The 72089-nt window shown below is 36.1% G+C and overlaps 1 protein-coding gene across 2 annotated transcripts; it reads right to left on the bottom strand.

The window, feature by feature from the left end:
- Positions 1-18978: 18978 nt before the first annotated feature.
- Positions 18979-58482, bottom strand: LOC131665294 (locomotion-related protein Hikaru genki). Of its 2 annotated transcripts, none has more exons than XM_058937110.1 (9): positions 58376-58482; positions 47615-47712; positions 41650-41812; positions 36527-36700; positions 30673-30807; positions 27828-27971; positions 25944-26153; positions 22375-22581; positions 18979-21185 (listed from the first exon to the last, which is right to left on the bottom strand). In XM_058937110.1, the coding sequence occupies exons 3-9, from the start codon at positions 41723-41725 to the stop codon at positions 20980-20982; spliced, it is 1152 nt and encodes a 383-aa protein (XP_058793093.1). In that variant the 5' UTR covers positions 41726-41812; positions 47615-47712; positions 58376-58482; the 3' UTR covers positions 18979-20979. The 2 variants fall into 2 exon arrangements, with proteins under 2 accessions (XP_058793093.1, XP_058793092.1); XM_058937109.1 differs by lacking the exon at positions 58376-58482 and adding an exon at positions 55743-55971.
- Between the last annotated feature and the right edge of the window lie 13607 nt (positions 58483-72089).

The raw sequence follows: 72089 nt of genomic DNA, 5'->3' as shown, positions 1-72089 counted from the left end.
AACAAAAAAAAAACTTTTTTTCCAAAATTTTTCGTCGAAGCCTAAAAGTCGGTCAAAAACCGAGCTTCAATGATGCGGAAATAAGCCCGTGTCAGCATTACAAGCTCGAGATGGTAAAACCTCAAGACTAAAGTTTTATTTGAGTTGAGCATCTGCGGAAAACAAGCCACACGAGCACGGTATCGAAAAGTTAAGAGTGAAAAAGCCCGAGCGAGCGCAGCTGTATACTTCCCTGGACATGTTAATTCTGGGATTGCCACATGCATATATGCAGAGCCGTGCAACACGTGCTGAATGAGAGAGAGAGAGAGAAAGAGAGAGAGAGGGAGAGAGAGAGAGAGAATACATTTTCACCGGAACGTAAGGAGACTTTTTTCCTGTGCGCCAGACGCCCGAAGTCTGAAATGTATATTAGCCGAAGGAAGGAAACTGGAAATACGCCGAGAATTCAGGACAATCGATAACTTAGGCAATGTGGCGAGAAAAATTACTTTGGCAAAGTTTATCTTTGCCAAAAGGATAAACGAACTCAGTTACACAAGATATTGATAGTAGATAATTGACGCGTTAATAATACTAGAAATAAATTTGAGTGTTCAATTATATTAGTAATTTTACTAATTTCGAATGTAGTTGTATTTCGTAGTATTGGATACGTTTAAATAAAAATCTAAAATATTAAATTAAGGAAAACAATGCACACTTTTTTGCATTAGGCAAAAGAGTAAAACGGATAAAATATATGTCTTGTTTATAAATTTTGATATTTATTGCTATATATAGGTAACTGATTTCTTTGTCACTTTTCTTATTTGCCTATTGTTCATTGGTGGATGCAAAATATAGATGCAAGCAGAAATTTGAATTTGAAAGAAAAGAAAAATAAAAGAGAAATTTGAAGCCTTAATTGGCTCTACCATGCCCTACCATTTTGTTTTAATTCTTTTCCTTCGCGAGGCTTTTTTTGCATAGTAGCTTCTTCTATTAATTATATGGCACAGCTGCTTGTGACTGTAAATTGTCCGACTATTGTAGGTTCGTACTACATTTAAGATACAAAAAATTACTGTTCATAAAGTTACATTAATGTTATGAGAAATTACTTTTTTTGTAAGCTTGTTAAATGTCTCACCTACATGCTTTTCAAGAACATGATGTATCACTTAACGCAGCGACAATAAACACAAGTCCATAAACGCTGGTACTCTCCGTAAAATGCCCTCACTTTCTCCTTTCCTACGACGAAAAAAAGAAACAAAAATAAAACGAAGCGAATATTCTGGACCGTAGCGCGGAAAGGTTCGTCGTGCATTCTTAATAAGAAAGTACAGGGCAAAAGAAAAACGAAATATAACAAAACTCGCTCTCGCGGCATTTTGCCTCTCCCTTGTTTTCTTTACGCGCATAATAAAAGTTGGGCCAAGAATAACGATCTCAAAGCTACTCGTTGTCTTGCCGTCGAGATTCGCACGACAAAACGAGGTAATTTACGACGCGCGTCTCCCTCGTTTCGGGCTGTAAAAAAATAATACCAAGGAAGTAATAAGAAGTAGCTAGGCGCACTTAACTAAATGGGTATGGACTTTTTTTATCGGTAGAATAAGGAACGCGAGTTATGATTTTTTTCTCGGGCGAGAGAGTCCGAGCTTGTAAATCACTGGCAAAGCTTGGAGAAGGGGCTGAAAGTTCATTGGTTCTTTTTTTCTGCTGAACGGGAACGGAGGGCATGAATGTTAATGACTTCGTTTCTATTATTTAGTATTCGTAGCGAGTGATGCCCGAGCTCTTAATGGTCTTTTATTATTCAATTGACATCTACAATTAAACTCGAAGAAACAGAGTATTCTTATGATAAATATTTTTGATATTTCATAGTAACTTGGAAGAACACGTAGTGAATTATTTCTACAACATTTCGCACTGTCAAATCGCGTACGACGTTTTATCTATCTGGACATGCTTCATTTAATATGGTTTGGAATGAAATTGTCATCGCAAGTGTAATTGCATTATCTTCGTCTACTGCTTAAAAAAAACAGAATCATATTTTGATTAACTCTAACATATATTTGAGAAACTTTGCTTCAAGTCAATTCGAAAGATTCAATTTTGCGCCACGTTAAATATTATTGTTGTGATACTAAAATATATAGGCCACGTTAAATTTTGTTGTTGTGATACTAAAATAAATTGGATTTTCGTTGATAATTTATCGAGCAAGTTTTCGAGATGATTCGACTGGCAATCCTAACTCTGTGCCGCGTCGCAAGTGATAAGCTTTAAAAAACATTATTCATATTCACATCTTTATAATTTTCATTGATGATTGGATTATATTTAATCGCACTTTTTTATCGATACCTTCAATTTCGAAATACCTAATTGTTAACTTGAAATATAGCCCCCAAGGAAGATTACCATAAATAAAATAAGTAAAGCCATACAAGTTTAAAAGATTTATCAATTATTTCTACGCCGTAATTACTAAATCGAATTGACGAATAAAGAGCGGCGAAAGAGCTAGGCCTAGGGGAGCTTCGTACCAAGTATTCTTATTATGTGTACGGTTAGCATTTATGTGGTGGTAGTTTGATTTATCCAAGGTACGTGTTTACAGCCCCACTTTTGTACTTACTATTACATCCAAAAAAAGTACACAAATCTGTTTTAAAAGCAGCTGTAGGCAAAACGACTATTTCTTGTGGTTAAATTTACAACGTTGAGAGAAATTGCTCATCCAAAAATTTACATTCCACAAACTATTATTGCTGATATCGGTATCGTTTGGCTGAGTATATAATTTAAAAATAGTGAATAATTGTAAAATATCAATCATTTGCTTAAAACGTGAAGAATATTTTCCAGCTTTCGAAGCCAGTTACAAAATTTACCAACGTGAAGATTATCGAATTGCCGAATTCGAATCTACGATTGACCTAGGCACAGAATCTTTTAGCTAACTACATTCGGCATTAGTTATTTGGGCGGGGCTATATCGTCAGAAAAACCGGAAATGAACGATGTAAGCCAAAGTATATGTCAACACGAATGGGGTGTAAGCGCCTTACTTCTTAATTCCGATGTTCTTTGCGTGTCCACGCCAAGTAGATACGACATTCGTTTAATAAGTTAACGCGGACATGAAAAAATATGTGATCTAAAATAAACTCATAAATATTATTGATTTGACATGTATTTTGTAGGGTGACAGTAAAGAATTTGAAGAAGATTGAGATGAATGTTGTTAATCGAGTTAGTTGCCAACGGAGATTGGCAGTGTCACTCAATTCTAGATTATTCTGCGCAACTACTACTAGCGGAGATGGAATTGGCCAAATAGTTTAAGATGTCCTTTTTATCAAATTCAGTTTTTCATTTTAATAAATTGAAAATATAATTCCAATACATTTTGCTTATAGGATGATAGTAGGGTCTAGTGATTCTCAACCAACAGATGGTTGTTAGTGTAGTTTCAGCTAATGTGAACAATGTGTGTTCTGACACTAGTATTCCTAATTTATTCTCCGAGTGTCGATGTATATTAAGAAGAAAACGAGGATTACTTATTAAGAATGTGATGAAATAGGCAACATTTTTTTCAATCTGAACATATAGTTTTTGGTACTGGATACTTTAAATAGACTTGAATACTTATACCCGCAAACCAGAAATATATATAAAATGCATTTTGTAAAGGTATCGATAAATGAAATTTGATGATTCGAACTTTCTATATGGCCCTTTATTGTTTGGATTATTGAGTTTCCTTTTTAATTATAAGCTTATTCAATTGATTCAAGTTTCTGTTATAAAATGATTTTTGATTGTTTAGAGGGTGAAAAAGCTTACTATTTTATGATTTGTAATAAATTTAATATGGAAAAATAAAATAATACACAAATTTAATAATCAATTTCAAAATATTCGAGTTAGATGTCATCCGCTATACATTATATATAACAGACGATGTCTAATAATATACGGAGTTATCTGATAAGCCGTACATCAACATTAAGTTTACACGTTACAATTTCAAGACTATTAACAATGCCGAATTTCAAATCTTCAAATAAAATTAACCTATTTTCATTTTGCTCTTAATTAAATATTAAATTTCATGACCATTCTGTATCAACTTTAAATTATTAGATTTCATGTTAAAATCGAAGTTAATCAATTGTTTTTCGTTGATTAATTATTTTTATTTATTTGGTCTGCACGTGAAAAATACTGAAAATTTGCTTCAAAGTTATTAAAAAGTAAAAGATGAAGGTGAGCTTATTTTATAAAATATAAGAAAACTAAAAAAAGTGTTCCGGACGTTTGATAAGCGAAGCAGAATAACGGAGATAAAATAAATCGAATAGTACGTGCGCCAAATAAAACGCTTTACCTATGATATTTCTTTCTTTCCATTATTTTCTAAATATTCTACGATTGTACGCCAGCACATTCGCTTAAGGTCTAATTTTTACGACCTTTAAAGCAGAAGATACTAAGGGCGTGCAAAGGGAAATTTATGGCCGGTCAAGTGCCGCTCGCGAGAAAAGCAGCTCTGACTGTCGAGTTGCATGCGTCTGGATGTTTGCGTCCCAATATTTGTCAATCTCCTCGAAAGGTACCAAATAAAATTTTTTTGTTTTGTTTCTTGAAGTGGAAGGAGAAATACGCAGCTCTTGAGAAACGTAATGCCAGTAGGAGCGTTTTAATAGTTACGAAAACATGTAAGCGAAGCCACATACTCTTATGAAATTGTCTAAATATTATGTTGTGATAAAAGTGAAAGAATATGATGTCATTTACGAAAAGAGAAAGTGAGTTTAACCGATATCATTCATGAGTGACGTGAGCAAGATATACTGACATGAGTCGAAAGTTGGAATCGCGCAGTGACGGAAAGAAATGCAGAATTCTTTTTCTATCTCGGAATAGGCTTTATTATCAAACGAGACTTTAAGTTCATCAAGATTTATCAAGAAAAATTAGAAGCATCAATTACATTCCATCAAATAATTTTAAAAAAATCAATATTGTTTTCAAGTTCATTTGCGAGTTGCAAGATGGTTGAAGGTTGAAACGGTTTGCGAGTGGGGGACTTTCACCCGCGAGAATCTATTTGACACACAAAAAACAGAGTTCCATAAGGCAAGTTGCATTCAATTATAGACTCTCGCAATTTCTAATTACAGTTATCTGCAACAACATACTTAATTTGTACTTCGCGGCTTACAAATAAGTTGCTTGTATTGCGATTTAATTTTTGCGTGTACTTGAATTTTAAATTGACTATTAAATTTCTTGTCGTTTGTTTATGTAGCTTTCACAGCTGCTTAACCAGAACAAAAAGACTTTCCTTGTAATCATATACGTATATACTTTTTGTTTGTTCATAGTAGTTCTACGTTGTCCCAAATTGAAGGATGCTTTACACACCGAAAGATTATGAGATAAGTATTAATAGGATATTGTACCTTGTCACTCAGTTTGCAGAGAAATGAAGTTAATGAGTTCGACTTTACATATTAAAACTGAAAGGTATCGCAATATCTCTTCTAGATTAATTTTTTAAAAATACACTGTATACGATATGCGAATTATTGCCATAAATAATTGATTCTTATTTTGTTTACAAGGAGACAGCGGTGGTTCATTAACTGTGAACCAGAAAGTAATTATTGGACTTATTTAGTACGACAGCGAAGTTTTTTTGCAGTGTTGGAATTCCAGGTCATTTTATTCACGTAGGAAATTACTTGAATTTTGTTTAGTAGGAAACAGCTAATAAAAGATTAATGCTCCATTTATTATTTTCACGTATGCAAATACAATGAACATAACGGAAAAGGCAATCAAATTATTCACTTTTGCTATTAATTTTATATGTATCCAATGTTGTATTTCAGTAAACTAATTGACCCTTTTTGAGAATAGCACGTTTCACACGTGAAAGAGTTACAGATAAAATGAAATTATTAGAATAAAATATAAAATAATCCTGTAAATAATATATATATAGATTACGGACATGGGTGGTAGTGGTAAATTAAAAACCTTCACTGGCGATAAATCTTACAAGCACGCGCGCATTTCCAACCATATAAGAAAAAGCATAACAAAGTAACCCCGTTTCATCAAGTGGGGGGGAGAGTGAAAAACGTTGGATCGCAGTACACAAAAAAAGACAAAAGAAACTTCAGCAGCGCGCGTACTATGTACGATTTTAAATCTCTCTCTTTCTGTCTCTCTTTCTCTTCTTTTTTTTGATTCGAGCACCCGTGGAGCGCTATGCTGCTTCTCGTGCCGTGAAAATGCGTAAAAATGAGCCGTAACTTTTCAGAACAACGTGGATTAAGCGGCTGGGTGGCGGCTTGTAAAATTGATAGCTGCGTGTTTCGCTACGGACTTTGCTTTCCTTTTAAGTCTGCGCGTTCTGAATGACGCTCGCATGCTATCGAACGCTCAAGCTTCGTAATTATCTCTGGAATTATTCTATTCTACGAATGTGTCATTTTATTGTTCAATGGATTTTTAAAGCTTGCTGATAAAACAAAGTATCGTAAAAGCAGATCACCGAGCATCAATTTCGTCAGTTAACAAGCTTCCCAACAAACTTGAGATAAGTAAAAAGACAAACTGTTCTCTCTCTCACTCACTTTCGAGTTTGTTGCCTGAACATTTCTCGTGCGCCCTTCCGTTATTCATTTGCTTCCCGGTTGTGCGAATCTAGCTTCAGCATCCCGCGAAGTTCGTTGTTTCGCGGGCAGCCAGCCGCGATTTCGTCGGCTTTCGCCGCGAACTTAATTAATCGGAAATGAATGAGCGCAGCAGAGCCAACCAGCCAGCTATGGCTTGTTCAAAAGCAGATAATGCATTTGCTATATACGCTCATTTGCCACACTGTGCATATTGTGCCATAAACCTTGGCTATCGTGTATGCTTTCGAGTGCTTCACCATAATGGTGAATATTCTGTGCTATGTTATCGTTTTGATTTCGTTCATTTGTGTAATCGTTTGAAAAACAATTCTAAACTTTCATTGTAAGTTCACATATTTGTCATTTATAAGAATGTGACGAAGTATAGAAAATAACTTAACAAAGTAGAAGCTAGATAACATGAAACAAATCTATAAACGAAGATCAAATGAATCATTATTACGCCTAACGAATTTTTATTATTTCGAAATAGTTACTCAGTAAACAACCTCGAGTAAACAACCTCATTACGGAAGTTAGTAACTTAATTATCTAGGTACATGACTGAAAAATCTACAAATATTTGTATGCTTAACGATAAATTAATAAAAAATCTACTGACCCAATAACTTTTGTACTCTAGTGACCTTTTTATCTTGCAATTCGAAATTATCTTTTATCCCACAAAGGAGCATCCCTGGTTTTTTATTAAAAAAAATATGCAAATAATGCTAATGAATTCGAAATCCGTAATTACCTAATCCGCGGAGCTGAAAAGCAGTTTACAAAAGATATTTCCAGGCCGAATAACTAGCTTCGTGTACATGCTTCGGCTATCCGCGGTGCGTCGTCGTCGCGCATATTTGGAACGGTAATTTATTGTGGGGGAGAAATTTTGCCGGCGAGTTAAGAGATGAAAGGAAGGTATGCGCACGTGTACCATGCCGAAAAGGAGTGAGTTCGTTGTCTAGCTCGTTGACCGTAAACATCCAATTAACGCAATTAATTAAGGTTTGGCCTTTCCTCCCCTTTCGACTCGCGAACAATGCAGCGACAGGTGACATCGACCCTTGGTCTCTTTCTCTCTCACTCCCCCCTATATGGTACATCTTTGTAGGTAGAACGACATTTCAAAAGTTTATTGATTCACGAATGTTTGCGAGTAGTGCATGTAAAGTTGTGATGACTAATACGATCACATATCTTGTGACTTCGAATAATATTTAGAAAGATAACGTCTAGTTATTGTTGTTGCAATAATATTTGAATTGGTCATTACTGATTTTAAGTATATTAAGTAGGTTTCATTCGTTGTTGATTTGACGTAAAATAATTTAGCAAGATTTTCATATTTGTAGAGGGACAAGATAGGGTTTAATAGGGAACATCAGAAATTCCCTCGATTATTGTTTAAAAATCGTTCTAATGAAGATGTGAAAGTGAAGCTTTTCTTTTTTCAAAATATTCCTTAAAAACTGTAATTTTTCTAGTTATTCCCGTCTTAAAATATGAAATCCGCGACTCACAAAGTCACCATTTGCATTAAATTTTTATTGAAAAACTTAGCTTTGCCACATTTTTCTGAATGTTATAGTGAAAAACAAACATTTAAAAAGAGCTCATTTTCTTTTTTTAGTAATTAAGAAATCGTAAAATTTTTATTGTTAGACCACATTTTACCATCCATAATGTCATGGAACTTTTTATTGATTGATTGTATTTTTTATTGCACGGATTCAATAAAAGAAAAGCTTCTTTCATTACGAAATCAATGTAATAATAACTTATACTTAATATTAGTACTAGTTTTTATATAAAAACACAAGTATTAACACTATAATATATTTCTATTTATTTTTATTATTTCTGATGATCTATAAATTTTTTTTACGATAGCTGCGGTCTATGTATTATTGAGACCTAGACAACAATTGTTATAGGCATAATAAAAAATATTCCTTAATAAAAAAAGTTACGGTTTACAAATGTCACTAACAGAGCTTACAGTGTAACGTAAATATTAATTGACAAAACCATTCACTTTGCAATATCGAACAGCAGCAGGGGTAGCAATGAAAAGTGAGAACTCAAAAGTTTTCTCCCTTCTCCTATAACACGCGTCGGATTTATTATTTCCGACCGATGGGGTAAGCAAATTTATGTGTCGAAGTCGTGTGCCGTGCGTAGTTAAAACGTTGGCCTCGTCCCCCCACGAAAAGCTGGATTAAACAAAGTGACGGTCTTTCTCTCCGCTCCCCGAAAATGTCGCGCAGCTATACAGCTTTAAAGGTGTGAACGATGAAAATCGAGTTCTCTCGCTCTCTCTCCCTCTCTCTTGGTGTAATTAGACCCTCCCCACGAACGCTGAATACACTTGTGCGACGACGGCGCTTTAACGGCTAACAAGGCGCTGTACGCAAGTGTGCTTCGGAGCAAATTAGTTTGTATAATTTGTATACTTTTACGAGCGTTGAGGGTATAGATCTTCGGTAATCTTATTAATAAACAGTCGAGACTGGGTTATTATCATCGTAGGTATCAATGAACTTTTATTTAATATGAAATAGAATTAAAGAATGACATTATATCATTTAAAGTTAACCTTCTAAATTAAAAAGATGAGCGTATTCATTCAATCACAGATGATAATTGTGAAACATGCATCAAGTAAAGTTTCATTACAAAAATCTTCGATTAACGTACTCGTTATATTCGATTATAAGCTGTCAAACCGTAATTCACAAATCGATGTATCTCATTCGTATTAACGGTAAAATTACAAGACATTAGCAAAAATTTGATTACGTAGGTTTATAACTATCATATTTCGCAAAAATTCAATAGAAAGAAAAATCAATAACGTTCTTATCAATGAAAGATTTTTAACATGTATATATTACATTTTATTTTATAATTTAAGTTTTCGAAATTCTCGAATCCAGTTCTCCAAAATAAACCCGTCACGTATTACTTTCGCAATCGAAACCCTCTTGCTGTGTCTCCCCTCGTCGTCCCCATTTTCCTCGGTAGAGTCGTAGCGAGAAATTACCGACGATATATATCCCCTCCCCCCTACCTTCAAGCTTTCTATCGGCATTGGTTCTTCCTCGTATAATTAAAGGAACGCGATGGATTATAGGAGGAGGGAGAAGGAGGATTCTCAATGGGAGAAAGTCTGCACAGGAATAAACAAAAGCGAGGGGAGAGAGAAAAAGCGAAATTGTCGAAATTTGTTATTCGGACAGCTAACGCTTAGTGTACGGATTTAGCGCTCGTTCATTTGGGAAGACGATGCCCTACAAACAGTTTATATTGTTAGTGAAAGTCTTTTTTTGCTTACTGGATGAGAAAGTCTTGAAACAGCGATTATTTAAAAGATTTATTTTTTTTATTTACAAAGATCAATTTATCTAAAATAGTGTTATTATCTGCTAAATATTATTTGAATCTTGTCAAAATTTCCCATCACTCGTCCTACAAATCAGTGACAGCAACAATGCATTGAGAATCAGCAATATTCTCTCGATTGAAGTCGAGATTTCCTAACTCTCCTTGTGGTTTGACGTTTCGCAACAAACGAGATTTGTCAACAACAGTAGTGGCACCAACAGTAGGTAGTCCAACTTGATTATCCACGCAATCGGCTCTCTCTCGTAAACATCGTTAGAAGTTGGCTTGCGAGACATTAGGCTTTACTGTGCGCTTGCGCGTCAACTTGTTAAACTGCCGTTTTCGCTCAGGGGCCTGCGCTACCGTTTATCTCTGTAAGCTTTCTCTCTTGTCTTCTGGGTGCATGTATGATCGACTGAATTTTCATGGTCACTGATTATCGTCGAAGTATTTGCAAATCTTAAGATAATCAAGAATACTTATACTTCATTCGATAGCAGTTATTTTGGTCTCTGCATTTACATCAAAGTGATACTTGATCGGCACGAAAAATCCAATCGGAACGATATCTATAATTTGATTTTTTCTCGCTTACGGATGTAAAAACAAATTAGTTTCGCTCAGATGATAAAAGGAGTAATGCGTTTCAGTGCGCACACAACACAAAATTCCTTTGATTACTCGAGCGAACAAGGTAAGTAAAAGAAGCAGCAGAAGGTAAACTGCCTCGCAGGTAGGCAGGTAAACGCTCGTGAGTTTCTCGGTGTTTTTACGGCTGGCAAGAAATTTCGCACAGCACTAGCGCTTTTGTACGGATGCGCGTTGCGTATACATACACAGAGGTGAAATCCCGTTAAACCAGTTTCCGTTTTCCGTAAGCGAGAGAGAAAAGCGAATGCAAACAGTGAAATAGTTTGCACGAAACTCCGATGGTTCTGGCTTTGCATGAATTAGCTATCGACTTGTTTTTGCCGAATGAGATCGAGAGTATTTGCCAGTGGCAATGAGGCGATAAGGGAAGCTTGGATAGAAACTATTTTCTACTCGGAACTTCCACCGCTGAGCCCAGGCTCTGCGCTATAGTACAAGAAGGAGAAGAAGGGGAAGAAAAGATAAAGTTTTGAGAATGCGCTTAAAACTTCGGTTAGTTAAAAAACAAGAAAATATGTCAGGCCGTATATGTGTATATGTGTATAAGCGACAAAGTAAAACTTTTTCAAATTTGAACAGCACTTAATAAGAAGTCTGATAAATATGCTATAACTTTCATTTATTAAATGATTAAATAAAACAATAACGTTTACTGGTCAATAACTGCGTCCAATATTTAGTGACATAAAATCTTATTTCTTTTTAAAAAGTATTTTGCAGTAACATACATTCATAACGGTTGCTTTTCCATTATCGTATATTCATGATACATCGATTGAATTTTCAGCAATCATTGCTATATGTTGAATAGGAGAGAAGTACATTTGCTCTAAAATGAGGTTGAGTATTGTGGTCAATCATACACGCATTATGTCACATCGACCATGAGTAAATCGAGTTATTAGATTTAATCATTTACTTCTCTCTCTCTCTCTCTCTCTCTCCCTCTCTCTTTCGCGTATCTTGATCCTGGATTTTATGTCGGCCGTATTTTACAGTATTTATAAAGTAGCCGTAAATGAGAAAATTCTCAGTCTAATTGATTCGAGGCACGTCGGTCAGACAAAAATATGCCTCCATCGCGCGAGGACAATCGTGTAAATTTCGAGTAATGAAAGTTAATTAAAAAAAGCGCGCGCGAGCGTTGATGTGTACCAAATTATTCCGATCTCTTTTAAGGATGTCGAAAATGGGAAAATGTATATTGAAGACGATGTTTTACCAACGAGTTTGTAATTCTTTGCTAAATTACGCCATACTGATAAAAAGTGTTTCTGTTTAATTGGATGAAATTCAGCTCTTATCTATTTCTATTCAAATTTCAAATCAAACAAAACCTCTTGGAGAATTGTGGGTCACAACGACAAAACTTATCGCACGAGGCAAATATATATACGATTTTAACGACAGTCGCTGGCATACGTGTCTTACCTCTTCAAAGAACATAAAGTACGTTCAGCCACGTGTTTTTCAAAAATGAAAGGTCTTCTACTTGTATTGATTTTCGCTGTAGCAAAACAGGTATGTAACGAGTAATACTAAATATAATTGAATCAAATCAATTATGAGTGATTACATTTTATTTATTTTATGCTTCGTAAAGAGTGGCATTCTAGGAAGAATTATAAATGATGAAATTGCCTCGCAACAAATGATAAATCAAACATCTGATATTAAAATGCGTATTAATCAGATTGAGGATCTTGTTACTGCCATCGGAAAAAATATAACAAATATTATGAGTACAAATATGACCCGAACTAGAAAATCACTCTATTGTACTCACAGCTGAGGTAAATAACATTTATATTTTACTTCTGTATTACAATTAATATTGTCTATCAATATAAATAGGTCAATAAATAGGAATTTTTAACCTCCTACAAACGAAGAGGTTGGCTTACACCAGAATGCAAAGATATACGAGTATATAATTCACAATATAACAAAGTGAAAATGAGCATCTGCAATAAACTTTTTAGAAAAATTACTCAACACTACAGGGAATTAAACACTTTTATAACAAACGTAATCCAAACAGTAATGACACTTTTCTATATTTTTTCGATTGTTCAATAAATAAAATTTTACGTGAAAATATTCTGTTGTATGAAATCAGGGGCTGAAGGATTTTGAAAAAGGCGAATCTCAACCAATTGACGCAAATGATCTTCAAGAAAGAATAAATGAAGCTTTTAAAATGATCGACTTAATTAAAAAAGAACAACATGAAGTTTTAAATGAAACTTTGAATTATTTCCAAGGAGACGAATGTTATCATTTTCTTCATCAACATTTTTATTTACCTTTTGTGAAATGCTTATTCAGAGTCCTGTAAGTGCTAATTTATAATAAAAAGATGACATGCCTCATCACGGTTATCAATTATTTGTATCATTATATAAGAACCAATTTTTAATGATTTCGAACTCCTATAGTATTTGTAATTAATTAATAAATGTTTGTTAAAATATGAATTTGGGCGTTCTTATTGTTTCTCTACATGCTGTAAAAAAATTGTATTAATACTTTCTAGATTCTTAAAAAATAGATTCTTAAAAAATATAAAAATATGAGCCACGAATATATGACGTATTTTCGTGTTTCTCGACCTTCAAGGCTACCAGGTAAATATGAAGGCTTCGTGATGAAGAAGGAGGTAATTGTAAAGTGCGTGTGACATTTGTATTGTCAGACGAATAAATACATATTAATGGCCTTGTCGTTTGTCTACGGTTGCCTAGTTTGATAGTGTTTCATTGATATTAGATCTAGTCTGTACACTTGAACTTGTAAAAAACATACATATAAAATCCGCTGTGATCGTACTAAGTAAATCGGCCGATTCATTCAATAGCACCGAATTTTCTCTACGTTCCCTTCTCCTGCGCAGCGTTTTTTTTTAAGAACCTACAACCACCGCTCTTTCTTGTTGTTCCGTGCTTTCGCGCTCATTTTCAGGCTGCGCGTCCAGCACAGAGCTGGCTAAAAGAGGAAATCGGCAGTGATAGATATTTTGTTAACGGACGGCGATTTACTCCCGAAGAAATCAACAACCGTTACAAACTAAATTAAATTCCGTGATATGTACATACTTTTATTAGCAATAGTATTGAAACAGGCTTTCCTATTTTACGTAATATTCAAATTATTATTTGAAGCTGGCATCTTATAAAATTAAAAAAAAATGCAAATACTATAATAATAAGTATCATATGTAAAGGCATGAGATGAATTACGGTAGCAACTTGAAAATGTTTTATAATGCGACGAGTTTATTCATGAAAACCAATTTTTCATATTTTTATTCATAACTTCGAAAGTACAATCATTCAATAATCAAGAAACTTTTCAAAATTATTTATGCCACCATCGTGAAAAAACAGAAGCCTAAGATAATCTAATCTATTACACATTGTAGTCACGTAACCATGCAGAAGCAGTATATCGACGAAATAAATAAACTAAAGTAAAAGTAGGCGAAGATACGGTGATGGTAATTCAATATAACGAAGAAATCTTGCGTTGTTGATAAGGTAACAATTAATCAACATCACAATAGCAGCTGGTTGTCTCGTTAGTGAGTTTGTGCAGGCTATTATTATTGTAAGTTGAGTATGTTATTCCATATAAATTTCGTACAGATAAAAGAAATTTTTCATAGAATATTGTTTAAAATATTGTTACAAATAATAAGTAACGATGAGCTATTATTATTTGCGTTATTATTTGCGTTAAAGATGAAGAATAAATTTGAGAGTTATATTTGCTAAAGTGGACCAGTTGTATAAATGATTGTCAAGCGTGAAAAATTCGATTATAGCATGAGAAACACTGTTGGAGAAACTGTGCTTGATTTGAATACATCATTTTATTGTTATATATTTTCTAACAATTTTATCCTCTCGTGAAAAAGAATTAATTGATTTCTCTGTCGGCCGATAATGCTCGCGAGTCAAGGTATAAAAAAAACGGCTATGTGTGCTCTCTCGAACATGACTCGTTTTCTTTCTCATATTCCTTGTGTGAGAAACGATTGCATCTCTCTCTCTCTCTCTCTCTCTCTCTCTCTCTCTCTCTCTCTCTCTCTCTCTCTTGAGTAAATTGTCATGAATACTAAGTTGCTAGAATTACACCACCAATATGTGGAATAACAATTGAAGTGTAAAAAAGTTGGAATAAAAAAAGGTTTCGTATTTTATTGTTAAACCCTCTAGGAATTTACTTATTGACGTGCATTCTTGCGAAGAATCGTTTTTTATTATTCACGGAAAATAATACCCAGTTCATTCACGAGTATGGAAAAGATACGACTGGAGTTTTAAAAGCGCAGTCTTATGTTATAGATTTTACGAGAATTTTATTCATTTAAATGAGCGGATTCCATGAAACTCTTTTTTACGTTTTTCTGTCTCTTTTACATAGTTCTTAGTTACTAATTTTTGAAAGTTGTTGGCATAAAAACAACAGAAAATATTTTATTCGAGCATGATTTTTAAGATCCGCTTTACGAAAACGTACTAAATATTATGAAATGTATACACCCGTGAGGTGGAGTCATACTTTAAAATATCCAAGAGAATGAAGCCAAAATCATGCATATGAACAAAGGTTAATTTAAATAAGCCAAAGGTTAATTAATTCGTGATAATTTTAGCTCAATGCGTAATTATCTTATCTAAATGATCAAATTTAGATTAATTATGGTGACATAAGGTGAAACGATTCAGACTGATCGGTTATATTACACTGTTATTCGATTGAAAGATTAAAAGTTTCGTCATCAAACTTGTACAACTGTCATCGCTAATATATTAAATCTATCTGGGAAATATCAACTATAATAAATATTCTTAACACGAAAAGATATAAAATAATAACATCGATTGTCGGCAACCTACATTCGAACGTGAACTGCTCCGTCATTAAAACTTCCAAACTCAACTTTCTATTCAACTCTCGCTTGCGAACGAACGAACGAACAAACTGAAAATGCAATCAAAGCCTTTCTCCCTCTATATGTACTCGCTCGCATTAGTCAGAAATAAACTACCATTGCAAAAACTTAATAAAAAATCACGAGTGTTTCCCCGCATCGTGGCGCTGTGCTCTTACCGTTCGGCTGCGCCACCGCGGCGTAAATAACAGCGCAGCATAGTGGAAACTTGCAGTTCCGCGGTATGCGTCGGTGGTGGGAGCGTAAAATTTATTCGCTCACCGCGAATGTCCGGCCTCCCAGCGTACGGTTGATCCATGAAATTTCGGTATACATGGTCGAACTTTAAGGCGATTATATATAGTATTCTGCTGAAATTACGATATTTGAAAGGTTGATTGTTCAATGCTACGTGCATGCGTGCTGTTGTTTTGCTGAATCAGCTGGTGAAACAGTTTCTATTTGAATTGTTGATTGACTGCTCTCTCTGATGTGCGCATTGACTCGATAGTGCGTACAGTCTTACTGATTGAACCGTTCATTCGAAAATGCTACATCTAATTGATACTATTCAATAAAAAATAAATAAGATAGTTTCTAATGCGTTATAATGCAATTGCGTTATATGCAATTCATCGATTAGTACGTGAAAGCATTGATATGGTTTATTGAACGATTGTACGTATTATTTTGTTTAAGCGCTTGAGGCAATTTCTTTTCAAGCAATACATTGCTATTCGGATATATTCCAGTGTACTAGTATACTATCGTAACCTCCATTCTGATGTATATTTTTTTATTCTATAATCGCATTTCAACTGCATTCATGACTAAACTTTTCAAGAGACAATTTATGAAAAAATTAGAAATAATCAATTAATTTGTTCTACTTTACATTTAAAGCTAATATACATCTTTAGACTCTCGTAATGCATCATTGAACATCAGATAGTCGAGCATGGCTCCTCTAATCCTTGCGGTCAGAGCCAATCGAGGCTCGCGTAACATTCGATGTACCCATCGATTAGGTTTTGAGTTTAACCGACGTGTGTAATCAGTGTGGTAATACCGTGGGTTTAGGGTCGCGACAGCGACGGCTTGCTTTTCCTTGTGACGCGTGCTCGAAACTTTGCAAAATTTAGAATTTTATGGTTAAAAATTAGTAACAAATTTTTTATGCGGAATGTTTTATTGGCATAATCGATATTATTCAAAGTACTGCCTATAAAATTGTATGATATAGTAAGAAAATAGACACACACAGTAGATAAGTTGTACAAAAAGCCATATAACACCACCCAAGTATCGTGTTGTACGCGCCTTCAGTCGTAAACCCCAAGCTGCGCATTTAACATTACCCTCTTCCGTGAATCAATTAACGATGAATGCCGCTTTACGTCGAGTTACATTGCTCGGTTGCTGAATTGAGGATATATTGTGCCATTATGTAACTTGGAACGATTTCGATCTAACCTGCTATTATGTAAGTTTGAACGAGATATTGCATTTGGCGGCAATTGCCGCATATTGCGTTTGCTTTTTTAACGCTTAATAAATCTCATTACTAGTAATTTTCCTAATGGATTGCGAAATTCGCTGCTTTCGCGCGCTTACCGAATGGGCTATTTTGTTAATTTGTTCAACGAAATTCAACATAAAAATTATTTTTGCTTTCAAAGCTCGCTCAAACATTTAAAACTTTTCGATCTATAATCAACTTACTTTTAAAACTCCTGACTCTAGCTTCATTCAAATAATTAATCATTTAACTACCTCGGTTCATCAATTTTCCAAACTGCACTTTGCTAAGAAACAACTCCACGGGAAAATTTCAGCTTTTAACCGTCTCTGATATTTAGTTAAGCGTTCTGCACTTGAGCGATTTCGAAATCGACGTTGGCGGCGGAGCCTCTCTCGCGGATTACGCGTATAATTTAAAGCACTCGCTGTTCTTGGAAAACGTAAACCAACTGATTAAAGCTTTAATTAATTTAGCCGACAAAGAGTTAGCGGAATGGAAATAATTTCTGGCTTTATATTCATTTCCTCTTTCATTTTTTTGTTAGTTCAATGTTGTAAGTGAACTGGCGAGTAGCCAATATTTTTATCGTCTCCGATATTTTTTCTACGGCACTAATGGGGAATTATTTCTAGGGTTATTATTACTTTGCTTCATAAAGCTATCTATACACACGCGCGAGAGTTGGATTGCCTGTCGGAAAAAGTTATGGAGAAAATCATTTGTCGCTGGAAGCAAGCAGGCTAGACGGTTAGTCGTAATTTAATCGACGTGAAAACTTTCATCAGATCGATATAATTCAACGCGGAAAAAGAAAGTTTCTCCACTTTGTCGATAGAATTTTCGGTGAAAGCTCCGTTAATTATATAATTCGTATAAACTTCAGCACCAAATTTATCAGCTATTACGCAATTCTCGGAAAATATGCATGAGATAAACATCGAATTTCCAACAATTCTCTTCTTCCGGCGAGTTCTCAAGAGGAAAACAAGTTCATTCAACGTCGCGAGCAGATGGTAATGTCATTACCCTGTCGTAGTCATAATCCAAGCGTTAGCCGCGACGACGGTACAATAATGGAGAAAAGCGCGCGGTTTTATTAAAGTCAGGCGAAATATATTTGAATACATTTGTCGTCCGACGCCAACAAGGCGTCCTGTCATCCTTTGCAATGGTACCATCAAGTTTTGTTCCTCCTTTATTTTCTGTATTTTTTGCAAATTTGTTCTCTCATCTGCACTTTTCTAGAGATGCAAATTCTTTTGATCTCGATAAGCTTATTCAGTCTGTTATTACAACGTTAGCCAAAAAAGATATAAAATCATCTAGAACGGAATCAACGATGGTCATAAAAGAAAACAATATCTTGAACGTATAGTTAAGATAATTATACCAAAAAAAACATTATATTTTCAGCGTCCAACGCTGCCCTAGCCTCAAGTAGAACTTTAAACTACAAGCTTTTAAGAATAATCTAATAAAAAAAAATAGAAAATTGATTGATACGCAATAGGCACTTGAATTGTATAAGGCAATTCGAAATTGAAGGCTCAGCTAGAAGAATGAATGGATAATCGATATATAAAGCCTGTAGTATACAAATACGCTCCATGCAAATTGAAATCTGGGTTAAAAGGGGGATCTCTGATTGAAAAATGAAAGTTGACAGATTGAAAACGCACGTTCAAGCGCTATCATTATATCGATATTGCGTAAGGTGAAAATAGGTTAATTGGAAAAGGAGGGGAAAAATTGCACTCGTCTGTAAAGAATAAACAGTACTTTATTATACATCGATATGAAAGGAATAAGGTCTAAAATATTTCTTATAGCTATGTATATTCAAGAACTCGAGCTTTTTTAAGAACACCACTCGATATTCTTTTTCTCGAACAGCAAATATGTGAACAAACTGTTCGTTGTTGTACATGGTTTGTTGACTCTTATCTACGTTTTTTTCTTAACAATTGAAAATCAATGCGTTTACATAGTCTCTTTGACGAAACAAAAAAACAAAACATATTACTAGTCAATTGTTTACGACCTCGTAGAACAAAACGGAATCTACATCGCAATTTTGGACATAAAATATAGTTTCATCCGTCATTGTCAAATAAAGATTCTTTTAATAAATGCCACGAGCAATGGAGCAATTCTAATAGTCTCTCACTCAAGCGCACATTTTCTTTGAGAAAACTAACACTTCATTTCTCTTTTGCGTACGTATGTGTGCACAGGAGTGAGGACCACACGCAGCGCTCGGCAATTAATATTTACAGATGGCGCCAGGGCGCGGGCCAGAGAGACAGAAAGGGCCAGGAGAGAGGAGCTTAATTAATCTCGTGCTTTTGGGAATATTCTCGGCTCGTATATGAGGAGATACGATGAGAGTAACAACGAGCTTAGTTGATTAACACTCGCGGATTATGACTCGAAAAATCTTTGAATTTCCGTGCGTGATGTGTTTTAGAATGACAACTGAATCATGAAAAAATTCTTTGTTCTGAAATATGTTTAACGTGTACGTCTAACCGTCGTCAAGAAAAACCACGTTCAAAGTAGTAGTGCATGCCCGTGTGTCGTCAGACCAAAAAAAAAAGAAAGCTTTAACGCTCGTAACATACATGTCTCGCGTACGTCGTCCATTTCTCGTGTGGGTTAGGCTTTTTTGCATGGTTTTTAGCGATTTGTCGGTTCGTGAGACACTTTTAGCGTATGCGTTTATTGTAAGAGTTTACGGTTACTCTGACACACGCTACTGCGTTGGAAGTTTTCGCCGTGCTCTCTTCTCGGCAGCTGTTTGTTTATTTTGAGCTTGTCTGCAGTTCGCGAGAAGCTTTTAGTTTTCGTTTGCTCGGAATTTCACCTTCTGCCTCCTTCCCTTCGTCACAACATATAACATCTCGGATTTAGAAAACCGAAAAGCACATTTCACAACGTTTCTGTTCTTTTATCGTTTCAGCTGAATTTTCACTGGTATCAAGTCACCGCTTTGCCACTTTCTTAGATCTGCAAAATGTCCTCGCATATGTACACACGAAAGCAAGCGTAGCAAGAGTAGTATCAGCTCGACTTGTTTACAGTATCCTCTTCGCGAGGTCACACGTGTCCGCCATACGGATACACAGAGTAAGACAGAGTTTGCCTCCTGTACCACCAACGTATATCGAGGACAAGTAGCAGCGAGAAAGCGTAAAACGAAATTCCGTGGTCGTGTCTCCCTCTTTCTCACGTACTCTACTGCTGTTGTATACCGACGAATATTTTGGGATTTAAGCTGGCGACAACGCGACATTGTTTTGCAAACTCACTTTTGCCCACTGTTACAAGTACGCGAACACATACACCACGCAAATTGGCAAAAATATTTACTCGAGCACGATTCTTTCCTTTACGTACTTGCATTTCGCATATCGATGATGTGAAAACAAGGTGAAAGATAGAGAGAAAAAAAGAGCAGATTGAATGGTTCGTTTGGCCGAGAAACTAGTACGGGGGAGCAGGGGTAATTTAGTTTAGCCGCGCGTCGAGAGCACGTACACACTCCTCTCTCCTTTACAATTGCGCACACATCCTACGTACCACTATTTTTCGACCAAGCAGGTCACGTTTTACGGAAGCCGCGAAAAGCCTCTTCCTTCTTAACTCTTTGTTTACCCATCAGCGTCTTAACAGGCCAACCCATCTCCAAATCGCGAATGACACGCTCATTTTTTTTTACTTTTTTTCTTATTATTTTGATACAATGCGTCCAGTCGTTTCGTAACGTCAGAATACGTGCGCGTTTATCATACATCCCTGTACGAACGGCAAGGTGGTGGTGGACCACTCCAAATGCCGTTTTCTCGACACGTGGGTTTGCGTACCGGCTCCAGTGGCGTCACGTAGCCTGGCGAGCAAGTTACCTGGATCGTGTCACCTGTCTTGTACCAGAATTTCAATGGTGCTATTCGTCCGTGCGGCGGATCGCCTGGATATGGACACCTCACTTCGCCTGCAAACAAGCAGTAGAAAAACATCGTTCATTTTCCCGTCATTAAAGCAGCTTTTGAACTTAAAAAAAATAGCAGTTTTGTATCCGGTTTAAACCCTTTTTTATTTGGATGGTGACAGAAGTGGAATAACAAGAAATTATTTCGTATAATTTTGCATTCTCATTCAAATTTTTTAGTTTTTTAATCAAGAAATGTAGATTTATCTTGAATGTTGTGAGATTCAATCAAGTATATTTAATCTGAAATAATTTATATGTAAGTGATAGTTTTACGCATTAGATATTAGTGAAAATAATTGATGATCAAATTAATATCTAATGAAACGTAACGAATAGAAGGGATTCGTGCGTGAAAGCTTTGAAAACAAACCGAAGTAAACCCAAGCCCATAGTATTTACCTAAGAACCTCATTCAATTTACACGAACCCATTTGGGACAATCTTAAATATTAATTGATTCAGCGTAGTAGTAAAGCCTCAGACACATCTCAAACTACCGACTGGCGTTTAACAAATTCGCATCCCTCCTTCTCCCGTTGTCAAAGAGCGTCGACAGCGGGTACGCAGGCCTGTCTGGGAAATCGAAATTGCGTTTGCTCGGGTAAATGACTTTTGAAAGGTTTCCTCGACGAGGCAATTAATCTATGAGGGAGCACAAAACAACAAGCTTGCACGCGCGCAGACATGTTGTATACACATTTATACAAGTGGAAAGGAATTGGAAAGTATGAGAGCCGACGAACTCGACGTTGAACGTTAGGACGGATATTGCTTTCACAGCCTCTTCCGGTTCGACTATTGCGATAACCCGTTTCTGGATTGCTAGTGTTACGTTCTACGGCATATAGTACCCCAAGCGCTGCTTGACACCTCAATTTTAAAGCGACGAGAGAAAACGTTCGAGTGACCTGCGAATATTCAGGGATGAACGGCATTTTTACGGCTCGCCATCTCGCTGCACGATATCATATACCTATGTGTCCGCGCATGAAAAAAATTATCGTTCAAGCTGTACCTGTGGATATTCCTGTATATATTTTTTTCATTACATGGAGTTTGGCCAAAGAAAAATCCGAGCCTAGTTATTAATGTAATAAAGTATTTTGATAAACCTTTCATGATGTATTTTATGCAGTATACCTTCTATAGAAATACTAAATCAAATGTTTTAACGATCGTGCGCACTCACATATCGGTGACTGATGCGACCACGTGCCATTCTCCGTGCAAATGATCGAAGCTTGGCCGACAAGCTGGTGACCCGGTAGGCAGGAGAATCGCAGCAACGAGCCAACTCGCTGTATCCGTCGCTTACTCGTCTGCTGATATCGTTGCTGCTGTTCGTGATCGACGATCCTACCATTCTTTGGCACCGATGGCGTTGGACAGGTGATCTCTGCAACAAAGTTATTTATTATTGATCAGAAGGAAGAATATTTTTCAAATGTTCTCTTCGGATTTATTTTTATAAAAGACTTAACACGATACGATAATTTTGTGTCTCCACGCTCTATTAACGTGCGAAATAGAAGTGCTCAGCTTCTTGTAAAGTGGGCAAGCAATTTCCTCCCTCAGTTCTTCAAAGCCAAGATGATAGTAGCCCGATTTAGGCAGCAAATTCACGGTGGCTATACATAAGACGAAAACGCTGGTATGTTTCTAAAAGGGAAAAGTACTCGAGAGAGAGAGAAAGAGAAAAAGAAAGAAAGAAAGAGAGAGAGAGAGAGAGAGTGAAGGGCGTATGCGGACAAAAAATAAAAGACGAGGTACAAGTAATTTGGGCAACGTAAAAAGAAGCAGAGAGAGAGAGGGAGAGAGAGCTTAATGATCGCGTGATAAGAGGCAGTAGGTGAAAAGACTGAAAAACGAGAAATGCTTTCGAAAGCGAAAAAAGAAAAAGAAGCGTAGAGAGAAGACGAGTGGATTTGTAGGGTGGAAACGATAAATAGAGGACTTACACACCGTAACTCCGAATCATTTTCAAGAAAAGCTTGTGATTTTTTGTTGTATCATCGAAATACATATTGAAAATTTTTTGTGCTTTGGCGTTAAATTTACAGCAGAAAGAGTCGGTTATACTCGGCGATGACTTTTATGCAAAGCCATAAATTTAATAGTGAATTTATAAACATACGAGCACAGCAGCGTCGGTGACTAAAGTGCATCCACATATAGTGCCTTGCTCGTAAAATTTACAGGTCGTTATTCATACGACGCATTAATCGTTGCTTTCAAAGCCATTACATGAAAGTTCAATTTATAAAATTGAAATGTATACAAGAGAGATACGTGCGCGTGCATGCAAATAAACTTTTCAAATTCCAGTGCGACGTTTGAGCCAATCACTTATTCCTTTCTGAAAAAAATAATCAACGTGTGAGAATCCGTGAACAAAGGAATCGAGAGAAAACTTTACGATCCCTTGAGTCCAGAGAGAACGTCGACAAAACACGGAGAGCTTCACCGAAGATAAAGAGAGGGAGAGAGAGAGAGTCACTTGGCTTGTACTTTTTCCTTCGCCAGGCGTTCGTTAGTTTTCGACATGAGAAGAGGGGATCTGCTCACTCACCCATGTCAGACACGAACCGCAAAAACCGAGAAGGGGGAGGAGAGCGAGAGAGAGAGAGAGAAAAGAAAACAGCGCGGAAAATTGAGCCCCTGTTATTTGTAATTACACTCGAGCTTCCCAATGAAGATCCTCTTATTGAAAGTTTTCTTTTTATTTTGATGAGATCAGAGGGGTAAAGCTACGAGTTATTACTACGAGGAAGCTTTGAATAGCCATGCTCGTGAATCGTTGATTGCTAGTGAGAGAGATAAAAGATCAACGTGTGAGGAGGGTGGATTATGGGTGATTCTTAGGGCGTGATGAACTTTAACAGCGTGCACAGATTGTAAAAGGTTGTAAAAGACATAATCTAGCTTGCTGATGGACGCTGGGCTTGTTTATTGTTAATTGCTTTGTGGCAATTATCGTTAATAGCACGAAGTTGTGCGTAGTTTTTTTTATGTCAAGATTCAAGTTCCAAACACCGTATAATACGAAGTCTAAATTTAATCAAGCTGAGGATCATTCTGCTTATAGTCTCACGCAATATTATAATGCGTTCTGGTCTTGCAATTAGATTCGTTGCAAAAGAAGAACGGAGACGGAAGTTTCTTTTATTACTTCCCCAGAGTAAAAAAGCAATAAGGATAAGGCAAACAAGTCGAGAAAGAAAGAAGAGCGCAACGACGGCGAGAGATAAAAAAAATTGAAAGAATAATTAGAAACTTTCTCAGAGGTGCTAATAAAAAGTGTTTTTTTTTCGTCAAGTTTCGTTACAATAATATTTTGCTGTGCACTAAAATTGAATCGTTGCACGGATATCCATATATTTCACAACCATTGTCTTATTCGAGCAATTGATGCACATTCGCTTGATGTTGTCTACGCAATCAAGCTCCACGAGAATTGTTAACAATACGTCAGACGACAACGACTGCGCGGGTGAGGTCAGTGTACGACGTATAACCGCTTCTAGGCTGCTGTAGACGCGTGCGGCTGAATCTCGTCGATGTATTGATCTTTCAATTGCACTGTTCCGACAGAGAAGGATTTCGGTAAAAAATCATCTCGGAAATGTAATTTTTACAGATGTTGAGCACGACGGAGCTTGAATCGTTGTACAAAAGGAATAAAGGAATCGTTAGATTTCGAAATTCTATTTTACATACTAAAGTCGACATAGTCAAGAGTCTTGTTAACGAAGCAGCATCAGCCACTCAAAGGAAATAACCGAAACCGAATATACCCAGGCAGCCCCGGGAGTGGCCTCTCAGACCGCGCTGGCGAAATGCACTCACTCTCAAACACAAAGAGCTGAAACGAGACTTGGCTGCATTTAATTACGTTACAAGAGGAATTTTATGCTTCCATCGCGGGCTCCAAGTGATGCTTCGTTTAACGCGCAAAACTTCTGATCTGGCTTTCTCTCTATCTCTTAACTATATGCACTCGCTCCTTCTATCAATCTATCTATCTGTGAACTTCATACTTGGATTTCGTTTGTTATATGCACTTCCCTGTAGCGACTCCATAACTATGATCGTACTGCGCGTGAGTTTGCATTTCTCGTACTATTATGCAGAAATCTTTTAATAAAAAAAAGCATGCAAAGTTTTCTCGACTTTCTCGCAATAAAAACAATTAAGCTAGCCTTCAACAAATTTCAATTCAACAAAAAAAGGAAGAAAGTTGGATAAGTATCGCTTGATGCACTTATGAGCACTGCAAGCGTTTACATAGTAAAGCCTGATAACTTGGTCAAACTTTTGCTGTTGAGTTACCACTTGTTTCCTAACTTCAAACTTGCCAGAGGAGAGTTGTCAGCCACGTTATAACGAACCAATTTCCGACAAGCTCTACGTCCTACCTTTCCTTCCGCCCCATCCCCCCTTCTTGTTGCTCGATTATTCCTTTTATTTCTGAAAATTAGCTACTTGCTCTTATTGTGAGTATTAACTATAAATGGAGTTCTTAATTAGAAGTAAAGATGTAAAGTGATGAAGAAGTTGCAATTGTCCTTTGGAAGATTTTCAAGTCGAGCATCCATTTTTAGTCCCAGTAAAATACTTACAATGTTCAAAGAAATTTACGTTCTTTTGATAGTTGAAACGAAAAGCAAAGAATTCGAATATAAAAACGCTTCAGCACGTTAAATGTTTTTTTGCTCGTAAAAAATTCGAAAAAACTAAAGTAGTAACTTGTCAGCTCACCCTTGCACGTTGGTAACGGTCCGCTCCAGGTACCGTCCCTCTGGCATTTGATGACCTGCGGTCCGCTAAGTTTATGGCCCCACATACATGTAAAGATTGCTTTACCTGCATAACTGTTATTGTGCTCCAATACTTGGAGATTCGGGTTGGATGGCTGTACTGCTGGGCAAACTATTGCTTCACAGTGAGGCACGTCTGCCGACCATTTACCTGAAATTATGAAAGTACTTATGGTGTAATGTGGGTGGTGTGATTGGTTTGCATTTTGTCATTGATGAGAACATGAAACAACTTTTTCTGATACTTTTCATATTCAGTTTATTTATTTGACAAATACATCGAATGCAACAGCGAAGGATTTAATCCATCAAACGAAATTTCAGTTACTATTGCGTCCGAAAGTAGGTCAGCATTCGGAAAATGAAAATAATCTCCCATTTATTGCTTCTATCCTAGAAGCAAAAAATGAACGCGAAATGGACAAACAAAAAAAGTGAACTACAAAGTGAGCCGGAAATTCAATATTTCACGACAATACGAGAAAAGTAAGATTCACAAACAAATAAAAGATAAAACCATGGAAACAAACGGAACGAAAAATCCCGATAGTATAGCAATGAAAAATACAGCTCCAATTACTACGATCGCTTACCAGAAGAAAAAAAGGAACCGAAGAGAAAGAAGAAGATCGCGCGGCGATCGTAAGCTGTTCCCGATTGGAAGAGAACTCTCGCGTTGCTCGCTCTGTGCTCGCGCTGGAAAACAGCCTCGATGGAGTGATTTAAGATAAGTACGCCATTCGTTCTCGCGCGCGAGCTTGGGCGACGACGATAAAGCAAAAAAAAAAAAGTGGCCGGAAAAGAAGAAGCTATCAAAGAAACGACGTTGCTGCACAAAAAAGAAGAAAGAAAGAAAGAGGGGAATGGGTTTGTAGGGAATAAGGTAAGAAATTGAGGACTGACCCTTGTAATTATCCCGTGAGAAAAGTTGGATGCTGGTCTGTGATCAGTAAGGATCTTTCTATCTTGATGTTTTATTAGCATTTCAGCGACGTACTTGATTAATATACTTCTTTTTATTGTTACTTCTTTATCAAAAGGGCATGCCTGATTAACTCAATTATTTCGAATTTTGCTGTATATTTATGTCGTATTTCAAATGAATCAAGTTGCAAAGTACGCGGTAGTCCATTATTTATTGTGAATTTTTAGTTGTTTGGTTGTCAAAAAAAGAGAAAACCAATATTTTATTTTAAATTTTGTTCGCGCCGTTAGCGCTCCTTGTACCACATTCACGCTCTCGCCTCCAACAAGTTTTTTCCGTAACCATCAAACTCTATTTTTTCTTAACTACAACTCTGTTCTAACTATTTGCACAATTCGTAAAATTTATGGTAAAATCCATCAACTTATTTCCGTTCACTTCCTATCAAATTACAATCTCAAAATTATAAAATTCTTTTATTTATTGCATGAGATTTATTATTATTCTTAATTTATTCAACTGACAATATTCAAGTCAAACCTATCAATTAGCGAAAATGAAGAGTACTTCAAAGCAAAGCGGTAAATTAGAATACATTAGTTTCGACTAAAAAGTTGTACTTTATATCATACCAACAATAACATTGTACAAAAAGTTGCTTAATATTCACCATCTTGTAACAAACGTAGATTTAGGTTAAAATTGAGTATCTCAGAAATGTATGATACACGATTATAATTTCTCTCTAAAAGCGTGTAAGACGCGTAGAAATCCTTTGTCGCATAAAGGATTTCAGACCGTATCCAAATTATTCGTTCAAAGCTCGCAAAAAGTAAAAGAAAAAAAATTCTCATGAGCATAAAAGTAAGAAATTCCAAAAGAATATGTAAACTGTCTTACCATTGTACTGACAGGTCATAGCAGCAGTACCTTCAAGTCTATAACCACTGGGACAGTCGAAACTCGCGCTCTCGCCAAGTCTTGGACCCTCGATTTTAGAGATGAGAGGTGGCCCAATCGACCTGAGCGTCGGACAGTGCACATCTACAACATACACACACAAGAAACGTCCTATCATTGTTGAAGACTTTTAAGTAGGTTTTCTTTTGAAAAGATTGGCGGACCTAAATCCACGTACTGTATGTATATAGCACATAGTCAAGAAAATGGAATAGCCTTTTTCCTTTACAAACTTTACTCATTTAACAGACTTGAGCTTCGGCTAATCACTTTTATTGAACTTCTTTTGTAGGCTACCGTAAAGACACACACATACACACACATAGAGAAAGAGAGCTTGAACCTGCCATTAATGATAAAAGCTTTTTTCCAATGCTTTTATTTTTACGAAATAGAATAAAGTGAATACCGTACGATATATTATTTTTTCACAATTCAAAAATATTTTAACTGCAATTCAACATTTATACCGACGCATAAACAGTTTTTGTACGAAAACAGTGCAGTGAAAACTGTAGTCGGAAAAAGCACGAATTCGCATGTAGACCGTGTCAGAATGAAACGTAAAAATAAAGGTACAGTCAAGGTGTGACTTGATCATGAAATATAGCTGTTTACCTGTGCAGCGAATATCGGTTTTCAATTTTCCGAATAAGTTATGATTTTATAAGCCTTGTTTATGGATATATTTATTCAATTGGTACAGCGCGCATTATTCAAAGATTTTCGTTCAGTTTAGAGACAAAATAATCTTTATAGCGCAATACCGTTGAATAATTATACGTCGCATATCGATTAACTGTTTGAACTCAAACGTACAGCTCGGAAACGTCGTCCAATGAACTAACTTCAATCGAAGTGATACTTTTCAATGGACTTTTAAGCTCAACCTACTTTCTCTCTCTCAAAAAAAAAAAACAAAGAAAAAACAAAAGAAAACAAAAATAAAAACAAAAAAGAACAATTTAAAGGGCGTGAAAGATCTGACGCTTGGTAAAATTCCAGAAAAAATGAAACTCTATAGATACACGTGTTCGATAATGCCCGTGAGTGAACGATGGCTTTGACGCACGTACGTAAATTTTAAACGGCTCTTTCGTGCCACAAGGGAAAAGTATACACTGTACGAGCGTATCTAGCTGTGTGCTCGAAGATTGACATGTTCGCGATAGCTTTAGCTACAGCTACTCCACCGCACTAATAAATCTATGAGGAAAAGATTTACTTTTTCATTTGTTGATTTATCTTTGATTTTTCTGGATGGTATAGATTTTTTTGCTGTTTGAAGGTTATTTTCATGAGTAAAGGGTATTAAATATATTTTTATAGAATATTCGTATGTTATCACAATTCTGATGTTAAATATATTTCAAAATATAAAAAATAGTAAAATAATTGAACGATTTATAGCTGAAAGTCTCATTGCAAAGAGTGCGCGAAGAAAATCAAGTAAAAATAATGGAACGCTACAGAATATATATATATATATATATATATATATACACTGTTATACACACACACACACACGCATATATAACTTTTACATTTAATTGTATTTCAGTTTTATTTCATAAATAATACAAAACAGAAACGAAAGGTAATAATTTCTACGAAGGTTAAAAAATAGTTGCTTTCAGCTGAAATACAGTTATTTCAATTTCACGAATAGAATTTTAATTATTCACTCACTGCGCTGCCAAGTGCACACTGACCGCGTAAGAAACAAAAGAAAGAAGTATTCTATCAACGTTGTCTATCTTGGCAACACGGTGGTTAGAACTTTGACTTTGTAAGCATACACTCATGGCTAACAAGAGTCGTTTGACTTAAGGATGTTCTCTTGTAACAATCTGCTTAGAAAATTTGTTATCGCCAAAATTGTTGGTTAATAGCATTGTTTAGGTTAAAAAATCTCTTGAGAATAACACACAGTTATTAGATTATGATGAAAAAAATGAGTAAAATTATAGCACGTCATACAGTTTTGTGCAGACTACCGCTGTATAGGTATACTATTGGCACAATGCGAGAAATCTTAATAGCTTCAAGTTTTCAATGAATACCGGTATCTACATTTTTTATTAATTTAAGTTAAGTTTTATTAAATTAAGTTTACAATTGAACGGAAGGCATCACGAATATTAACTGAGCCTATCTGATACGTGTTAAAAAGGTAAAATTTTAAGATTAATTAAAATTTAATGGATATTTAAAAAAAATATCATTATTTCATTTTGTTGTGCTGATGTGTAGGCAATGAAAAAAGGACCGTATTGTCAAAATTCAAAGAAAAGTCATTGTCAAGAGAACGTCCTTAATACAAATTGTCCTTTGTACAATATAATCACCTATTCAACTGATCATGTGGTTTTGCTTCGGTATATTTAAAATAGTTACATGACACATGTTTTCAGGATAGCCGTGGATTGAGAATATAAAAAGTAAATAAAACTGCTCGTAAAAGATGTAATGTTAAAGATGAAATGGAAACGTGAGTTTTATAAACGGGCGAAGTTTTCAAGACGCGTCAGCGTCTAGATAATAAATAACACGTAACGAAGGTGTTTCCTTCGCGGAATAAAAGAATCATATTGCTTTGCCCTCTATTGGACCGGAGGAATGTATAATTACATGTAAAATTGTGACGGTGAGCTAGCTGGCGTTCTTCAACCACTAGTGCTAGTCGCTAATTGTACAATTAATGCCCGTGTGTTAATTATAAATAACAGGAAGGTTCATTAGGACTATTGAAGGTGTCGGTATTAAAGCTTACAATTATACTCACCAGCAACACGGATTTTGATAGAGTTAGTGAGTCCTCGAGGGGTCGTGCACGTGTAAACCCCCGAGTCTTGAGTTTTCGCATAGTATATCGATAGTCGATATTTCCAATCTCTCTCGAAAGCTGCGATTGCCCAACCTGCAACATATACACATATTCGCTGGATGAAGTTGTATGAGTGCAATGATAAGCCGCATATAATTGATGTGGCGGAGGCTCAAAAGTTTTATTCGAAAAATTTTGTCTGAAGTGTGCTCGTGTACATGTCCGTTAATAAGATGCGACACTACGAAAGACAAACACAGACGGCAGAGCTCTCGTTGCGTAATCTGTCGACGAAAAACATTGAAGCTTCATATATTATAAGCACCAATTGCTTGTCATAAGACGCAATTACCTGTTAATGCGTAAACGTTAACCGATGAATTTTGAAATTTCACGCCTGCATAATATATGTCGTCGATGAAACAGTACAAGTATCGCTTCGACTCTCATTACTGTAAGCTTCTTCTTTGTAAAATAAACATAACGCTCGTGCATAAGCAAAAGCATTCGTAGTATTGATTGAAAGATTTGTCGTATCGATAACGCACCGTGGCACAATACATTTCCATTACACTGTCGAAACGTTAGCGCTTGCGAGGTGTTCCTCTCTCACTCTTCCATAAATAGCGTTTCCCAGCGATAGCCGAAACAATCGTATTTCGCATGTAAATTAGCATCGGCCACGTATATGTATATCCAAGCGCACAAATTAAATTCGTGTGCCGGATATATACTAGCAATCAATAATCCGTCTACGTGTCTGACAGATATTTTTGTTTGCTTTTGCGGCGGAAAGTGTTATGAATAAAACAACATGTGTATGCAGTGTGCATGAGAGTCTGTTACCAAGTGGACGAACTAGACGTATATGAATAAATACTTTATTGCCTTAGGTGCACATCGTTGCTACTTTTAGATGACAGACGAGTTTAACGATTTTCTGGTCGAGGAAGTCATTCGTAAGTCACTGTAGCGTTAAAAATGCACGCTAACTCATTTTCATGGGATTTTCGAAGATTAAATTTGAAAAACAGACTTTCACGTTTATATACGAGAAAAAGTAATTTGTCGAAATTGCCGCGCGGAATGTAATTATTCCACGCGATAACTTCAGAGAGTTGCTTCTCTGTACCGTATTTATCTGTAAATAATTTTAATTACGCGCGAAATTAATTATCGAATTAATTAAATCAGCTTCTAATATCTTTGCAACGATAAAATGATCATTTTGTACGGTGATTTGCTGACCATCGACTGACCTATTCGAATAGAGAAAGATTTATTGATCCAAATGAATATACGGTGTCTTTGGAAATTTTCGCATTGCCAAGCTTTTCATTTTTAATGAACTACACGACAATGATTTCACAAGCGTAACGTGCCCGTCGTTGTCTTGGCCACAAATCGTCGGTTAATCATCAGTAAGGCACCCCGACGACACACGCAACCCTCCCTTTCACGTGCGCGAAGCTCTAATTAAATTACATCGATAAAACATCCCTCGCGTAATCGGCCAATCATCCTTGACGGTGACAGCCTCACTCTCTCGCTCCTCTACTATCGCTGTGGGGCATTAATCTGTCTGGCGCTAGCTGCAGCCGGTCAGCCGGCATAAATAACGTGCGCGCCAGCGGTGAGTGATTCGTCGGCGGATTCCGCCCCTCTTCGTCGAGTGTCCAGTCGCGCGTACGTTTTTTGCGTGTGAGGTGTGGCAGATGCGATGCGGAAGTAAAAAAATGAAAGGATGTTTCGATAAAATCATTTTTTTTTTGTTAGACGAGTAAAAAGTGTTTACGACAGGTCGGATGAAAGGGCGCGTCGGAGCACGAGCACACCGATTCACACAGAAATGACTTTTAAGCGATCTCTCATAAAGAGATTGCATAAGAACATTTATAATCAGAAAAAAATCAGAAAAAACTGACAGGGCTACGGGTAAGCGCAAGGCAGCCGGTAAAACTGATAGAGACATAACAATAGGTAAAAAGGCAGAAGGAAAACATGGCCGAGATCAGACGGTCGAGGTATTAGATTTTGATTTACCGGGGCTTTAGATAATTATAAATTGAACGTAGGCGAGAGAAAAATAAAGCTAAGCAAGGAACTAATGACGCAGCATGAGGAAGTATCTGGTCGCTTCGCGGCCGACAAGCCGACGGTACTTCTGCTCTAAACGCAGGGAAAATGACCTTTTAAATAAGGATGCAGACTTATCGGCCGAGGACTATTTACGTAAAGTAAAAATATATCGATACTTTTGAGATCTTTCTAAAATTTTCGCCATCGTTGCCGATACAAATTTCCGGTAGCTTAATATCGATGTGGTATGAAACAAATAAAAAGAAATAGAGGATTTTAGTTAGGGTCGCATTCTTATAATGTTTTACTTGTCGGTGACGCGATCGCGAAGTCAGTGCGTTGTGCTATTGAGAATCTGTCCCTCTCTCTCTCTCTCCGTACTAAATGCGGTCAATTGGTCGTAAGGTCATAATTTAATTCTATATAATTTAATTTTGTATTTTGAAATTAAAGGCTTACATGTTACTTAATGCGTGTCAAGTGAATCGTTTCGTCGGCTATCGTTTCTCTTTCTACTTATTAGTAATACGAATTTGTAAATTTAAAAATAAACATTTCCGTTATGAACCTCTGCACTGAAATGTTGCATAAAAAATGTACTATTTGGAATGCATAATATTTTTGGCATCGTTAATTGTTAATTCCGTTACTTTTTCGGAAAAGATATAAGTACCGTGAAATATCATAATGTACAAAGTCGATGTAAAATAATTTTTCAAAGTAAGTGTAATTTCTGAACAAAATGTAGTACTTAAAAAAAGAAATAAAAAAATAAATGGTAAAAAAATACATCAACAGCTTCATTTCTCGTCGCGGTTATCCAAACTTAAAGTATACTCAAAGTACTTGAAGTATAAGATCTTGGAAAAAGGGAAGAGGTCAATTCAAAAGAAAATAAGAGAGTCTTTACATCAACAAAGAAGATTTCATGAACTCGCTCTTCCCAACTCGAGGAGTGAAAGGTAATTCTTTTTTCTCAACCAGCGTGCGAGAATTGATTAAAAGTTTTCTTTTTGTTGCGTTCGCACGTACTTTTGCAGATGCAATAGAAAGGAAGTCAAAACTTTGAGAGATAAGTGAATTGTAACGATCACGTAATATTTTTTAAGTGCCAGCATGCCGCAACCCGTCATATATATATGCATAATCATCTGGGATAACATCTATATATATTGTTGGCAATTAAATCCATTATGATGTATAATGTTACAACCGTCATTAGATATAGACAAATCTACTATGAAAATTATTTATTTAATGATTTCATTAATTTCAATGATATTCTAACTTCTAATATGTTAACTTTGAATAAGAATTTATCATTGTATTTAAGCAATCGACTATTTATATACTCTGATTTTGCGAAAAAGTCTAATTATCAAATAATTTATCATAAGGAAATAATCATGATGTAATATGATGCAGATAGCGGGGATATCAAATGATCACACCTTAGCAAACAGTTGAATAAAAAAATCCATGATATGGTTACACGATAAATAGTTATTGCAAATATGCAGTAATTATTTAAACATAAAATAGGCATTTATAGTAAAGATTATCATGCGTTGATAATTAGAAAATAGATTTCAACCTAAATAAATAATTTTTTTTTTATTTATAGTGAATGTATGAAATGTAAAAAAGTAAAACATGCTACAATTTATTTATTTACAGTTGAATTTATTTTAAGCTTTGGATGATGTTATATTGAATTCTCACGAACTCATGATATATAAAAATTTTTAAAAATGCAAACAATTCTTTTAATTATATAATGGATGAAACATCGAATTTTAAATAATTTAATTTTGACAACGTTTTTAAATAATTCAATAAATTTTTTAAATTATTTGCTTTACATGAAAAATCTTAACTAATACTTTTTAAGATAAAAAAGTTTATAAATGCATCGAAAACAGGTTTCCAAAATTAAGTTTTGAGTTTGCGATCATGTCGAAAATAGCGTGTAAAGGACGTTTAAGTTAAAAACCCTAACAAAATGTATATAAATTAGCTTCGCGGACTACAGAGAACCAATTTGTAATTTTTCTATCCATCATCTACCACTAACAAATCTCTTTACAGCTCGGTAAAATACACCACCAGTAGTATGGCGCTGGTTTGGTCAGCCATAAAATTGCAGTTTAAATACTTGATATTTTTACACAATTCAGAACCACCGTATCTCAATGCTCAATTATTTTCAAATGAAAACGCAAATCTCAAAAAAAAATATACCGTACACGAGAATATCACGTAGCATCCCGACTTTAATTTATCTCGTGAGTCATCAAACGTAAGCTCGAGCGCTAGCAGTGGAAGGAGGGGGGCTGGGGATTGATTGCCGCCTTGTACATGCAAAGAGCACATGATCGATGCAGACGGATTGAGCTACACACAAGGCGAGAGTGTCGTGGTTGAGATAACGTTGCCTTCGGCGATAGCAACGACGAAAAAAATCTATACGTACTCGTATATTCCTAGCGCGTGTGCGACTATGTGTTGGTTTTGCCGAGAAATCCCTTGGAAATTCATTCAATATTTTCTTCAATTTGTTTGGGTATATGGCGCAATTCTCTAGACTTCTTGAGAACGGTAAACGTCATCCGTCAGCATTTGATGAATTGCTAGTGTATCGACTGATATAAGTATTATGTATAACGTAAGATATTTATAGTAGAAATTAACATAAATATGACCGTTGATATGATCTCGGAGATTCAACTGTTAAGTCGACTCAGATACTTATTACATCGTTTGAAAGGTAAAAACAATGTATAAGAGATGAATGAAATACCGATTACTAGTAAAGTGAGGAAAATATATATGCAAGGCAAAGTATATACCGCAAAAAGGGCTTTAAAAAGTTTGTTGACGAATATCTTTTCAAAATTAATAAACGTTTCACGGATAACATCATGCATTTAGGCGTGAAGCCTCCTGGCCTAAAACGTGTAATCACAACGACGATCAGCGAGCAACTCAAGCGAATAAGTATAAGAGTCGTCCTCGTCACCGTCGACACGTCACAATCTCTAGCTAACAGTCGCCGTTGCTTTAGTCGGCCGGAAGCCAAGTTGGCAAGCGGCAGATGCGCGTCTCTGCCCTTCGTTGAAAATAAACGCGGCCGCGCTAGCACAGAGCATTGTTGTATTTGCGTTCCTCGGGCGTCCGTATTCATTCCGAAAAAACTAATTACCGCATAATGGACGCGCGCGGCGACGCATTTTTGTACGCGGTACATGTAGATGAGAAAAAAGAAAAGCGAGATTTACGTCGCTGATTTTTTTTTTCAGTATACGTACCCTCGCGACGCACGCAAACGCGGATTGAGTTATGTTTGGCCGTGCGGTGCTGTAACTTCGTTAGGGGCCACCCCAACCGACGACACTGAGCTTTCGTGATGTGTATTTTTGTATTTTGCACGACTAGCTTTTTTGATTTGTTTGTCTTTTTCATTAGAAGACCGCTGCAGAAAAACACTACCTTGTCTCTTTGCTCCTTTGTTTTTCATGGAACATTCGTGAAAATGGAAATAGTTTTAAATCAAAAAATTTTGTCTCGACAAAGTTGAAATTGAACTTGGCATACTTCTTTTTCTTTTATAAAGTTGAATTTTAAGTGAGAGAGGAAGTCAATAGGACGCTAATAGTTCTGACTTTTTGAAGCTACGTGTGACGTACATGCAAAAGTGGTACAAGGATAAAAGGATGCATAAAGAAGTACTCACCAGTCAAATATTGTCGGTACGTGGATGTCCAGGTCCACTCGGGATTACCAAGGCGCCTGGCAAAGAGACACTCGAGGTGAAGGATACTCCCGGGGAAGACGGCTAGTGTACCCGTCGGCTCGAATGCTGCCGATCCCGCTGGGACGCCGAACAGTATCGTCGGCGGTACGTCCTCTGCAACATACACCATCGAGCGATTCACTTTAACATCTATATATAGTAAGAGCCGTCGTCCCAGACTTTACCTTTCGCTTTCTTACCGAAATCAACTTCCACGCGTTGCTATTGACACGCTCGCTTGCAATTTAGTTTCCGCTGCGATTTTTTTTATTCTATTGTTGATTTTTTGTGAAAGTTACTTTTTAAAATTTACTTTATTGAAATTATAATTTACTTTTGAAACACTTTCATTTATAAGAAGAGTTTTACTAATTTCTTTAGCTGCTTTCTTTGTAACTTTTCACTGTCTTCACTTTTTGTGATTTATGTATTCTTAAGCAATATAGCAAAACTACGTTTCTTCTTACGCTTATCACAAACTACTTTATTATTATGAAAATGCTTTTCGTTCATTTAATTTTAATACAATATAAATATTTTATGTTTATGTCGAAACTGTACGTAATATTCGATTCGCGAAATTTGGCGTTTTACAGCTCTAACAATACGTGGGGTATACAAATTTTTCGTGCGAAGAGTGATCGTAAAAAAAGCAACAAATTTCCAGCGTAAAATGCTTTTTCGCAACCAACGTCGAAATAAATGAAAAAGTATGTACATTATTCCAAACTAAAAAAAGTTGATGCAGTAGAAAAATGTAAGGAGTTCCTAACTGTGCTAGACATGTTGGAATCCATTGATAGCTCCGCACTCCACTTTTTAAAGGTATTTTTACGCTTGAAATGCGTAAAGTTTTATAACCATACAGTGTGAAGCTTGAAGGGTTTCGGTAATAAATAGTGACTGAAAGAACAACTAGACTTGAAAAACTTGCAAACATTTATAATATTTTATAAAAAAACACCTGCCTCTACATCAAACGACTGTCGATCATTTTTCAACTAAACAGATTAAAACTCGAAACCATTGACCACCGCATCATCACCGCATCGCCCCAATGTGAAACAAAAATCTCGCAAAGCATTAACGCCGTCAATCCTTACTCGTGCAAATCTGAAATGCAAAACATGCGGAGCCCGGAAAAAGGTGATGCTGAATATTTACAAGTTCCGTTGCCTTGGACGCACGTGCGTTAGGCAACCATGAAAAGGTGCCTCGTTGGCGATTCTTTTTTCTCGCTTTTTTTGAACATAGCAATTTACGCGACTCCCTACCATTAGCTACTGAAAAGGTTGCAAGGAAGCCACTCGATCGAGGGAAGAATCCAGCCGTTAAGAGAGCCATTATTTGCGGTTTGACTTTGGAAGGGACTTCGAATTTTGGTGGTTGGCCCCAGTAGGGACACAACGATGTGAGGAGTAATAGATAGACTGTATTTTCGGGATTTACTTCTGAGCTATATATATATATAGATCGCAGAGTAATCTTTGCCACTGAAAATATCTTTTCTTCCGCTACTTTGTGAAAAGATTTCGAAGATTATTTTTGCCTTTGTGTTATTTGGAACACACTCAAGCTAATAAGTATTACATTTTCAATATTAATATTATGATAGCCTATCTTTCTACAAGGATAATAAAAAAATAATAACTTTTAAACTTGATATAATTAAGAAGAGACAATATTTAAAAAATAAAATGTACATCATTCGGATAAAATGAACTTGACTCACAGCGTAAGAAAACTCGATAAAATAAGAAATAATATATAGGACTATGAAGCACAATGAGTGGTATAGAGAGTATACAATCCAATAAAAAAAGGAGTTCCAAGGTTTGTACAGCTCGTGCAAAAACATAGTAAACTTGCCAAAAGAAAGGTAAAAGAGTAAACCAACGTCGAAGAACGAGGCAACAGTAGCAGCAGCACAAAAAAAGCAAAACAAGCCTAGTCTTGCGTTTGAAAGAGATGAACTGTGCCTTATGCATACATACTCTTCTCTCCATCGTGCAAAGACCTTTCATACATATTATCACAGTATGTACTATCTAAAGCCCCACCTTTCAGCATCTCCTCGCCTTATTAAAATTTCAGGAAAGAGAGAGAGAGAGAGAGAGAGAGAGAGAGAGAGAGAGAGAGAGAGAGAGGGAGAGAGAGAGGAACGTTACACGCGAGCGCAAGGTTGAAAAAAGAAAGAGATGGAGAGAGATACTTTGTAGCGGTACGTACATATACCCACACGCTCGCGCACTCAAAGTTGATGGAGTAACGGAGCTTTGAGGCCCACGAAAATCTCGTTGTTTGCCAGGACTAGCGTTCTCCTGCGGTTGCGTTTGCTCTGACCCCGATTAAATTTGTTCTTTGGACTTGAGAGGGAATTTTTGAGTACTGAATTTTGATTATAAAATTTTTCCTGGTTCATTTGGAATAATAGACATTATGTAGAGACAAATATATTTTTTAATCGCCCTGAAAAAAATTAAATTTTTTTCAACTTTGTCTAACCACGATACATTTTTTCCGCTGGCAAAATATTTTCTATAGCTCATCGATTCTTATCAATCTCGAAAATTGTCACTCGACTCGATTTTAAAAATATCAAGAATATAAAAAAAAACGTTGATATGTAATTTGACGAACGCACTTGGCCAATCATCTTTTTCAGCATTAGGGTACGGGAGAAAAGTAACTCGTTTCCAACGCAAACTATACAAGACGTAATCAAATGAATGTCTAATCGCATGATAAATCGCAAATGCAAATCCGGTGCACTGGTAGAGAGAGTGAGAGAGAGAGAGAGAAAACTTCGTCAAACACGCGAGTCTCTCTCACTCGTATTTTCTTGCGAGGTTGGCGCGCTCTCGCTCGCTGGCAGAACGTGTACGTGGATGGAAAGCGAAATCGCTTTCTCTCCACGCACGCGCAAGCCAGAGAATGCCTGTCTGCATTGCCAAGCATCCGACGTCGCATGCCTTTGCTACTTTTCTTTTTTTTTTCTCTTCTGTGTTTTCGCGTCTAGAGGATAGGTATAGACAAGCCCACCTGCCTTCGTCATAATATTGGCAGATTTTTCCTTTCAATTCGTAATGTCTTGTTTCTTTTAAGAGCTAGTTAAATTATATAAGGAGATTAATCAATTTAGACAAAAAAAAATCACTTAAGGGCATGAAATTGCCGTTTACTTTGTTTTATAAATAACGATTGAGACGATTTTCCCAAGCGACTACGAATTGATGTTAAATTACGTTCTTAGTTTTTATGAAAGTAATAACTTTTTTAATTGGACAATGATCCGATTAAAAAATCAGTTTACGAATAAGAGAAATGGGTAGATAGTTAAAAAATTAGATTTCTTTTAGATGCTTAAGACACATTCCACGGATTCTATCGCTAGACTTTACGCTTTGGAATTCTTTTTTCCATTCTTTGCTGTGAGCGAATTCTCGTTAAAAGGATACATCAAGCAGAAGAATTCCACTGAACGCCTGTCGAAAGAGATCAAAGTTATCGACATTCTTCGAATATTTAACGTCGATTTGTCATACGATTAGGATTTTCCAAGGCACTGAGCTTGAAATCTTCTTGGAAATTCAATTCGCTTATAGACATACATTTTATGAGAATAGAAAATAGAATACACTTGGAATGATTGCATGGTACTTTAATATTTAATTATCGTTGCATAAACTTTGAAAAATAAAATTAAATGAAATAATAGCTGTAATAATAGTATGATCTTGTGTTTGACCGCAAGTGAAAATATCGGATATCAGTCAGACCGCCGAACAAATGTTTGCATTTATACTGTTTGTCTTAATATCACTTCTTAAAAAAAAGACCATTCCGGAGACAAATCTTGTCAAAGCGTAAAATTATTACACTAACAAAATCATTTCTTATAACAAGTGACTTCCTTTTGCAACAAGTGATGGAAGGGTTGGGTTCACTTGTGAAATTAATCATTAACGAGCGAGCGGTCAATATTTTTGTGCTTGGAAATCGCGAATTTTGACGTTCGTAGTTTGGGATCGTTACAAAAGTTATATTCGTACATAACAAGAAAAGTCCGTTCCTAATACCGGAATCCACGCCCGAAACAAGCTACCTCGTAAAAAGTACGCAATTAATGTTTCACGAAACTCCAAATATAGCTCTAACGCGTAATCGCAATTGAGAAGAAGAAGAACGAAAGATAATAAAAAGTATGTCTCTCTCCCCCTCCCCTCAATTAAAGGTTTCTCTCTTAAATAGGATCTCATACGTTCGTAACTCTTCTGAATTAGACACCTCGTACGTGACGTTATCTTTCTCTCTAGTTTAGCGTACACCGAAAAAGGTGGTAGGGAGATGAAGCGCGCTCTCTCTCTCTCTCCCTCGAGGGAGAGAAAGCACGTACTGCATGTCCCTTTTTTCCATCTCGTATTCGTTTCTCTTGATCCTGTACAAAAGTTAATTTACCCAAGTTTCTGTTCTCCCTCGTTTTTTTGTCGTCATGCTTGCAAAAATTGTAAGTTCAACGAACTGTACCAGGATAGGGATGAGGATAAAAGGGTGAAGATAAGGGAATGTCATTATTGAAAGTGAAAAACACCGAGAAGAGATTAATTTTTGTTTCACTTTTACGTAGAAATTGTTTTAATTTTCATATATATTATTCATGTACCTTATGAATAAATGCCAATGAGTAAGCAAAAAATTTAATTTGCATTAACAGTGAACGAGATTTATGATTAAATAAATTACACGTTACAATGAAATTATAATTTATCTCAGAGCAATTAATTATAGGTATTCTATGAAAAAGATGAAAGTAATTAAGAAATTTCTTTAGAGCAAATGTTACGTACCTCAAAGAGGATTTATACGTCAAAAATGAAATTTACTCGCAGTAATTTCTCACAAAATATATTCTTTCTATATCTCCAAATAATTAAACCAGTCAATTAAAAATAAAAACGAATGTCAAGTTGCACAACGAAAAATGTCTTTCACCCGTATATAAGAGAGACGTACTGTAGTAGTAGATAATAAAGGTATGTGGATCTTATACGACGAAGACTAACCTGTGTAATTAGCGAGAGCAGTGGTGGGTATGCAGCTGGGCACCTGTCCGTTCCAGACGCCGTTGCGGCACTGCATTATAGGCTCGCCTACAAGCTTGTACTTGCCGAGATCTCGACATCGCACCGTCAACTTTTCGCTGTGTGGCACCGAGATTTTATCCACCTGAGAAGCAAAATCAGTTGATATTTTAATGTTTCAGTGACACGAAGCAAGAATATTACTTTTTTCATATATTTTTAATGTTTTTTATATTTTTCATAATTTCAGTTAATTTTGAGATTGGTTCGTGAAAATGTGCATTTGCAAATTTCTGATGAATAAATTGTTAAGGAAATTAATTTAATTTCTTTTCAGGATTATTTGTAATTTCTAAGTTTTTTAAAATGTCGAATGAAAAAAATTGAGTTTTCAATTATAATTCTCCTCGAAGTTGGTAAGACATTATCGAAAATGAAAATGAAATTATAATTACGATGAAACTATTTAAAGTGGGCAGTGGAATAGCACTTTGCGCAACCCGATAACTTATTGCAGTGCAGCGTCGAACATATGATTTCACGATCTCGCGTTGCCAAAAAATATATGCGTGGGTGCGAATATTCCGCGAGAACTAGAGAAAGACGTCCGAGTCGTGCTCGGAATGCGGCGAGAGCTCTGTGTTGCTAGCGCCAGAGAAATGCAGTTCGATATTCTGCTCTCGGATTTTTCTCGCTCACTACAAGCTTAGCGCCTTAAAGGTTCTTTAAATTTCGCGCATTTTATAGCTCTCTTCCCGCAAAATAAGTTTTTGAGGCTGCTGTGCATTCTGAATTCTTCACACTGGCAAGTGATCAAAAAGTCGCAATCGGCAATTTTTCAGGAGCTTGTTCAGTAGTTTTTATTGCTGTGTCGTGGACTTACGTAGAAAGTACTCTAACATTTACGTTCGATTTCAACTCGATAAAGTTTCAGTGACAATATCGTACTGTAATGACAGATCGAAGTGTTTAGTGTATAAAACAGCTGCATATATGAAGAAATTGTTGAGTTTGGATTATAAGTTAAAAGAATGTGCATGTAAGTCAAGGCAAAGGCAAGAAGAATACATGAGCGCTGTCAGCAAATAAAAGGAGCGACATACGGCTCGTGACGGCAGTAGGAAAAGCAACAGACAGCAGAAAGAAGCAGACTTTTCCGCGCACATCAATCGTGCAAAAGATAAAGACTCGAAAATCTCGCAGAACAATCTCACTCGAGCCCTAGACAAAGGCTCTCACGGCAGTCATTAACCGGCGGATTTGAGAAAAAGTGAAACAGAGAGTTGGCTGCTGCCACTCACCCGCTCGTGCTGGAAGAAAAATAACAGTGCAAGCTCTAAACTCCCAAGACGGCAATAAGACGAGAAGGAGAGAGAGAGAGAGAGAGAGAGAGAGAGAGAGAGAGAGAGCGCCGACGGCGAACTTTAACCTTTGAAGAGAGAGTCTGTGTGCTACCTCCCCGCGGGCGACCGCGAGCACGTAATTCCAGCCGTCGCTTAATATTCGCACGGCAAGAGACGAAATCTTCTGATGAGATAATAATGCGCCACCACCGTGGTTGCTACGATATCGTGCTTGACGTGCCTCTGTCTCCGACGACGACGATGGACTTTCTTTTCCCTCCGGCAATTCCACAAGCCACCAAAGTGAGCTTCTTGCGAGAGTGTCAAGTGAACGTTTCAAGATCTGTCTTAATGTTGTTGCGAAGTGATGGAGCATTCAATGTAACACATGCTAGTTTCAATTTTGCTTCTGTCGAAGGCGATGCGAATAACGTAATAAACACATTTTTGCGCGGACAGTTAATGAGTATTACAGACTCAATATTGCGCTGGACTGAAAAATGGTGTCAGCAAGTTTTCATGATCGTAGTAATTGACGGGTGAAAGTTAAAAAAGCTATTTATTTTGCTAGCTGCTCAAAACGAGAAAAGTAGTTCAAAAAGCTAGCGAGAAAAAAGACATTTTCTCGCAAATCTCAACTTGAGTAGACAATGCAATTACAAACATTTTCTTTGAGAAAACCCGTAATATAGGATTCTTCGAGGCTTTTTTCCAAGTAGAACTCGACTAGAGATTGCAAAAGTTCGTTAATATGCATTGACTAGGACTGTCTCCGTAGGATTGCATGACAACCGCATTTCCTTATGTGGTAATTTCTCCAGAGTATTTGACATAGTACTTGTTTACTCAGTGCTATTCGGATATATTTACATTTAAAACCACTTTGCTGATAAGTTTGTGGCTTTTTCCCGTATGTGAATAGAAATTGAACGAATTACATTACGTTAAGGTTACACGGAATTTTATGGAGTGCAATTTTCATTCGATTTTCATGTATTTTTACAGTGTGCAAAGTAACCTAATTTCAACGTATCAAATAAATAAAAGCTTGCACGAGTAAAATATAACTGCAAGTATAATAAAAATTGCTACGACGTTCGTTATTCGCCGGAAATATCACTTACAACAAAAGAGGAGTATGTGTGGATTTTTAAAAAAGGTGTTCTAAGACTATTTTCTCGTGCATTACGTATTTACATATATTTCGCTAGTATTTTTTTTCCACGTGTTGAACAAAATTCAAATATTTCAAGAAGGTCATTCAGTGGCGCATATTTGGTAAATAATATTGAAACAAAGCCACAAAAGCAAATCCAAACCGTTGTTATTATACGTATTTTCTATAGGCGAATACATAAAACAAAACCCAGTGAATTCGGCAAACGAGCAAAACATATTTGCCAGAAGCTATCAAACTAAATCCTCTCAGACACAGGCGCGTACACACATGCGCGCGCGCGAATCGAGCGCAGTCTATTTTTCGCGAGGCAGAATGTCAGCACGTTTCGTCGAACGAACGAACAGAAAAGGGAGGGAGGGGGGGAGACAGAGAGAACTGCCCGAACAAAAGAATGAAATTTTCACGCAGCAGGCATAAGCGTTCTGCTAGCCGAAAGTCTGCAATTTCCCGTGCGAGTGACCGTATCGGCGCGCGCGCACACCTTTCTCATTTTATTCTGGCTCGCTTCATTTGCTGCGTCGACGCCAATTTGGTCGTCGAGTGACGTGTACTTCTTTTTCTTCTATGCCGAGTATTCGCTTATTCTTGTTTTCTCCTCGACGCGAGAAAGTGTTTTTTTTGTACGTGCCTGTAAGTTCGTTTGGTGTATAGTATTGTAGCACACCTCTATTTAATGAAATTTTTTTGCGCCAGGATGGAAAAAATCTATATATTCGCGACGATCAAAACATTTTTGAGATTGGAATTTTAATGTTCAATATAAATTCTTCGAAAATTAAAGTTTCAAAGGCTTTTTGTCAAAGATATTAAAATTGTTGAGTATCGGCCAATACGACCAACGTTCGTTAACAGATTTAGAATGAAAAAAATATAATTGTTCGTATCCATCGGATTTTATTGGAATGCAGTTGGCTTTATCGATATCAATTTGTAACAATAAAAAATACTTAAAAATTTTTACTACCACGATACTACAAACGAAACATAAAGTGCGTTTATTTCCACGAACGCACGTGCAAGCATAAAGTCGTCATAATACCATTTTTCATCCCACCGAATCGATATAATTTAATCACTTAAATGAAAAATCAGGTTTACAAACACACAATAAAGTAGTACAAAGTCGCATCGTGTGAACCGTTGGCGGGTTAGCCTTGACGCAACGGTGAACTGGCCATTCGGATGCAAAGTAATCTGGGAATAGAGGTGAAGCGCGAGAGAGAGGTGAGAGGGTTTAGGTGAGAGGTAAGTGGCTGTGGTGTTACGAGAGCGACCCATAATGCCTTGGCTGCCTAATGGATTGAACGGAATAAATGCCCAGGACCTTATTTGGTTACAAATTGGCCGGTTGGCCGCGCGATCTAAACCATTGCCACTTGCGAGGAGCTTCTCTCGTCGCCTAAACCGTCGTAGAGAGGAAAGCTCCTTTTTCTCTTAGCGATTGTGTGAAGAAGGGGTAGTTACTTATTTTATTATCTTGAAATAGTCTTTTTTTTTCTTTCAATTAAAAATCGACGTTTATTCGTTATCAGGGAAAAAAATGTATTATAGCGACCAGATGGTATTATTGAAGTGACATTATTAAAAATTTTGTCTATTACTGCAAACATTCTCTATTAACATTAAAGACCATGTCTTAGATATTAATCATACTACAGAGGAAAACAAAAGAAAATTACGTCCAATCTACATTTCCCGCATCATCGCATTAACGTCATAGCACGACTACCGCATATTATTCCCATGACAAGAAATGACAGATCTGCATCTCTTTCTCATTCTTCGTCGTGGTATACACTCGTTACCTCAATGAAGGATAAATGCGTTGGCAAGCACGTCCGACATAACGCTGACTCGCATCACTGCGCGCACAAATTTTCCGCTTCCCTCTCTCTCTCTCGTCGCGTTTCTATTTAAATGTGATCGTCCTTGAGGCAGATGATTTAACGTCCGGGGATTACATTTGCATTCGCGCATCTCCCTTTCTACCAAGCAAAATGTTAATCTTTCGCGGATTAACGTGATTTTCAACGACGCCACCCTTTTTCCTCACTCTCTCCGCTTTTGTCTTATGCGCTCGTTATACTTGATGCTGATCCTCTTTTAGCCGCTTGAGAATAAGCAATTTGGACTGATTTACATTACTTGCATATTTTTTTTATTTCTTCGAGTGAATTTGCCATTTTTGTGGTAAGTTACTATTTCATCTCGCTCAATATTGCGTTTACCGAATATTACTATTCCACAAAAATATAGATTAAGTAAAATGACTGTTAATGAAGTATTAACTTTTCTAAATTAGTATGATATTGATTATGAATTTTAGGTAGATCATATAAATTTCAAATGCTTTATTTCGCATTTACAGTGTGAATGATCGTCCACTATTCCCGCTACAGTGTGATTGTCCCATTGTTATATTTGCAACCAATATCATAATTCGAAGAGTTTTATACAACTTATAGCGCCAGGGGCATGCTTCCGAACTATGGCAATTCTCTAGTTGCTGACCTAGATACCGAAAATCCAAATAGTTACTAATGCGCACTCTACTATCTATGCTACGTAATAAACTGTCGCGCAATTGGCTGAAATTACTGCAACCACCCAGCCGGCAAAAATTCAGGACAATAAATTATATGTAAAGACATTACAAGCAACGAGTTTTCTCGTTGGCATGCGACTAAATAAACAGAGGAACATAACGTTAAATGCGCAAAGGCCGGATATACCGTAAATTGTTCCCTCCCGACATTGGAAATTCCTCTAGGAAAGTAAAATTTGATGCGGCCATTAGAGGAAGATTTGTAGCTTCTGTGGCTAGAGTGAGAAAAATATCGATCCTCCCTAGAGGATCTGCAGGTTATGGATGCGCGACGGAACGAAGCCGCTTGTTTTCCACGTAATAATACTGGTAGAGAGAGCCGAGTGAAAGTGGGCGGAAGATGAAAAGTATAACGAGAGAATGGCGAAAAACGGACGACGTTAACAGTGAAAACTATTTGGTTTTCTTGGAAAAACTTCTCTTCATAGACTAAGCATTGAAATTAAAGAGACTTTGTTACTATCTTTCCAATCGAACTTTCCTTTTCTCTTCATCCAGAGAATCGTTACAGATATAGGTCTGTTGAATGTTAGACTTTCTTTTAGAAATTCATATCGAGTTCTAGAGATTTAAAGCTTCTCGTCTTGAAAATGCGAATGAAGTTGCCGTATATGTACGATAAAATGAGTTCTCAGAATTGCAATATCTTCGCTTCGTGTCTTGTAAAAATCATGAATATTCAAAGAAAGTGGGAAAGACATGGTATCTTCACGTTAAATATTTACGTTTCTGCCGAGAGAAGTGAATGCTTGATAAAAATATGCAAAAATAACGAGGTATAATAGGAATAAAAGTTTTCCTTTTTCCGTAGACACTCACCGATATCGTGATGTTCTTGTAAGTGACGATGAGAAGAGGATGCAATCCTTCCAATTTACATTCCTCCTGTAGCAATGCTGCAGTATGGGATTCACGCCCTGTAAACCAGACAATTTCATTTTAATTCCTTATGGCCTAAACATTTTATTTTCTGAATGACAGTTACTGTTGCGTGGAGTTTTGAATGAAACTATAGTTACGTAATTGGCAGGTATGGGAGTCATTATTTTCAATTGTAAACAGTATTTTGCAAAAATTAGTGAAACTACTTTCGAAATTTTCGATTAATTATTCAATAATGATCTTTCAAGATAGCAAATTAAAATTATCGTATTTTAAATATTATAACTAGTATCATCATTCATCTATAAGGACTTTTATTTAAAAAAGACTACATAATTTGATATTGTGATGTTGAAATGTGCAATTTCTATTATTACAAGCTCCTAAAGATAACGATGTCGATTAAAATTCTGAAAAAATGAGTTTTACTTGACGCTTTAATAGATCGACAAGTCTTTGTTTGCTTATATAATTAAATATAACAATAAGAAAAAGTTCAATAATTCTTTGTTATAGATAAATCATCTGCATATAAGACAACTGTTCTATTTATGAAGAAAAAGAAAAGAAAGCGAACTGTATGCGACAACATAGTTTACGTACGATTGGATAATGTGTGCGCTTCGTATTGTTACATAAACTGTAATTACGCATAAATTACTCAGAGGCAGAAAGCGCAATTTGCACCCCTCGCAAACGCTCGCTCGCGCGCATCGCCTTTTCACGCAGGAATTATTCTTGCTCTACGTATATGCGCGCAGGCGCCGAGCGTCTAATCCCATCGCGAATAATTACTTCTCCCTCTCTCGCGCGTATGTACCTTCAGGTTCATTAGTATTTTTGTACGCAGTTCAGTAGCGTCAATTAAGCGCATAAGGACTTTGCTGAACATTCCGAGCGTGTACTAAAAAAATGAAAATCATGTCGCTTTTTTCAGTTTCAAACGCATATAATTTTAGATGCTCCTTTCAGGAACTTCGTTTATATATTTAACCATGCCTTCGACGATAAATTCAATTATTTATTCTTTGAATAAGTAATTCAATGATGCATTGCTAATCCAACTGAATAATAGAATTCATTGTATATTCTCTCCACATCACCGTTGTCCTATTCTCTCAATAGCTACACGTACCTACTAATATATAACAGGACATTAAAACGCAATTGCACATTCACTCGGACTACGATTTATTTACCAGCTAGTAACAGATTTCGTGAATCGAAATCAGCAGAAAATTGAATGAGATTTCAGTTAATTAATACTGAATTATTCGTATCGGCCTGTAATTTCTATTGATCGTATGTAATTTGAGAAGCGCTGGCGAAACAAGTATTTTTCACGTAGAAAACGAATGTTCGTACGCATACATAAGTACAAAACTGAAATTGAAAACAAATCAACGTGGTAGTTGCTCACATGCATCTTGTTTTGTGAAATTTAATGCTCATTGTAATTTTATGCGGAAAATTTAATATTTGCTTTATGATATTTTCGCTCTGTTCTAGATAAGGAATTTAAAAAAAACTATAGTTTGTGTGTAACCCAGAACGTATCAAACGCAGCCAAAAGTTTTTAAAAAAGTTGGCCGTTTTAATTACCCTAATGCAGTGCTATGAGGTCACTTGAGAAAATTGCACGAAAACTCAAAAGCTTAGTAAGTACATGGACGCGTGTTTGCGTTTATGCAAACGACAAGCGTGACGCTCCGAAGCTCTGCGAGTCCAGTCGGCTTATATTACGTGATTTTTTGTTGATTTTTTAAATAACTTATCTTGATTTCAAGCGCCATAGAAAAAAAACAATGAAAGTTAGATATCATGTAAAATTCTTTGTTTTCCCTTGCGTACATGAGATTTGTTCTGCCCCTATTCAGCATATACAAGTTTAGAAATGTACGAAACCCAGAGTAGATTCGCGGAGGATCATTCAAATTTGCAACCAGTGAAAATTGCACGAATTTCGTGTATATGCCAATTGAAGTTTGAAAAGCATCCGTTCAAGTAGTTCAAAAACTGCTATGTCTCAAGAGAACTTTTCGCCAGCCCTTTTGAAAAACTTTCTTATATTCCCATCTCTTCTAACTATCTGGCTGCACATCCAATTCGTCGAAATGTGCCGGCAATAATAAGTTCAAATACAGTTGAGTGCATGCCTTTTTTTGTTAGATGAATGCCACCACCCAATCAGGATATACGTGAGTTTGAACAATGACGTATTTTATAAAATGAAATTATGTTCACAGATGGGTATAGACAAACAGAAGTATAGTCAACTTTAACTTGTATTTGTCTATATGGAATCGACGAATATTTTCGAAATATTTCATTGGCAGTGACATTCCGATTGTTATTAAAAATCTTTTTTTTTCTATGGCTTATCAAAACAATATCCTGCTCTTTCAGCCCATAGTATGTACAAAAGCAGAATAAACAACAGACCAAATATATCCAGCGAGAAAACACCAAATGAAAGTTGGCAATGCAGACGACAAGATAAATATTGATCGGAGTTCGCGTAAATATGCGTATACAAAGTCCACAAAGTTCACTGAACAGACACATTTTTTCTTTTAAATCGCACAATACGCAAAGTCCTAGCTTAAGTTACGGTGAGCGCCAGAAATTGGATTTAAAGTTTCCTCTCGCCTAGCTATTATAAGTTATAATGAAGACCCGGAACTGCCGTAGCTTGACCGATATTATACTATGGAGAAACTGGTGACCGCATGTGCAACACCCTCGCAACGGACTTAATACTCGTGAAGCTCTGTATGTGTGATGGTGGTGGTGTATGTGTGTGTGTGTGTGTTCACCACTGCTTCCGTGTTTATGGGTTATGTGTGCGCGCAACAGCGAAGTGGACGCTGCCGAGCTGCTGCTTGTTGCCAAATAACTGAGCTGATACTGCGGAAAACTTTTATGATAATCTTTTTTTTTATTTTTTTCTTAACTTGGTGTGGAGAGTTCGAGAGATATTAAAGTTCGAGTTAGGTTATCAGACGCTCGAGTGATTTACGAAAAGATGAAAAATTTTAGGTTGGAATTTTCGAAGATAACAAAAAATGAGTATTAGTTAAACAATATTATACGATTACTTTGAAAGCTTTCTCAATTTACATGAAGTTCACGTACAACCCAAGATCAACATTGTGCGAGGGATGGTTACGGAAATTCGAGAAACCGAATAAATTGCCAATCTCTTAAATCAAACGAGAAACAGCAGTGAATCTATCATTCCAAGTTCACCGAGCGATAAAAATAAAAAAAAGAAGAAAAAGAAGAATAGCTTTACCCACTCGGCATCCAATATCTCTGTCTGCCATATCGTATTTTTTTCTCAAGCGAAGCTATATAAAATACACCCTCCTTTGAAAAGTATACGTACGCACGCTTATCCCGCGTGGCATTGTTTTTCATAGCACGAAGGGCGTTACGCTCTTTGCCTATGTATCGAAAAGCGGCGCAGTGGCTCGCACGTCTTGAATTCAAAATTGCGCGTATCGTATTTCGAATCCCATTGCGCCCGCCAACGCCGCCGCGCAAAAATATGTACGAGAAATAAGAGGCAGTGCATTATGTAAGCAAAGCAAATGATGAGAAGATTGAAGCTTCTTTATATCTATTTTTTTCTTCCCCTTCTTCTTTTTAATGGGGGAGGTGAGAAAATGCGAGATATGTATGATATGAAAATGTAGCTTTATCTATGGTTTTGTTTATTGAATTTTGTCTACGGTTTGTTTCTGAAATATGTTGGTGCAAAGTTGCAAATGGATCTTGACTATTCTAAAGGATTTTACAACTTCGATTTCCGGGGAAGCTTCGTCATTTTATCAACCCGCAACTAAGAGGATTATGCTAAGCGATAGTCGTCTTGTTCGTGCCATTTAAATTCGGTACGTACAACTGAGCCAACGATGACATTCTTCTTAAAAAAAAAAAAATAATAATAAAACGTAAACTCTTTCAAGTTCGTTATTCCACGGAACATCCTGAGGAGTGCGTTTGTCGTTGCACTGTTATACGTTGTATCTAATTACTCGAAAAACTTGATCTCATTGTGCTGTATTGCCAAAGGCAGATTTTACAATGAAAGCCGCGCACGCGTCGCAGATTTAATCACGATAAATCAAAATGATCACCCTTATAATGCGCCTGCTTTTTTTTTAGGATACGGCAAGGTTAAGCTTTTCTCGCAGCTTATTTTTTTCCCATTTTCCTCGTCAAGAGCTACTGCTGCTGTGTCACCTTCATTAATTTCCTATTAAAAAGATTCATAGCAAAGGGAATTAGTGCACTCAACGAATGGAAAAAATCATCTTGTGAACATGTCAGTCTAGAAGCTTGAAAAACTACTTTTATTTCTGTTTTCAGTTCATTTAAATTTTATCTAAAGAAAAATATGAGCTTTTCATTTTTATACACAAAAAAAATAACGCTAACTAAAAATGAGTCATATAGTAATAATTGCTTTGAAAATGACCTTTGAAATTTTATAATTTCTAGAAGTATTTAATATTATTCTTTATATAGAGAGCAACACCACATAGTTCATATAAAATGTCAGTTTCGGTAACACGAGCTCGGGTAAGTTCGTCCGTGGCCGAGTTAATCTAAGTAAGGACAAGTAATCAACATAGCAACAACATCGTCTCGAGTGCAATGGAAACTTCAGTTTAAAGCTGCATTTAATTATACAACCAACTGTAGAAACTGCGTGTTTGCTCGAGCAAACGAGAGAGTATCCTTGAGTTTTGAATGAATTCATAAAGTATAAGCAAGCGAAATATTACATTGGAGTGGGAATCCTCGAAGAAAGTAAAAAGAAAATTGCATTACGTTAAGCTCTCCCACTGACTTTTCTCTATTCATTGAGCATGAGATCTTTTTATGGGGGGTTATATTCTCTGCCACAGACAAAGATAGAGATGCTCGCGTTTGAGTAATTAAACTATTAATTAAGCGAGAACTTTCGCTGCATCTTTTATAGCTACTTCCAGCTTGCTGTTTCATTAATCAAGATTTATGCTTGTTTTTATGGCGGCTTAATTAAATCTTTCAAAGTTCTATGTTAAATTGAGATTTTTCAAATTTGATACTCACTTATAACATAGGCTTATTACAACTAAATAATTATAAGATTCCGCATATGTTGTGTGTACGGTTGAAAAAAACAATCTCTTTTGGTAGATATTACGAAAAATGTTTTACGTACTTGTTTTACTCTACTTATTACGAATCCTTTTTCTAAATTCGTACAAACATTATGAGTATGATACTGTTTTGTGTATTAAAGATGAATATTTTAATTAAACTCTCGGATTTTATCTTCTTGAGAACTTCCAATTTTATATGCCGCTTAATGGGTCTTACAGTGAGTTGTAATAAGTTTTTACTATCTCCTATATTTCTACAGAATTGTCAAAGATTCGTGAAAAATGTACAATTTTCAGAGTTCTACTTTTTATGCAAAGATATTATATTTGGATTCGTCACCGCGAACTAAAAGAACCTTATCTAAAGTTTTGTAGCTATAAAGCTTTCAAAGTCCGTTTTCCTTTTCTTTTCAGACATGGAAATATTTTTATTTTATTAAAATGAAGTGCGCAATAACTCTTTTTCATTTATGTACGAGTTCTGAATCCATTCTTTTGAGTTATGAATTTTTTTCTTCTCGGAAATAAAAACTCAATTATTTTAAGATACCAAAAAAAACTAATGGAGCTTGAATGAAATTACTGCGAGCATCTGCTATACGATTTCCAATTTTCATCAGGATAGAAAACAACCGTAGGATGAAAATTGAAAGTAGCCAGAGACAGATATTTCATAAAAAGAAGTCGAATTTATTGATTCCTTCAAAGTGGAGCGACCTTTCCTGCAAGTCTTGAGGCCGAGGATAGATTCGTTGGATCGCATCCAACACCGCGTAATCAACTGATCAAAGATGTACGCGCCGACAGTGAGAAAAAGAAGCCAAGATCGGAAAATTGAAAGAAAAATCCTGTCATTGCGAATAGTTCCAAGCCAAAGGCAAATTGGATCATCAAGGCTTGAGCTCGAAATAAAATTATGAACCCTCTCGACAGACAAGAATGAATAAAGTGCATACTTCGGTGATTCACTGTTATTGTTACTCCAGGAGTGAAATGGTATGGTGAGTAAACTATTCGAATAGCCCGAAGAATGTCTATTTCCAACCAACAAATAATATTTGAGTTGGTAGTATAAACGTCGATGATCAATTTATGCTAACTATGAATTTCTATTTTTAATTCTGATGGTAAATTTTTATGTTAGCTAAATAGTTTTGCCTTATAACTTGGTAGCCATTCAATGTATTTTTTTATATTTTTTGTTCATGAAATACATATAGTTCTAGAAGATGTTGAATAAATTTCCAACGGAAAGAAAATTGATCTAATTTTAACTGTGCCAAAAAAATTCTCTTACATATGTAGAGACACTTAGTGAACAATGTTACTACAACTTCGAACTCAAATAGCAGAACTTACAATAAAGTGAAGAACTTGTTGCATTAAGTAGAAGATAATTCAATTAGAATCTAAATTTAGCTGAGTTTCGAGTATAACGGAAGTTTTCACTACTTTCGTTCGTGGATATAATGAACTTGATACTTTTAAATTTCTTGGATCAACGTAACTTTCGATAACAATTTATTAAACATATAAAAAGAATGGCTTGGGAAACTCTTCCACAGTAATCACCATAAAATAACATAACATAATAATAATCTTTAAAATTATCAACAAAATTAAAACAAAAACAAAAAAAAAGCAAACTAACGACACAATTGAATCAAAGTAATAGTATAAAGTGGAAAAAGCTCTTAAATGCCAGCACGAAATTCGAGCCAATCTCTTGAAGCACGCGAGAGAGAAAGAGACAGTGAGAGAGAGGTCGACTAGGGTATAGCTAGGAGTCTATCAATTTGGTGCGAGCAGCGTGCCAGATCAGACAGTGCACACTCCAAAGCCCCATGGCATGTGCCCACTACACCGTCAATATCGATCATTGCGGTCAGAGAGAGAGAGAATACCTACAGTCTCTCCCTTACCCGTCCATGAAGAGAGAGAGAAAGAGAGAGAGAGGATTTCCAACTGAGCGACAATGGGTAATCCGTCCGATTGAGTAGTGCACGCGACGGCATCTTCGAGGCTTCTTATGCTCTCTCTCTTTCTGCCGCAACGTGTAACGACTACTGGAGCGCGAGGATTTTCGAATGCTTTTGGGGTTGCGATGTGTAAGGCGTCACTTGTCATGTAAATTGTCTGTCGTTTGCGCGTGGACTCTCTAATGACTTGTATGATTTCGTCACTTCCTGTTTGAATATGTTACTAAATGTATAGTTTGAATAGTTTGTAAATGCTGATGGGGGCTTCCAACGAAATAACGGATTTAATTGTGCAACACCCTTACATCTTTATTTTTTGTACAAATTCAACTTGTAACCTTTTGTACGTAAACCACCGAAAAGTTAAAGAAAATTAAATTTAGATAATTTTTATATAGAATGTATAAGAATTCAGCGCAAACCACAAATTATAGAGAATTATATGAGTAAATATAAATGACAATACCAGTCCGTTTCTTAAACGACGTATTACGAATTGTTTATCTCTAATACATCGTAAAATATTAACGCATCAGAATTATACACGCGCGTATAAAGAAAATTTTTCTGTAGGCTATATTGCGAATGTCACATAAAGAAAATTTAAATATCGCATTATCAAGGCACCAGCCCTCTGACAAATGATTATACGTCAAGTTATTAAGCGACCTGACAATGCTGGACGAAGCACTTATTCCATGATTTATTAACCTGTAACAATAATGAATGAGACGCAGGCTGCGTTATGTATACATAGCGCAGGAAAAAAAACCTCTTAGCTTACTTACTGATGAAGTATTTATGAGGAAGCATTAATTAACCCCACGTAACTTCTAAAAGCTCATTAAGCACTTCGCTAAAATATATGTATTATTGCGAAGCTTCTCGGGGGTTAAAAAACCAATGCCTGCAATGCTCGCAGTTACACACCTTGTTGTTTGGCATTGCAGAAACCGGCGTCGGTGAGAAGTTGAAGCACAAACCAAAGCCCGTATAGTAACATCGTCGTTCATCCAAAAGTCGCAGCACTTTCGTTCACCAGAGAGCTCTGTAACGTGCCGACCAAAGCATGGCGTCTACATGTTGCTTATGTAGATAAACGAAAAGAAAATATACACGAACGAGGCTAAAAACGGAACGGAACGAATCGCGTGCAGTCGTGGCTCACGACTCATGTGATACTGGCGATGCCTGTGAAACTCACCCTCCCTGCGTGTTTTCCTCGCCGGTAGCTCAACGCGCAGGATCGCCCCCCACTCTCTCACTTTCGATGGTGCGTTAGTGTAGATGTTTTGCATCTTTCTCTTTTGTTTCTGTAAGAGAACTGTTGAGTACTTTGGAATTTGAATGGGTTCGGGTTAATTAGGTTTCGTTATTCGAGTAAACTTTTATCGCAATTGAAACATCAAAGGTAATGTTAAAACGAAAAAATCTGGTTACACTGCTTTGAAACTTACCGAATGTTGCTATGATTATTTTGAAAAGAATACGAGACTCGTATATTTTTATAAATGTATATCTATAATTATATAGATATACTATAATTGTAGAGATATGCTATTTTGGTATTTAAAATCTTTCCTAATATTTTTGCTTCCGACGATACATGCATTTCAATTAAAATCGCATGGTTTTCGTACAATTATTAATTTTCAATGAAATTTACACTGCTTTAGGAGTGGTTTTAATTGTTTTAAATGTCTACTCTTATAGAGCATATTACAACAATAAATTAAACAATAATCCACTTGAGATAAAATTAATGTATTGGTGGTCGTGGAAATGAATTTCCATAATTCAGCTCTATGGTCTGGTCAATACTCACTATTTTTTGTCGAGCACCATGCAAAACGTCGCGTACACGTACGTACATAAGTACGTATATAGAAGGCTCCATGACATTGGCTCGAGCGTACGGAATGTGCAACGTAGCACATAGTAGAGAGGCTCAAAGGAGGAACGAACGGAAGCTTTATTGTTGGCGGGGCACGCACGCGAGAATTTATGCTCGGCGGCCCGAACCTACGCTTACTCTACTTACGTATAATTTTCCACAAGCGGCTTTCCAATGTGCTTCTTTTTCTTTGCTTTTTCATAGCTTTGTTTTGTTTATTTCTACAGCACTACAAAAATTGGACCGGGAAAAACTGTAAGCGCGAAATGAGTTCCGCGACTGGCAATTAGTGAGCGAACGAAATTTTATTTGTTCGTTGGTCGGAGAGGAATTAACCAGCGAGCTGTAACGAAGTTATACAGCTAGCTTAGTAATTAGTTGAGCTTTGGTCGACACAAAGGTTTACTGAAAAAAGCTAAAACAGTCGTATCCGATCATTTTTGTTGTTGTTACCGTGAAGTTGTTAATTAGTTCCAACGGCGCAAAATAAAAAAAATGATTGATACTTTGCTTATCATTAATTTATCATTGTTTTTTTCATTCCAAGAAGCTCAAGAAAAAAAGCAGGGCAATGCGCATTTGTGTGCGGCTCGTACGTGAGATCGTACGAGTGTGAGTGCGAGTGTTGAGGGCGAACGCGCACCTCGCTCACAGCTACCGCCAACTGCTTTGAAGAAAACCTTTGGGGAAAAATTCAGCACGTAATTTCTCTAAGAGCTTTCATATGTGAATACTAACCAAAATCGCGTGTAGTCCTATTTAAAAGGAACGAGAAATCGTTGGCTTTACTGCTAAATATACCAAATGTAGAACATGTTTATCAAACAAAAATATTACCGCACTGCTTTCAGTTTTATATATATACATATACATTTAAAGTTTACTGAGTGCACCTGAATTTTAGTTGTAGAATTTTCAACGCAGTAACTGTGTACGACTGGCTGATACTCGTGTTCATACATGGTTTAGCGTTTGACTAATTTTCTAAATGGAATGTAGTTTGAGCTTTAATCATGAAATAATTATTATCTATTATTATTATTAGTTTTTAATGCTCGTATATGAGTTTTATCGGAATAAAAATTGATTTTGAGAATAAGTTTTTAATCCTTTCTAAGACTTTTTCATAAAAGTCTGCGATATTCATCAACGTCACGCGCGATTTCGATATGACCATATTTTTATTAAATTTGAATTTCAGCTCGACTTTTTAAATTAATCTTGTTATTTAAGAAAACTGAAATTTATATAAATTCATATTAAAACGCAAACTTTACAATGCACTTTCATTTCGAGTCTTATAGAATTCCAATAAACAGTTTCCAGAATGACATTAATTATTATTGAACGAAGAAAAACGATGCTCAAGGAATGTTAAAAAAAATTACCCAAACCTACGTGCTAATCTGAAAATTATAGGTACCTGCTGAGCATCATGAAACTGTAATCGTGTTACATGTTCTTTTTATCATTTCTAAATCTTCTGCGCATCTCACATATTATTATCTCTTCATTCTTGGCTTCCTTCAAGCCAATATAGTTTCCAAACGATCGGTCAAGTTGCCACAATCTCGAGAATGATAAATTAGCGCGATAATGTAATGCCGAATCCATCCGTTGTTTCTGGACTATATCATGCGCGCGTTCCCGTGAGCTCAATGTATCTTACCTCCTCGAGGCGATTCTTCTCCATCGCCTGTCTCGCCATGTGCCGTGGCAATATTCTCTTCGCATCATTGCGTCTCTCTCTCTCCCTCTCTCTCTCATGGAAATGCGTCGGAAGCTCGTCGTTTATCATATCCGTCTAGTAAATGCGCCCCGTGACTCCAGAGAATTTTCGCGCCTTCATGCTTCGATGCGATATTTACCTTCAACTCTATACCAAGTTTCTCATATACTCATACCCCTTGGTGTATGAGTTGTTGTCAATATTGATGAATCGGTCGTGAGATTTCCTATTCTGTAGAGATTATCAACACGCACTTTGGTTAGGATGAGTTTTGATTTTTAATGTAGGAGAAACGAGCAATTGATTAATACAAATAAATGCTTGAATTGCTTACAAGTTATTTTATTTTTCCATTCGATCACAAAATAAAAATCGGACTATATAACGAGAGAAGCAAACTAATCAAAATCAATGTTCAAGTCCATTGCGCCTGGACCGAACTAATATAAAAGTTGAGATAGAAAAGAGTATTTCAATAAACTTGAAAAAGCCGCCGGCGCGAGCTTTTAATCACGGAGTAACTTCGCTTTGGCGTGAGAGAGCGGGAGAATCAACTAAACTGCAACTGCGAGGCAGAAACACTTTTCCGAAAGCGGCCAAGTGCGGATGATGTATGAAGCGCTTGCTGGCTGCGAAGCAAGTGCGAAAAGCTAACGCCTGACGCGTATCGGATTGCGCCGCCGCGCGGTGGTATTTATGTTGCGACGCGCACCGCACCGTCACCGCTTGATGCATCGTTTCGCTCAACCTTGAACTTTTGTTGCTGCAGAAAACTTTCGGTGCAGTAAAATCGCTTTCTCTTTGCTGTGGTTGACCAAACTATACGAATTTTTCAATTTACTTTGCGTCGAACAGGCCTTGTAAGTACTCTTTCTTAAAAGCTTTCAGAGTTATTGAAGTTGAAAAAGTTTTATTGGTTTTTTTATCTTTTCTTTTTTTTTGAAAAGTCGGTGTAGCGGAAAAGTTTGATTGAAATTGTTTTCCCTCTTAAAAACTGTTTTTTTAGAAACTTCTCTACGAAGTGGTATATATTGTACGTTTTAAGAAAAACTCGATGGATTGACAGTTTTGTTACTAGCGCTGATAGAAATCTTGTGAAAAAATCATGTATAATGTTAGAATTGACTTGATTGTTCAAAAAATTTTTGGAAGCTTTGACCAGAGTTCAATAAAGCTTAATAAAGTAATTTTATTTTATTTATATTTTATTACCTTAATGGGTCTTGAACCTGACTTGTTATTTTTCAAAATAAGCTTCGACATACATTTAATTTTCGCGAATATTAGGTTTCAGCTCGGCAGTTATTTTATATGCTATATTAATACCTATTAGGAAATATGTGCATATTCGCATATGAAATCATAAATAATCCATTTTATATAAAAATACTTGAAAACAGAAGCTTGAAATACTACAATTTTACAATATTATGCCATATAATATTATCTCTTCTGGTTATATAAAGCATCACGAAAACTGACGGCTTCGTTAAAACCTAGCGAGGTTCAAACATTATTAGCTAACGTCAATCGAGCGATCAGCAAACTCGTCTGGGTGATTTATAACGTGTCGGGCACAACACCTGATCGTCTGCCGTTCGATCGAGCCGTGGAGTTAAAAGTATCACTGTTGAACTTTCGGTTTAGCTGAACTTTTATTCTTGACGATTGATCGCATGTGCTATATACGCGCGGATAGTCATGTCTGCGGAATAGAGAGACTACTCAAGAGTATATTTTCCAGTTTTCACGGGCAGCGCGTTCTGCTCTATTTCTTGTCAAATTAAAAATTATCCGTACTTTCGTGTTGAATGTATAGCAGCCGGCAATTCTATGCGGTCGTGTAATAAGCAAATAAGAAGCTAGCAAAAAGCAAAATAATTCCCTCGCGAACCAAAACACTCGCCACGGGTTTTTTCTCATTTTACCGATTGGCGAACAACGCGTAAAGTTTTACACGTCCATAGCTTCCTTCGGGGCGAACTTTCGGCGCGCTTATCTCCCTCGGGGCCGGTGGGTGGGCGGATACGAAAGGTAGACAAAGCGCGTTAAAGCCGCGAGCAAAAGAAGCGCTGAGGGAGGTATCGGCACCGCCTCGATGATCGCCACGGCGGACGAGTGAGTATATAGAGAACGAAACGGCTTTCGATTTCACCCCTATTTACTCGCGCCGCCCGAATCGAAGCGGAAGATTATAATTTCCTGATGCTCTACATTGATGCTATCGCACGCAGAGGGTGGGGAAACGGAGGGCTAAGTATTACGATAGCGACGTGAAAAGTCGCCAAGAATTTTCGTGTATATCGCGCGTGCAGGAAGATATTGGCTTAGATGACAAGGAGCTGACACTCTCGGAAAAGTTTGTTCGGGGGAAAAATTAAATGTTGCAAGTGCTAAGTGTATTCCGAGGAAGATAAACACGAGTTCTAGTACAAAGGGCCAATCTCATAAATGAAACTGGCAGACCCTTTCAAATCACAATGTTTATTTCCGCAAGTAAACAAACTAATATGGCTAAGATTCCAACAACTTCGTCGCAATCGCATCGATAAAAGTTCCGGAGAAAAATAAAAAAAGAAACAGGAGAAAAGAACAAAATAAACTCACACCTTATTCTGTCGTAAAACGCGGATCCGTATATGTGAGCGCGCGTTACTCGCGTGCAATTTTCCGAGAGCGAGAGAGAGACGGAGAGAAAGAGCAAGAACGTAAAACGACACGGGCTAAGAGAGCCGATAGAGCATTAGAAATGATTGCTTTCAAGAGCAAGCTTGAAAGCTTCTTTTATGTGTGCCACATCAGATCAGCTTGGTATTTGAAAGCTTACAGTGTTATACCACAACAAAATTTGCTTACTGGTATTGTATTAATTTCGTATTGAGATATTTTCTAATGTATATGAATTTCTTTCAAAGCGCACGCTCGATTCAGGATTTTTTGTACTAAATTTTTAAGAAATAAGCTTATCAACTTGTCTGGTTTTTTTGGTGTCAATATATCAAATATAGGTTTACTAATAATGTCTATAGTCTATAGTGAATATCCTGCTTCACTTTTTTGATCTTCGTTATTATAAATATTTGAATTTAACAAGTCAGATTTCTCAATAATAATGCAAATCTCACACACTCATTGCATGCGTAATATATATTCATCATATATATATTTTGTGTAATTTATAAAAGGGCAGAAATATCCATAAAACATCAAATATACAATGTATACCCTGTAAAAATAGCGATGATAAAGCTCACAACAAGTAACCCAAAATCTCAATGATAATAATAAATAAAACTATGTTTTTTAATGTTCACTATTGCCTATATTTAACCTAAGCAATTAGCGCATTATATTAATCAGCCACTAAACATGTTTCTGAATAAATTTTTATAATGAAAAAAAAAATTTTTTGATTATAAAACGATTGTATATAAATTCATTTACGGATAGTGCGAATATTAACGAAGTAAAAGATAGGAAATTGGAAAAGTATAACAATAAAATGTAATAAAATCGAAGGTTATTGTTATGTCTGCGGTCTTAAAAGGTTGTGAATAAAAAAAGAGAAGCAAAATGGAAGTTACTTTCAAACAGTGAGTAAATTTTAAGCCCGACGAATTCATACGACTCGTTCAGTTAGTGCTTGACAAACGACTTCGGTGGTCGCGTAGACAAGATTTAAAGCACTCGATGTGTAACCTACGAAGGCGGCGCCAGTATGAAAACGCAACGTGATTTTATCAAGTTAGCGACTACTAGTTGGCTAAGTTTCACCGAGATTGTTGCCAGAATTCTCATCGTATGCTTCCGATTATCCAATTGTTTGTTATCGATTAGGTAAATGGAAGCGTGTGACAAAGATTCTGTTTAGCGATATGTGTTCCTGCCATGGTGCAGTAATACAAATGAATTTAAATTAAATCAAAACCTCAGTGAATTTTGGTAACGTGTTCTATATAAAAAAGAGACATTGAAACATAACAAAAACGAAAAAAATATTTTATTGTACGTAAACTAAAATATTTCGGTTATTTTTTGTTTATATGGAAATAAACATTAAACACAGTGAGTATCAGAGAATTAAATGATCTTAACTTAGAGACGATTAAAAATGCCATAAAAATATACATAATATTATTTACACGCAAATATTATTGTTATTTTTTTTTTTAAACAAAATAAAAAAATCTGAATACAACTGGATTAGTAATATTTCAAACTTTACAACAAAATTTGTTTTTGGCATTCCAGAACTTGCACAACAATCTAATATTTCACTAAAAATCTACAATTTTATGATAATATTTCTATTAAAATTCACGAAAACGCTCTTGGCGTGAATGATTACAGTATAAAGATACGTAAGCTCCAACAATTAAATGCGAGTAATATTGACTTCAATTGAGTGCCCTATTTAAGCGTTGTCCTGATAAAAAATTTGAAACGCAGGATACGCGCGTTTTTTCACTGTTAGTGTACACTTAAACTATAGATGTATCAGTTATTCCGGGGCATAAAAATTTATTTTCAATTTTTTACGCATACATGCTGTTCTCCGTGTCTATAGCCCCAAGAAACACAATGCGATTGAGAATTTCTGCGTATTGAAACAGCACTCGCAAACTTTCGGGAAATAGCTTCACCGGAGGATTTTACGCCTCTCAAGTTCGAACTAAAACGGGAATATAAGTGTCATAACCTTTATATGAAAGAGAATGACGCCATTTGCGCGTCGAACGGTATATCGTTAGCATTTTTTACTTCCCGAAAGATAATGAAAAACTCGATAGCAATGTCTGGAAAATAACCATCTATTCCTTTTACGTAGATTTGGAAAACAACACAAGGGTGATAGAAATAGCAAATAACAAAAGCGACCGCGTTATTTATTATTCTTTGACTAATGTCCGACCGATTTTTAAAATATAATGAAAAAATATATATTGAAAGAAATACATTTTTCCACGTATGATGCAGACGATGAGTCATAAAAATTATTTAGAACAATTTTATCGATACCGTTATTCGATACATTTTCGAAATTTCGGCAATCATTAGAAATCGTGTATTAACGATGACTTCAATGAATAGTACGATAAATTTTTTCTACAAGCAAGAGTACCTTTACTATTAAAGATAACGAATATTGACTGCGTTACGTTACTTTTCGATCAGACAAAACGTATTACTATTTTCACTACTTTCCACGAATTATTCGCAAACATATCAAACTATAACTATAGACACAACAATAATAATAACTCAAACAGAACATATTGCTATTTTCACTATTTTCCACGAATTATTCGATCAAACAATAATTATTGTTGTAGTATTTTTTTAATCATTAAAAACAAGCTACTACATTCTTTTCTATTTGTTGATAACTCATTGTTCAATAATTTGTCGGTTACATTCGTTTACTTGGTTAGAATTTTTAAAAGATTTGCCCATTTATAAACAAACATCAACATTATAAACTATTTAAACTCTACCAATGAAACATCGTTATTTGATGGTGTACTTTGAAATTCTCTGACTAGAAGGTAACATTATAGGATAATTTAATAATTTTCTAGGAAGGATAGCATCAACGAGACTTCGATAACATCATATTATCCTTTATCGATTTCATCGTCAGTTTCTATGATGGCATAGCCAAGGTATCCTCTTATCTCGAGAGCAAAATGACGCAAAGGTTTAAGACGATCGATTCTGAAGATTAGCAATGTCCGATGTATAACAGTTTTTATAAATAGCTATAATAAGTCGCAAGAAATATATGCTTATATAACATTTCTTACTTTTCATAGACTATTTTATTTTACATCTTATTCGATATTTGATGTTCACAAACATTTGAATTATAAGTTTAAATTTTCCATTTCATACATTGCTAAATAAACGCAGTTTCAATAAATACGGTGCTTCACGAAAGCATACAAATATTCGAGAAATTGGGTGAAATTCTCAAACATAACGTTCGCAAATCATAATTCAACCAAATTCAAATATTTAACCCACGCGAAAAACGAATATTTCACCAACATGTGTGTGTGAGTATGTTGGCAAAGGATTTGCGAAAGTATTTTACCTTCTAATCTACCCATAGCGTTGAATTTGCTCTTTCGCTGAGAGCACACGCGATCAAAGTGAATTCCTGAAAGTTGAGTTGCTGCTCGCTTTCTCTCTCTCTCTCTCTCTCTCTCTCTCTCTCTCTCTCTCTCTCTCTCTCTCTCTCACTCTCTCTCTCTCTTTCTTTCGGTCGCTCATAGGAAATGAAAAAGTCGAGGCAAACTTTTGGAGATTGCCACGATCAGCCCGCTTTTTAACAAACAAAAAAAAGAAGAGGATAGTATGGAAAACTACGCGCAAAAGTTTCGCAATTAACGGCGACGGAGTGGGTTGCTTCGCGCGCGTGCGTAACACTAGTGTTGGGTTCTTGTGATGTATTTTAGTTTGGAGCCGTGGCACGCGAGCCTCCTTCGCCTGGTTATCCTTTAGTTTTGAGGAAGTTAGCCTCATTAAGATTTCGCGGTGGGGGACGAGGAAAAAGGAAGATCCCCCGGAAGTTATGGGGCGCAGTCTGTTGTACCGAAAGTCTTTCTAACTCAATGACAATGTTAGTTATAAGTTTGTTATAATAATCAAATTCTACGACGACAGTTTTGTGCCCAAGATGATGGAGTTTATTCATTTTGATTTCATATTTGCAAAAGTGATTTCAAAGCGTTGCCTAACGCGCTGCTACATCGCGGAAAGCTACTTTGATTTCAAAAGCCTGCTACAATTTCGAGTTACGCAGATTTCGCGAAATTGTCACACAGTTAGCTCTTCTCTATCTCTCTCTCTCTCTCTTATTCTCTCGTCATGCCACTCTAAAATTGCATACTAGCGCTACACTTTTGGTGGTTTATTGCCTCGTTTCGTATGGATGATGCTGCCTGCTATTCTGCGACGAATGCATCACGCACGACTAGAGCATATAATATATATATATATATATATATATATATATATATATATATACATATATATGAGAAAATAGGCCGCCAAGCGCTGTACGACTAATTAGACTACTATGCGACAACGTGATACGCATTATTCGGCTAATTGATTTATCTTCTTTCTGTCTTCCCTCGATGTTATATGCAGTACGAATACGCCTTGTCACTACTCGAGAGAAAAGTCATTTTCATAGGAGTGTTTTACAACGAAAATTAACGATGGATTTCCTCCTAAATTTGCAACGATTCTCTGTTACAACTACTATTTTCAGCTATTCTCATGAAAGTAAGTTTGAAAAATAATGGGCATTAGAATTCTCGCTTTCAAAGTGAATTTTGGTTTGACGATTCCTTTCTGAACACTTAGCTTTTTCTGTTTAAAAAATATAATTCCAGAGCATTGATTCCGTTAATTGATCCCTCAGTCTTATCTGGTGAACCCTTCAGCCCAAATTATTCTTCAAAAACAATGCGTTAGGCGTTCACCCTATCTTCAGCTGTTGCCATCATCTGTCAGTTCCTTCTTAGCATGGAAAACTCAATGGAGCGTCTAAGGCACTACGACGCGTAAAGTCTCGTTAATAGGATATCGATCCAATGAAGCTATATACATATATATATATATATATATATATATATATATATATATATATATATATATATATATATGTGTGTGTGTATATATATCAAAAACGAACACATCTTTTGAAGGTGACTGGCGATTTTGAATGAGGCAAGAGAGGCATTAATTATTGACATACTGTGCGGTCCTAAACAAATTTCATTTCCTTCTGTTTGCAGCAGTTGTCGAGAGCAGAGATAGCTCGTACGTACGTACAGACAGAAATGAATTAAAGCAACTGTATCTTCTGACATGTTGGAAAGTTGTAATCGGATTCGTAGAAAAAAAATTAATTTTTTCGCGACACCATTCTTCGAAGTTACAGTATCGATAGAGAAACGAAACAAACGTCGATTTGAGAACAACGCATTTGAGAAACTCTACTATTAATTCGTGTCGCATTGTCAAACCAAATTGCCGGCAATCTATCAAAAGCATAAAATCCATATAAGACAAGAAAAAGCAGTGAGCGTCAAGTCGTTATCGGTGCTCGTCCCTTTGCAACGTCTCGAAAAAACTTTAGCATCGAGACGTCGAGTAATTCACATTTATTTCTCATCAGCGGCAGATAAGTCACAAACTAACGCGCTCCGCACTAGTAGACAAATCTCCATTGCTCGCTCTTTCTTTCTCTTCCTCGGTTTTCTTGCAGAAGTTTTTCAAGCAGTAGAAGTAGTATCTGAACGACTAAAGCGCCTCACGGAAGATCTGTCGTCGTCCATCATTACGCACAATGGACGAGTCGAGGTGGCCCCGAGATAGGCAGCTTTTACTGATTGGTTGGAAAGTTTAAACTCACTCTCTTATTTACAAGTAAATTACACGAGGGATCGCATCGTTACGTTGCTAAAACGAACTATTATTCGTTAATTATGAATTAAAGTAGTTCGTTAATGATTTGTTATATATTACTTATCGGCTATACTTATTTTTATGAAAATGACGAATACAAATTAACATTTGTTTCCACGCGAATTTTTAAAAGCTAACGTATGCACAATCAGTTTTCTGTTGAAGAGTGCGAATTCCGTACGTCAAGTGATTATTCTATGATCGATCGTCATAGCCACTTGAGACGTAGAAAATGCAAAATTAAAATATCACCCGTCGCCAGTTCGTTTCTTCCCCACCTCTTTCGTATTATTTTCTTGCGTGTCGACGAAAAGTGGCGTATCGCCGGAAGGCATTCGATTGCGATAAAGTTCTTGCTCTCGATAGCCCGATGACGGCGGCATAAAGGCAAGATTGATCGGGGCTTTCCTTAGCGCCGCGCGACAAATGGTCTCTCCCCGCGGGGGCGTCTCTTATTCTTTTTCTCGCGCTATCGTCATCGCGACGCCTGGCTTCAAAAGAAAAAAGAAGAGAAGAGAGAGAGAGAGAGGAGAAAGTGACGTGCGAAAGCCGTATGAGAGACACAAGTTTCTTCTTAGCTGTGAAATGAAGGAAAAAAGTTCTTTTAGCTGGCGTTGAGAGATTATTTAACAAAGTATTATTCCTTTTTGTTTTGTTTAGAAGATATATTACAATTTTTCATTTATAATAAAAATGCGTATCTTTTTCGCTACTCGCATGGAAATCATAAATAAAACTAAAGCATGCAATTGTTATTACAATAATAATTTGCTCAAATTGGCTAAGCGCGATTATTATGATGACACGTGTATAATTTTTTATCTAGAAAATTGTTAGATTTAAATTAAATTATTACAATGAGTGCTTTAATTATTACAATTAAGCTTTGTGATGAATTGGTATTGTATTTGTACCTATCGTCATTTTGCTTGTATTTGCTGTACGTGATTATTATAATAACATAAGTATGCTTCTTTGTTTACACAATAATTATGTTAAAATTAACAAATTTATTGAATATTTTTTAAATGAAGTCTAAAAACATTTTTTTACGGATGTTTTGTGTGTGTGCTAACACGATATTCTATCCAAGATTTTAATACGATTAATTTAGTTATATTTGTTAGAGTGTTTATGTGTGATTTTATGTTTAATTTATTATAGCAGAGTGATTTCGTGTGGTCAGCATTGACTGCTTCGTTACATACAACTTTTAGCACAAAATTCGCCAATGCAGTTGACAGCATGTTACACATTCAATTTACAAACTCCGTTTATTTTATTTTGAAATAAATTGTTCAAATAATCGAGGCACAACTATTGACAGGAAGTTAATTGTAAAAGTTTTTCCTGCAAATTCAAGGTATTTAATTGCTTTACTTTTTTATCGCTTTTTGTCGTAAATTATCTCGTTCCAGTTTACATTACAAGTTCTTCATAGCTATAGTATTTTCGCTGAATTATATCCAGAAAATATTGCTGTCCTCATGACTGCAATATGCTTCTCTTTTCCGACACTTTTATCAAATCTCGAAGAGCATCATAAAAAATACGCATACCGATTCGACACGAATTGTCGATTGCCTGCACGTCGAGTAAACTAGGTCCGTTCTATTGTTCTCTGATGAAAAAGTGTCCATGCGGAGTTTCTGTCGCGTCGCCCCTTCCTAATCCCTGATTGAGTCTACATAAGCGTTCAAAAAATAGAAAATACTTTTCCTACAATTTTGCTAGCTTCGTTGCCAATATTACTGAGTTATTACATATAGTCTTTTTCAATAATTTACCACGTCGCGAGTAGTGCATTGAATTTTTCATTTCCTTTTTACAAAACAATAGGTCAAATTAATGATTGTAATAAAACCGCATATTACTCTGAAACTGAGTTATGAACGGTATGTATGAATGTATAGAATATCCATATTTTTTATTTATTTATCATATAATTATAGATTTTGTCTTTGTTCTTGTAAAAGCTATACTGTTTTGTCTTATTAAAATAGTTACTTCCAAACTGAGAAAGAAATCTAAGATGAAAATTAAAAGTGTAAAATGCAACTATAAATTAACTAAAAGTAACTGTAATTAATTAAGAAAAAAACATTTTCCATTATAATTCTACGTAAATCTTACACTGAATTTTCAACTTTCCTATACTTGTTCCGCGCATCTCTTTCACGCCACAAAAGCTTTGATCGCAAGGGAGTCACCTAGAAAACAAAGAAAATCCCCCCTGAGGAATTTCGAAAGGCGCTTGCGGGAACAGAAGCTGCTTCCGGCTTGCTGGAAACGGAACTACGCTAGCACGCGCGCAACTTCGTGCCGACTCGCGAATCTTCTTCCCTTTTTTCTTGCTGTTTAAGTTTGCTAGGTACAGTTGCTTAATGTAAAGTCACGACCAACAACTGTTTTTCAGTGCTTTGTTAAATACCCCAGCTTGGTTGAAAGGAAAATCGGATACACGATAAGTCTGGTAAAATGCTGTTATTTATAGTTATTTTTCAGGTCAAGCTTTAATGGATGGCATATTAAAAGCTTAAAAATCGAATAAAGCTTGTCTTCTATAATTATATGGATGAGTATTTAAAAAAGCTGAGTAGCTTGGGCATAGCGGTTTTCCTAAAAAAATTAAAAAATCCAGTAGGCTCAGTAAATTATTAACATTTATTTAAAGCTCACTCTTTTAGCGTATTCAACAGTATTTACTCATTCGCGGCATCAATCATATATTACGATGCTAATGGATAGAGAATATATTCTGTTAATAAATTCATTTTACTCGGTTCTGTAGCCATATAGAAACGTTTTTAGTCAGGTAAAATGTGAAATATTTTTTAAATCCTTTCGAAACATCTATAAGTCTTTATGAAAAAGCGTGTGTTTTATCACACAAGTCATTTTTTGAAGACTTCCAATTAGTTTTAAATATTTGAAATTATTATATTTTATACTAAAAATAATTGTAAAGCTACAAATATATGAGGATTAATATCTTTGACTAACAACTAAATACCTGTTGCCATCTAAACGTTTTAATAATAACGTTGCACATTCGCTCACACTTATCACAAAGCGATTCATCTCGAAAAGATCAAGTAGAAATCGCGAGACACTACAATGACAATGACGTTAATTGCATGCATTGTCAGAACAGTGTTTACACGGGTAAGACAAGTGTCTCGTCCCCTCGGAGAATGCCAGATTGCTGCCCTGAGCAGTAGCAGCAGCACGCTGGCCATATCTGCTGACGTTTAATGCTGCTCAGCGTTAACGAAGAGGTATCACGATTATCCGTCACTCTGTCTTATTGTGAACAACGCCGAGAAACGTGTATTATTCACTCATCGAGGGGAAGGATTAATTTTGCTGGGCTGATTGCGCACGGCTTTGCGATCTTGTTACGGTATTCTATCCATGCGACTCCATCTGGGATGTTAATACAAATAGTTATTTCAGAAAATTATAATTTTTACAGAAACGTGGAAAAAAAACAAAAATTACAGATGGAAAAACTGGAAGTTTTGATCGACACAACTTCGTTGGTATTTCAACAGCCATTACGACGAAGGAAAAATTAAAGAAGAGGGATCTCGACTACACTATTTTCAGCATCGAGCATTAGCACACGGTCAGCCTACTGATCCATCAAAAGGTTCCACTGAAAACGTTATAATACCATTGACGGGAGGTGGGAAATCCATGACAGAAGTTGTAGGTTTTGTGCGCGGTGAGTCTTACGACAACAAAAAAACTGCGTGAATTGACGCAACGTAGCGCGAAATCCTCTCGAGGCTTGGCTTACTTATCCTCCTTGGTCCTGCATCAGCGAGGGCGAGTGAAAGAAGGAAAAGAGGAAGTCTGAAAAAAAAAGATAAAGAAAAGCATGCGCGGCCAAAGAAGAAGAGCGAAACGATCAAGATAAGTCTTATCTGCGATCCACGACTCCTCCGCTCTCGTAATCCTTACGGCGATTCGTATACGACGAGTTGTCTCTGTGTGTATATATGTACATGGAGTTTTCTTCTTTTTGCCCTCTGAAGCTAGAGGCATTCGTGCTTCGCCTGGATATTGCCAGTTTGATAAGACGAAAAAGGTTTACAAGCGAATGTTGGCTTCCTTTATAGAATATCCAAGTTGTAAATAGCAGACTATGTCAGTAAGAGTTATATTGATTATAACATTGAAATGCGAGCAAGAAATTCATTTGCTGGTAGCAAATACATTTTCTTCTATACCTTTAAATAGTTAAAATATTGCAAACTTTTGAACCTTAATAGATAAACAAAATAGAAACATAAATCTTCGTTTTTAAATGTAAAAAAGCGTAAGAGTGAGAGGAAATTAAAGGGGAAGAGAGAAAACAGAGCCGAGAATTTCACACAATTCTCTTTCCCGCGCGACAAGTGTATACATTTCAGGTTCCTGATTTAGAGCTTTTCTCTTTACACTTTTCCCTTGATTCACAGCTCAGTAAAAGAATTTGGGTCATTTTAGTATTTGATTATTATCAACTATTTCGAAATTACAGATGCCAAATTTATAAAAGTATGTACTTAGTTTTCTTTTCTCCTTTTTCCTCAGAGTAAATCACGGAAAAATAAAATTAAGCCTTGCACTGCAGATTTTAAAGCATGTGCAACTTTCAACTTATAACATTGACTAATGTTATGGTTATTGATAGAGCTGACGCTACTTAGACGTAATACAAATAAGATAAATGCAAAACGACTTTTGCAATGGATCTCTTGATCAATAAAACGAGACCAATCAGTCCAAATACTAGCTATCGGATGTCTGCTGTTTATGCCTTTAGAATTTTTCTTCTTGCTATTTTTATGCTTCAATCCACTTGTACGAAAAAAAATTAAGTATAAGCAGAAATTTAGATCTTTAATTTCCCTAAATATACTCCTGTTGTAGTTTTAACAGAAATTGTACAAATACAATCTTTGACCGTTTCTTGTTAATTAACTCTGATTTACACATAACTATCACTCATTCACGGCTCTGTTAATTTAAATAGGTCAATTACCAATTATGAAATGAAAACATTCCAAAGATATTAATAGTTTGAAGTCGATTGATAATACGATAATTGGATATTATGAAGGATGCGATGAACAGTAGTATTTTTTTAATAAGCCAAAGTAAATGTAAGTTAAAAATTAAAATT

The sequence above is a fragment of the Phymastichus coffea genome, unplaced genomic scaffold (genome assembly GCF_024137745.1).
Source record: "Phymastichus coffea isolate CEN01 unplaced genomic scaffold, Cenicafe_Pcof_1.1 PCOF00050, whole genome shotgun sequence".
NCBI classification, from domain to species: domain Eukaryota; kingdom Metazoa; phylum Arthropoda; class Insecta; order Hymenoptera; family Eulophidae; genus Phymastichus; species Phymastichus coffea.
Note: the sequence above shows the minus strand (reverse complement) of the source record. Positions and strands in the feature narration are given on the sequence as shown.

Coding starts and splice junctions, on each gene's coding strand:
- LOC131665294 (XM_058937109.1), bottom strand. CDS start 55,815: ATGTTACTATACGGGCTTTGGTTTGTGCTTCAACTTCTCACCGACGCC. Junction 30,808..36,526: donor GTACCGACAATATTTGACTG/GTGAGTACTTCT, acceptor TATATGTTGCAG/GTTGGGCAATCGCAGCTTTC. Junction 26,154..27,827: donor TATGACCTGTCAGTACAATG/GTAAGACAGTTT, acceptor TCATAATTTCAG/GTAAATGGTCGGCAGACGTG.